This window comes from Panthera onca, chromosome D4 (genome assembly GCF_046562875.1).
Source record: "Panthera onca isolate mPanOnc1 chromosome D4, mPanOnc1 haplotype 2, whole genome shotgun sequence".
NCBI lineage: Eukaryota > Metazoa > Chordata > Mammalia > Carnivora > Felidae > Panthera > Panthera onca.
The window spans coordinates 4,300,397-4,372,283 of NC_138351.1; positions in this window are offsets into that span (position 1 = coordinate 4,300,397).

Here is a 71,887-nt window from a genome sequence, read left to right on the forward strand (position 1 = left end):
TCGGTTCCAGATCGATCTGAAGGGCCTTTGCCCGTTTCCTGCGAGGTTCTGGGCCAAGTCTTCCAAGAGCTGCTGATTGCTGTCAGTCTCTCCCATGCTGAGCCATCCATCCCCTCTTTCTGAAGAGTTCGGCCCAGCCCTGTGCCCCCAGCCGGGCGTAGCTCAGTGCCTTGGACCTCAGGTGAGGGATCTATTAAAAGAAGGAAAAGAAGGAGAAAGAGTAAAGTCAAGTCAAGCCCATCTTCCAAGTAGTAGCCTTGTTGCTATTATTTCTTGGTCCTCAGTGAGGACTAGAGGGGCACTCGGCGCCCCCAAGGTAGGGGCGCCTCAGTGGCTCAGTCGGTTAGGCGTCCGACTTCGGCCCAGGTCATGATCTCACGGTTTGTGAGCTCCAGCTCCGCGTCGGGCTCTGTGCTGATGGCTCGGAGCCTGGAGCCCGCTTCGGATCCTCTGTCTCCCTCGCTCTCTGCCCCTCCCCCACTCATGCTCTCTGTCTCTCTCTGTCTCTCTCTCAAAATCAAACATTAAAAAAAGGTCAATTTTATGTCATGCATATTTTAGCACGATCAAAAAGAGAAAAAACAAGTGTCTGAAAATAATCTTTGGAGACCAGTCTGCACAGTGTCGGAGCGCTCTCTTGTCCTCGGCGACTGAGAGCGGAAACGCCATCAAAGTCTGTTAGGTGCGCGCTACCCGGTGACCGGAGACACATGGGGGCCCCTGGTGACTGGTGTGCTTTCGTTTGTGCTGTGACCACAGAGAGGAAGTGACAGAAGTGACAGCCAACAAGGGGGGAGAAAGTTCATGAGAAGGACGAACTGGAGTGCCGAGTCTGGGAAGACAATGCAGGAAGAGCCAGTGGCCAGGTCCTGGGTGCTCGGCTCCGGCCGCCGCCTCTTTGCCCGGATGAGTGAGGACACGTTCCATCATCAGCCTGCTGGCACAATCATCCCCCGAGGCTTCGGAGAAAGGCAGTGGGGTGATTCACCCAGAAACCCTACGGCGTCCTGTGGGCACGCGCACATCAACGCATCAGCACCGGGATGCTTTGACAGCTGGAGGTATTGTCAGAGGCACCCTCGTTTCTTTCTTTCAAAAGCCTAGCCCCGTTGAAAAAGAAAGAGAAGTAGAAAAGTAGATTAAGAAGCAGTGGGATGTCGCCTGGTGTGTGAAAGGGATCAGACGGTGACGGCGTGATGACGTGGGACCCGTGCGCTTAGGGGAGAGAATTTCATGTCCCACGCACTATTTATTTGCGCTCGTGAGAGGATTTCAGCGGGGGGAATAAAGACGAACTTCACAGGGTTTTCAGGACGGTTGACGACCCTACACGGTGGTCCTAGCCATGTAACAAATCACAGCGGCTTTGAACTGCAGACCTTTATTAGCTCGCAGTTTGCGTGGGTCCGGAGTCCTGGGGGCGCTGGCTCAGGACCGGGGTGCCCACGGTGTGCACTTCCTTCAAGGACCGAGGCAGAGGGCAGGCTCCTCCCCACACTCACTCCCGTGCCTGCGGCCAGGACTCCACCGCGAGGGGCTCAGGGACCCTGTCCTACACTGGGCACGTGCCAGCCTCCTGCAGAGCAGAGTGAGCAGGGAAAACCAAGACAGGGGCGCCTGGATGGCTCAGTCGGTTGAGCGTCCGACTTTGGCTCAGGTCATGATCTCACAGTTCCTGGGTTCCAGCCCCACCTCGGGCTCTGTGCTGACAGCTCGGAGCCCGGATCCTGCTTCGGATTCTGCGTCTCCCTCCCTCTCTGCCCCTCCCCTGCTTGTGCTCTTTCTCTCAAAAATAAATAAACCTGAAGAAAAAAAAAAGAGGGAGAAAAACCTTATCAGGAAGTGACCCCTCCTCTGGAAACAAGTCACTGGGTCCAGCTGTCACTCAGGGAGAGGGGACCACAGGGAACTGTGGATTACCTCAGGTCCTCGGGGCCCTTTTGGGAGCTGTCCGGCCACGATTAAGATAAGGACAGATGCTGGCATCACTGGGAACAGAGGCTCAAGGCGAGCTATGGCGGGTGGAACGCACGCGGACTTGGCTGCCCTCTTCTCTGACAAGGCATGGGAATGCAGGGGTCGCTTCTAGCAGGTGGAGGGGAGGTGGCCGGCAGGGGTGCAGGGGCAGATCTGGGTCCTCCTGAGGGAGCCCTGAGCTGAGCGGCCGGAGCCCCCTCTGCTGCGAGCGGGGTCAAAGGCGGGTCTTCGCCTCCATCAGGAGTCATATCTGTGCTTTGCAAGGGTGGCCCCGGGAGCGCTTTGGAGGAAAAGGTGTGAGGGCTGGGGAGGAACCGAGGTGAGCAGAGAAGACACGTCCGGAGCTCCCTGTCCCTGGGTGGGTTCCATAGGCACGTGGCTCAGCCAGGGAGCCTCGCTTGCAGGCGCCTTCACCTCTACCTGCACTGGCCTCCCGGGCAGTGCGCTCAGGCTGCTGGAGAAGGAACCAAGGGGTTGCTTCTCCCGTCTCACTATTTTCTCTTTTCCCCTTCTTCCCACTTTGGAGTTTCGGGGCCCGCAGGTTGAGCCGAGGGGAGCGGGGGGAAGGAGGAAGCCTCCGTCTGGTGTGCTGGTGTGGGCACCTTCTGGGTCTGCTCATGGGCCCTCCGGGGCAGGTACAGGTGGAGAGCGCGGCCAGGGCGCCCTCTGTGGCTCTCCCGGGGACGTCCCGGGCTGGGTTCCATAGCTGGCGGCCGCCAGGCCGGCACAGCGCCTCGCCTCAGGCCCCCGTGTGCCAGGTGGGGCTGCCCTCGCTGGGCCTTAGCTTCGCCCCTGCACCGCCGGCCTGCCCCCTGCTCACACCACGTCCGCCGTCTCCAGCCCACCCTGTCCCCCCGCGTGTCCCCAGCTCCACCAGAAGCCCCTGGAAACTTTGACCCGCCCGGGCAGGGGAGGGTTGTTCTGTGACCCTCACGGAGAGGGACGGTTCCCTGCAGTGACAACGCCCCGAGGGTGGCCTGAAGGATCCCGCTACATGGATCTCTCACCCCCGTGAAGTGCCCTTCCGCTGAGTGGGGACGGGACCCGGCCACTCACTCCTGACAAACAGATACGGTTGAAGTGATAGGATGCCACCTCCTAGTTCACGTCACAGAAAGACCGGGCGGAGGGGCGCCCCGGGGGCTCAGTCAGCTGAGCGTCCGACTCTTGGTTTCAGAGCAGGTCGTGATCTCACAGTTCATGAGTTCGAGCCCCACTATGGGCTCTGCAGAGCCTGCTTGGGATTCTCTCTCTCTCTCTCTCTCTGTCTCTCTGCTTTCTCTGCCCCTCCTCCACTCTCTCTCAAAATAAATAAATAAACATAAAAAAAAAAAAAGAAAGAAAGGCTATGAGTTCAGTCTTTTTCACTCTGATCTCTTTGGGGACTGATCCAGCTTGTTGGTGTATCCTCAGGCCTGGCCCCTTACGGATGCACAGTACTCCCCAGTGTGATGGACCTTGCTTTATTTAATCATCCACCCACTGAAGGGTATCAGAGCCACGCCCAACGGTTGGCGACTAGAAGTAAAACTGCACGAACATTCATGCACAAGTTTTTAGGTGAACTTAGTCTCCATTTCTCCAGGGTCAACGCCTGGAGGTGTAATTTCTGAGTCGAACGCTATTTATTGCGCGATTGGTTTTTTTCAGAAACTGCGAGAAAAGCAAGATGCTTGTATCATTTTCCGTTCCCGCCCACAAGGCGTGACAATCCAGGCCACCACGTCCTCACCTACAGTTGCCCTGACACCATTTTATCCTATTTTTTTTTTTTTTTATTTAGCCATCTGACAGCTGTGTGATAACGTCTCCCTGGGTTTTTAGCGTGCATTTATTTCCCTAAATGCAAATGACGTTGCACACCTCTTCATGTGCTTGTCCGTCATCTGTGTGTCCCCTTCACGTCTTTTGCCCGTTTTCTTTTTTTAAATTGTTTATTTTTGAGAGAGAGACAGACAGAGTGTGAGCAGGGGAGAGGCAGAGAGAGAGGGAGACACAGAATCCGAAGCAGGCTCCAGGCTCTGAGCCATCAGCACAGAGCCCGAGGCAGGACTCGAACTCATGAGCTGTGAGATCCTGACCTGAGCCCAAGTCGGACGCCCAACTGACTGAGCCCCCCAGGCACTCCTCTTTTGCCCATTTTCTAATTGGATCATTTTACTCTTCAGTTCTGAGAGTTCTTCCTGTCCTCCCAACAGTAGCCCTTTGTCAGATGTGTGACTCGTGAATATTTTCTTTCAGCGTGTGGCTTGTCTTTTCATTGTCCTGGAGGGTCGTTTGCAGGGCAAATGTGTTTAAATTTTGATGAGATCCAATTGAACAGTCTGTCCTCCTGTGCACCAACGGTCTAAGACACCGTTGCCTGGCCTTGGATCCTGAGGTTCCCCCTGCAACCTTTTCCCCTAAAAGTTGTTCAGGGGGCTTCCTGTTCAGGCACACAATGGAAGGGAGAGGGAGACGGGCGTCCGCTTCAGCTTCCCAGCAGCAGGATTTAAATAAGCCTGTTCGCCACCACCCAAGACCGTGTCCTTCTGGCACTGCACTTTCTCAATAAAGGGGGTTCAAAAGATGGCCCTCAGCAGAAGGACCGGGTGGCGGAGGGCGGCAGAATTATCCCAGCTCCCAAAACCCAACACGCCAACACGTTTCCAGGAGGGTGCGTGTCTCCAGCTAGAAATCACGACTGGAGCCATGAAGCTGTATGAGCAAATCTGGGGACGGGGCAGGGGGGCAATCTATTTGCAAGACTAAGTATTGTTAATGGAGCCAACATGGGCCAAAATGAAATTGTGTTGGGGAGAGATTATCATCATAAAGAGAGCTTGATCTGTTCAAGGTCACGTCCTCAAGTGGCTGTGAATTGTTTCCAGCTTCTGTTTCTCCCCCCACTCCTTAAGGGGAGTTTTATTATTTACTTTATTTGGAAAGTATGTTCTGGGAGTTTATCTATTTTTTGTACCTTTATTTAATCAGTAATGAATTGGTTATATAAAGGAAAATAAATCAAGTGTTTTATTTTTTAGTTTTTTTAAGTTTATTTATTTTTAGAGAGAGAGAATCCCAAGCAGGCTCCACACTGTCAGTTCAGAGCCTGACGTGGGGCTTGAACTCATGAACCGTGAGACCATGACCTGAGCCAAAATCAAAAGTCAGAGACTTAACTGACTGGGCCACCCAGGTGCCCCTAGATCGAGTGTTTCATTAATCAATTTTTAAAAATGGGTATTCTGAGCACAACTCAAATCTTAAAAAATGTGCTTTTATTAACCCAAAGTGATGTCCTGCCGGTCCCTGGCGTGAACAGGCAGGAAACTATACGAGGGTGTGAGGGCCAACAAAGTTCAGCAGGCTGGACGGCTTCAATAACAGAAACATATTTTCTCCCAGTTCCAGAGGCCAGGAGTCATAGGTCAAGGTTTCAGCTAGGTTGCTTCCTTCTGAGGTGTGTAGATGGCCGCCGTCTCCTCGGTGTGTAGATGGCCGCCGTCTCCCTGGGTCCTCACGTGGTTGACTTGTGTGTGCCCGTGTCCTGATCCCCTCTTCTAATAAGGACCCCAGTCACGCTGGGGTGTGGCTCACCCCCGATGAGCTCATTTAACCTTAATTACCCCTGTGAAGAACTCACTCCCGGTACAGTCACATTCTGAGGCACTGGGCTTAGAACTTCAACACATGAATTTCGGGGAAACACATCTATCCCATAAGAGAGAGTGAACCCAACTGAGGCCACGGCCCACATCGTGTGCCGCCATCTTGCTCACGTGGCCTTCTGCATGGCTTTCCCACCATCTCGTAGTCCTTCTTGAAGGCACCTGGCCCCTTCACCCTGCCCAAGTCTGGACATTTGCCTGATGAGAACTGTCTTCTATCACGTTTTCGGTGTGTTTGTCCATTGTGTAAAGATTCACACATCATGAATACCACGGACGGGATCTCTCTAAAAATGCTACTGTGACCTTTGATCTTTCCCCAGCTCCCCTTGCAGGGCCCACCTGCCGGCCCTCTGACCCTTTCCTCGTCCTCAGAGCCAGATCTTGCTCTGCACAGTGTGCTGCAAACCTAAGGGAGAAGCGCGTGTTGCTGTCTACACTGCGTCTACCCCCCCGGCTTCAGTGGTATCGCGGGGGATGAAAATGTGTTAAAGGAGCCTAACTCAAGGCTGGGCTGTCGTGCACACACTACTCTCCAGAGTCTGCCCAGCCCAGCAGGAAGGAGAAAGATTTCCTCCTGGCCGACAACAGCAAGCTGCTTTGTCCGTCGCCAGCGCGAGGCGGCCATCATCCCGGTGACCCTCAGCCAAGGAAGAACGACCACCGCTTCAAACGCACACTGTCCTCTAATCAACTTATTCAGAAAGACACCTCCCAGCTTCTTCCTTTCCGTTATGAAAGGACTCTCCTTTGTTCTCCAGTCTCGTCTGTGTTTTGTCCACCCACGCTTGTCCGGAGTTCCCACACTTCCGCTGTTCCAAATAAACTAGATTTTGCTGGCTGAATAGCCTACCTTTCCCTTTTAAATTAAAAAAAATATATAATAATGTTTATTTATTTTTGACAGAGAGAGAGAGGGACAGAGTGTGAGTGGAGGAGGGGCAGAGAGAGGGGGAGACACAGAATCCAAAGCAGGCTCCGGGCTTCGAGCTGTCATCACAGAACCCAACACGAGGCTGGAACCCACCAAACGCGAGCTCCTGACCTGAGCCGAAGTCAGACGCTCAACCGACTGAGCCACCCAGGCACCCTGGGTCTGTAGCTTTTATCCCGAGGTGCTTTAGAGGGAAATGCTGGCCCAGAACACAATTCCGTCAACATTTGCGTCGTCAGTGCAGCCTGGACGTCCGCCTCCAGGAAAACACAGCTGGAGGATGAAGCCGTGGTAACTCCGGTCTTCTTTTCTTCCGCACCAAGGTGCTGGATACACAGTGCTCCCTAAGGACGAAAGCCCACTTTGGAGGGAGCACCAGACACACGAGGGCACCTTGGGTCTGAGCGTGTTTGAGTAGGAGCCTGAGTGTCTGGGGCCACACACGCCCGGGAGGTGGTGGTTCATGGGGAAGGCGCCCGGAGCTGGGGTCTCACCTCCTCCGGCCAGCATGTGCACCAGGTAACTCTGAGCAGGACCCAGCCTCTTTGCCAAGTGTCTTCACACTTTTGTGATTCTTGTGGTTTCCTGATTAAAAGGTTAATTTGTCCACCTCCAACCTCTCTTTTTACCAACCGCCCTGCTTTCGTGGACTCCAAAGACTGCTCTCTTCCCCCTTCCTCCGCACAAGACCCAACCTCCATCCATCTTGTCCCATCCTGGAGACAACTGTGGACGATGCAGATCCCTCTGTGACGAGCAGAGCAGGTTAGAAGTGTCGGGGCCCCAAGGCTAACTCGCCTGCCCTCACTCGCGGCTTGGGGGCTCCATCGAGCCCCCTGTGTGGGTGCCTCGGCTGAGGGTGCAGACCCCAGCCCGGGCCAGATCACCACACCTTGTCCTCAAATAGCCCTGTGTGCTGGGCGCTGCGGTGGACCTCATTCCACAGGTGGGGAAACTGAGCCACCGAGAAGGCAAGTAACTGAGGGACGTCACCCAAGCCGTGAGTGGGATTTGAGCCCTTCCTGGTGCCAAAGTCACCCTGGCTCTTTCTTTCCAGAAGCCTCTGTGTGGGAGACTTTGGAAAGACCGCTTTGGTGGGAAATGCATGGAGTAGATCAGAGGGTTCTCTCTATCTTTCCCTCCTTTGTCTTCAAAAATACAAAATCATCTGGTTTTCTGTGGGGCAGGGATGTGCCTTCCAGGGGTGGAGGGGGAGTCACACGTAGGCATGAGTCTTGAGGCAGCGAAGGCACGGGATCCGTGGAGGCAGTGAGCCAGTGTGGACGAAAGCCTGCTCGCTGGAGCGAGACAGACCCTCAGGGTCAAACAAGGGCGGCGGGGTGGGGAAGTCGCTTCACGAGGCCGGCCCAGAGTTGCCACCAGGAGCCCCACGGCACTTGGGAGCATCGGGCCCCGCCCCACAGAGGCCACCACAAGGAGACCCTGATAGATGGCCCCGGAGGAAGATACTGGCCAGCCGGGGGCCACAGCTCCAGAGGGGCAACCAGAAGACCTTCTAGAATATATTCCACGTGGAAAACCTGGTGTCAGGTTTCCCTGTGGCTCAGGCTCATGCCGACACCCTGCCTTCCCTCCTCTTGGCCACGGTGGTCTTCTCCCCCTTGGAATTCTCATGGCCTCCCCACCTCCAGCCTGGGCACCTACTTCTTCTCCTTAGACCTGGGATCCCTCCCCCAGCCCTTCCTCCCCCAGACCTTCTCCTGAGTAACTCCTCTTCCCTCGTGACACTCGGCTTAAATATGGGGTCCTCAGGAAACCCTTCCGTCCCGCCCTCCCAGCCCGCCGTGGCTGACCCATCGAGGATCTCTGCGTGTTTCCCCCCGAGCCCCTCCTCCTGGCCTGCACTCCTCCAGAAAGGTGGAGGCTCCGTGCTGCTTGTGGCTGTGACATTGGTCAGGCAATGAATGACGCGCAGGAGCCAGGCAGGGGCCGGGAACCCACCCAGCCTTCACTCCCAGACGCTGCGGACTCTCACAAAGTACCTAAATCCACCTCGCCAAGGAGACGCGGATACCCTCACTTGCACCCGGGACGCCCCTGCTCCAGGGCTTACAGGGGCCCCACACCTCCCTTCGTGCGGTGCCTGGGCGGGCCTCTGTCCCCCTCACTCCCCTCCTTGCCCCGTTAGCGCTCCAGATGTCCCCACGGGCCAGCGGGATTGGTTCCCACCCCATCCTGGTGGTCTCCATGGAGGCGGGGGCGGGGGAGGAGGCTGGGACCTGCCCCCCCGTCCCTGGCAGCCTCCTTGGGCCCTGGGGGGGCCTCTCCGGTACGGTGGCCAGTGTAGCAAAGAAAAGTGCAGGACACCTCATGAAATATGAATTTCAGAGACATTGAACGTCTCAGTACGGGGATGTCTCATGTAGGGTTTGGAACATACTTAATAGCCATAAATTAACCATTGACCTAAAACTTAAATGTTAGCGGGCCGGCAGCCTGCACTTTATCAGGGGACCCTGCCCAGAGGCCGGCGACATGACTGTTCCACCGATCCTGCCGCTAAGCCACCTCCACTTAAGGCGGAGACTCCTGGGGCTCTGTTCTCAAAGTCTCCGGGCGGGGCCGCTCCCAGGGGGTTCCTCAATCCCCCGGGCACAGAACGTGAACGCTGCGTCTCACAATCCTCCTTCCAGACCGGGACTCGGGGCCTCCAAGTCCCCCCAAAGCGACTGGTCCCACTGGTTCGATTTAAGCAGCCCAGTGATGTGGAGACAAGCCTCACGGGGAGCCATCCCAGGACCGGCCTGTGGCTCACGTGGCCTAGTCCTGGTCGTCACCTCGCCCCACCCCCAGACTTAGTTACTTAGTTATAACTAGACACACACACACACACACACACACACCCGTGCACAGGCTCGCACAGACACACATGTACACGCAAACACACACGCGTGCACCCTCATACAGGTGCCCCCCGCCATGTGCACACGTATGCACCTGATTCAAAGACACAGACACAAAGGAAGGTGATGGCCATAGGAAGACAGGCAGAGACTGGGGGGGGAGGGGGCAGAGTCACAAGCCACGGAAGAACACAAGCTCGAAGAGGCAAGGAAAACCCTCCCCTGGAGGCTTCGGAGGAGGTAGGGCCATGAGGACAGCTTTATTTCACACTTGGGGCCTCCAGAACTCAGAGAGAATAAGTCTCTGTTGTGTAAGCCACCCGATTTGTGGTGCTTTGTTATGACAGCCCTGGGACACTAATAATAGCCCCTCCAAAACAAAGTGGTAATGATCAACCCGTACACGAGGTCCATAACCCGGCTGACCCAGAAAACACGGCTAAAATTGGCAAGTCTGATAACAAGCACCTGGGGACTAAGCTCTCACTTAGACACATGAAACCAGGCGGGATCTGACCCCCAGGCTGGGCAGGAGCCGGGGAACCGTCCGAGCCGCACGAGAGAAAACCGCCCTGGCTCCTGGCGCCCGGAGTGGTTCCAGAGAACAAGGCTCAGGAAGCGTGGGGCGGTGCGCGTGGGCCGGGCCGCCGGGGGGATCACAGGGGCCCCGGGAAGGCCTCCTGCGGGGAGCAAGGGGACCCCGCCAGGGACGGGCAGGGAGTGGGGCGGGCTGGGGGCAGATTCGGGAGGGAGGGTGTCGCAGGGTCCGGAAGGGTCCCGCGGGGGAAGCACCATGAGCAGAGAGAGCCTTCTGCCAGCCCCTCCCGCCCCGGGCGAGCGGTCCCTTGCACCACAGAGAGGAACGACACGGAATCACCTGGACTTGTCCAGACAGGTGGGAGGCTTACCCAGGACAGGCTTCCCTGTGACACTCGCCTCGACGAAGCGGACGCCAGCTCCCGTGTCCTGCCCGGCACAGGTCTACGCGGGTAAAACGCGGTGCCGTCTGCCTGGTGTTGGCGCCCCTCGGCCCAGACAGACAGCTGCCTGTCTTACCAGCATGCCCCAGCTGGCCCTGTGGGGGCAGGGGCCTGAAGGTGCAGGAGATAGGTCGATGCACGCCGTGTCCCTGCCCACGGAGTCCTCCATGGCTCCCACTGCCTCGCCCAAAGTCCCACCGGCTCTCCCCTCTGCCCTTCCCCAGCTTTTATCTGAAACGCAGGACCCTAAGTTCATGAAAACTTTTGATACAGATCCTGCTGTGACGATTAAAAAAAAAAAAGTTAATCCCTATGTTTATAGAGATTATCTGTTCCCTTCTGTTTTCTATCCTGGTAAAAATGGTCAGCGCTATTTATAAATTCTGGAGTAAAATGAGTCATGGGCTAATTCAGGAGGCATTATTAAGACCATTTAAGCAGCAGGTAAAGATTTTGAGGCCAGATTAAAGGAGATGTTCCTTCTGATCCCCTTAAAATATCCTGCCTGGGGCGCCCAGGTGGCTCTGTCCGTTAAGCATCCGACTTGGGCTCAGGTCATGATCTCACGGTTTGTGAGTTCGAGCCCCACGTCGGGCTCTGTGCCGACCGCTCAGAGCCTGGAGCCTGCTTCGGATTCTGTGTGTGTGTGTGTGTGTGTGTGTGTGTGTGTCCCTCCCCTGCTTATGCTTTGTCTCTCTCTGTCTCTCAAAAAAGAAATAAACATTAAAAATTTTTTTTCAATATCCTGCCTGCTTGTCATCACAGTAAACACGCGTGTGGCTCCCGAGTTTCTTTGCCACCAGCTCTGTCCCCTGCAGCTGTGTGGACACGAGGAGATTTCATTGCACTGTTTGAGCCTCGGTTTGTTCACAGGGGACCGTGAGGCAAAACAGCACCAAGCAGCGAATGTGGCTGTGGTAAGGAGGGATGAGATGGCCAATCGCCGCTCTGGGGACCGCGAGCCTCCCCGCCCCACCTGCAACTTTCCTTAACCAAGAACGTGTTTGTTCTCCAATGTCAAAACCACCCCCTTCCTTTTTATCAGGAGTAAAAGGCTCACACCGACTTCCGTGGCGTGCGGGATGGGAGCGTTGACTTGCCCACCCGAGCGAGTGACGCCTGAGCGCGTTTGTCTGCTCGAGGCCGGGCTCGTGCACCTATCCCGCTGAACCTCTCATGGGGCACCGTCCCCGTCACAGGGCCCATGCAGTGTCCCCAACATCAGTGGCCATCCTATAAAACATTCCCAGACTTCCCTGTTGTGTTTCATGCTCACTGCCTGGATCTTCATTCACTCGTGTTATTTTCTTTTTAACATCCTGTCTTCCTTCTGTTCCCTGTCTAGGCCATCTTACGTGCTCTTGCCAGGATAATCTCTTTAAATACTGTGATGGTGGCCCGTCCCATAATCCTCCAGCTCAGTATTCTGGTCAGATTTTCCCAGTCCGAGGCGGTTTCCTGTTGTCCCCCAGCGCTCTGCTCTCTGCCCAGCCACCTCATGTCTACAGGCAGGTGTCTGAAAACCAAGCTCCATAAGTGTGCCTGAGGCAAGAAGACATTTTGAGATGTCCTGGACCCGAGTCTGCGGCTAGACTGTTCCAAGTTTATTTCTGCAGCTCCGCGACAGCATGATGGTGTCGGGCTTCAAGTTCCAGCGGCGCTCTCCTGCCCGGGTCACCATGTGCAGAGCATGCAAAGGTCCTGTTGCGGCTCCTGCCCTGACCTCCTTCCCCTCCTTGGCCGTCATCCTTCCCAAGGTGGCCCCCGACCTCCTTCCCCTCCTTGACTGTCATCCTTCCCAAGGTGGCCCCCGACCTCCTTCCCCTCCTTGACCGTCATCCTTCCCAAGGTGGTCCTCTGGTGCTCTTACTGACATAGAGTATTCCTTGACCTCTAAACCTCTCCTTTCAGGACACATCATGTCTCCTCTAAGTCTTCCTGGATCTACTATATTCTCTTACTGTCTGTATCGATGATGCTGTGGCATCTGGAGTCTGGCTCACCAGGGAGGGACTGTTTTTTCTAGGGCCACTTCATTCCTGGACATTGCAAAGGAGTCAGTGCCAGGAAGAGTACCTTTCGTATGCAAACCAGCCAGAAGGAGCCCATACCTCCTGTTTGAGGCTCTTACCCTCCAGGCCTATTTCTCTGTCCTAGTCACCCCCACCCCCACCGCCACCGCCCGTCGGGGCCAGGTGCCAGACAGTTTGCGACAGTCCCACCACCCCAGAGCCCACAGAAATGATTCACACCAGCCAATCCTACCCCTTGGGAACTGTAGCAAATAACCTTTTCAATGGCCTCACCATCCCTAAATACTAATAATGTCTACGTTTTAAAGCATTTAACTTTAAATGCATTTTAAAGCAAGCTAACTTTGGCAATAATGGGAGGAAGGGGATTTCCCTTTCCTGGGCATTTATGGCCTGGCTTCAAAAGAGTAAAGAGAGGGGCACCTGGGTGACTCAGTCGGTTGAGCATCTGACTTTTGCTTTCAGCTCAGGTCATGATCTCAGGGTCGTGGGATCGAGCCCCGTGTCGGGCTCTGCTCTGACAGCACGGAGCCTGCTTGGGATTCTCGCTCTCTCCCTCTTGCCCCTCCCCTGCTTGTTCTCTCCCTCTCTCTCTCTCTAAAAATAAAGTGAAGGAGCTGACACGCACGGGGGCTGGAGGAGACGGAGCGCCGTGTGAAGGATGGTGGAGAGGGTCACCGTGTGTTACCAGGCAGAAACAAAAAATAAGAAGGCGAGAATCGCTACTTAAGTTAAACTGAAGGCAGAACGTGGGAGACTCCCTAGAAAGGCCGATTAACAGACTTGAGAGAGGAGAGAAAACGCACAAGGGTGCACTCTGATCACAGCCCCCAAATGTGGTCCCAGAAGCAGTAGTTCAACACCTGGAATCAGCTTTCTGACCCAGGCTCCTCCTGGAGGAGAGGCTTGCTGAGCCCGAGGGGGCTGGACGTTAAATCCATTACTCAGATGCCGCCTGGGCCACGCTGTTGGGCGAGACTGACACATCCCTCCGTTTCAAGGTCTGTGCAAGAGCCAGTGAACCCCACCCCCACCCGCCTTCCCCAACATGAGCGTTACATCTGCTGGGGGCACAGGATCCACGTTCCCGCCTCTGATCCATTTTCTTGACCGGGACACATCTCGTGGTTCCCTTTCCTCCCGAGAGCCCGAGCGTGCCCACCGCCCCTTCCACTGGTCGCCTTACACAGGTGTGGCTCCACAAGGGACAAAAACGGTGAGGGTGGGCCCAGCGGACCGAAAGAGGGGCCGAAATAATAGTAGCTCAACCCAGCGTATCTCAAACTTCAATGTGCAAGGAATCACCCAACGATATTAATACACAGATCCGCAGACTCAGGGAGAACGAGAATCCGAATTTCTGGCCAGGCCTGCCGGTCCAAGGGACGTGCTCTGAGGAGGAAGGGTGCCAACGACCCAGACACTTAGTTCTCTTTCCCAGGAAGGGCTGGTGCAAAGACTCTGCTCCACGGAGTGAGGGGACCCAGGCCACCTCCGTGGTGACGCTCCATCACGGGGCCTGCGTTCCCAAAGCCACCCGACGGTCGGAATGGCCGCCTGGGATCCTGCCGTTGTGTCCACTTCCAGTCAGGAGCAAGGAGGGAGGGGGGTGAAGAGGCAGAGGCCGGGCTGCCGCTCCGGGGTCCCCTTAAGGAAGGCTGTAAGCTACTCCAGACGTAGGCTCTCAACACATTGCTCAGAACAGCCAAGGAAGCCGAAGAACGTCACCTTTGCCACAGGGGTTCCGGGCCCCGCCAACAGCTGTTTGTTTTGTCCCTGTTTGTTTGTTTCGGGTGAAAGGATCCTGGGGGAAAGACGGGATTTTGTGTGTGCTTCTGAGGCTTGAGGAAGACGTCAGGCGTTCGTACAGGAGATGTGTATTGTTGGGTGAGTAAAAGTAACAGCCGTGGAACCGCCGATGATGGAAAGTGACTGCGTGGCAGGAACCGCGGGTCAGACAATGTTCTAAGTGCTTCATGTGTTTTGATTTTAATTCCCCAAATAACCTCATGAGAAAAAGGCAGAAGGAGACGAAGTGACTCTCAGGTCACGCAGCTGGTTAATGACCGAGCGCGGACTCTGAGCCGCTGCTTCCCGGCAGTGTGTCCCCCCCCCGATCTGCCCAAGGGCTGGTAAACGTTTAACAGCCTGCTCTCTCGAAAGAAAAAAAAGAACCCGCCCGGTGGGACGCGCTCGCCAAATCCTGCGGTGTACATACGTCGTGTGACCGACACGACGACCGAGCTCAGCCGGGAAGAGATCCTGTGCCCCACGTCACCGCGTGGTCCCTTCCTTCGGCGCTGTGTGGCGTTTCCACACGCATGTCATACGTCACCTGTGCACTCTTGGGCTCACCCACACCTGTGCACAGCAAAACAATTCGGAAGCGCTAGGTTCTGGGGAGTCGCTCCCTTGGTTTTCAATGTTTTATTTAATCATGAGTTTCTATCTTTGGATCTTGAATAATGTTAACGGCCAGCTTGTAAAACCCTCAAGAATTTAACAACAGGCCTCTTGTGACCCAGCGCGAGCGGACTCTGGCCGCCACTGCCCACGACGGGATGCTTTACAAACAAACGAAAAGACGATGCATCTGTGCTCCTTAAAAACATATGAGCTTCGTCATTTCAGCCGAGGGACGCCACGGCAACAGCTTATCGTGCTTTCTCATTGCTGACTTCTCGGTCCCCACGTCTTAGGAGCAACCATTCAAGATATATTTTAAGAATCTCATGTTCCAAAGGAGGAGTCAGCAATCTCTGCTTCTCTATTTCTGGCCACCTCGTTCTCGCTGCAACTCGTTAGGTATGTGTGTGACTTCACCGGCAAATACAACCCCACCTCCGAGGGCCATCTTGGCACCAGCTGGTAGGGTTCCTTCCACAGTATTCTAGAATGGTCCTTCTCGCAGGAGTTGGCAGTGGGAACGATCTCCTTTCAGTTACGGAGCTGTATCTGTGTCAGAGGAGCTGATGGGGGGAGAGGCCCCCCTCGGCACGTCACTGTTCGGTGGGTCATCCTTACGCGGGGTTCTGCCGGGGTCAGGGGAGGAGACGGTGCTGTCGGGGTTGACAAGAGACTTGAACTCAGAGACCTCAGATTCCCAGAGCATCTTGGTTGTAGCTACTGCTCATTCCAAGAAGATTCTCTTTTAAGCAACTGTTCTGCCTCCTTCAGAAAAGCTCATTGAAAACTGGATCTAGTAGCTGCAACGAAATATTCCGCAAATGTCGCTCCTTCTGCTTGAAAGACCTGGTTCCTTGGGCCACAAAGCCCTATTCTCCACTCTGAAATTCGGCGCTCAACCAGCTAGGCATCCGACTCTTGATTTCAGCTCAGGTCACGATCTCACAGTGTGTGGGTTCGAGCCCCTCATTGGGCTCCAAGCTGACGGTGCAGACCCTGCTTGGGATTCTGTCTCCTTCTCTCTCTCTGCTCCTCCCCGCTCACTCTCTATCACTCTCTCTAAATAAATAAAGATTAAAAAAAAAAGAAAAGATTTAGTGCAGGGATCACTTCTTTCAGGGGTCCTCCCAGTGGCTGTCGACGGGGCTGGGTGGCACTCTGTGTTCTAGGACCAGCCTATATCTCCTGCTTCATAGCTACCATTTTTCTTTTCTCACTAGCCCATGAACTTTGTGACGACATGACTCTGACTATGGGTTTTGTTTATCTCCTGAACAGCCTGGCACCAAATAGATGTTCACTCACTCATTATTTAATTAATTTGATGGCTGGATAGAAAGCTGGGCACCATTTCACTAGCTGGTTATCGGGGTTTAGAGGGCAAATCTTCCATAAAAACCAGAGTTGTCTAGAAGTCAAAGGCAGCCCGGTGCTATTAGATGATGGAATTATTTCTTCTGAATCTGCTGGTTCTAATTCTGAATCAGGTATAGAATTAGCACATGCAAGATTCAAGAGGGAAGATTATAGTTCAAGCTAGGTGAAGGTTTTCCACATGTAAGCATGTCACAAAATAGACAGAAGTGCTTCTGGCCATATTGGAGTCCACACATTTTACTTCCCTATAAAAATACAAAGTTCTGCTCAAAACATTGACAAGCACAAGGTTGATGAGCCAAAGAAAGGAAATCTACAGGTTCTGTGATCAAGTGTTGAATTCAGGAGGTTAACTTAGTTTGGGTTCCCCAAAAAGCAGACTCAAGGACAGATTTTACTGCCTGGAGCTTCGATGGGTCACGATCCTGGGACTGACACACGTAAGGTAGATTAAATAGGGTTCATAGCAACACTGAAAATAGAGTAGGGGATCATGGTAGGCGTTCCCCAGTCTTCTTCCTCAGAACCTAGATTTGCTCCCAGACTGAAGCCAGATATACCTGCATAGGAGGGCCTAGGGCTCCTAAAATAGCAGGTGTCTAAGATAAGGTCCTTTTCTGGCACCTGAAGGGTGGGGGTGTCTGTCACTTTGCGCTCATCTGGCAAATTCGCCAGGTGACATAACTCACTTGGACTCATTAGTCCTGTAATTTGCCTGCAAATACACACTCCCCCCACCAAAAAGGAAAAGACATCAAGAGAAGAAAAAAAAAGTGGGAGTGGTCGTGAGGGGAAGCAGGGCAGGGTGAGCAAACAGAACTGATCCCAGAGGAAACAAAGTCAATCCGGAGGGGGGGAAGAAAAAGATATTTCTAAACCTCTAGACAGAGATTTAACCCATAAGTTAATAGATTAATGTTCAGAAGATAGAATCAATAGATTCTATCAGAAAATACAATCAGTAAAAAAAAAATCAGAAAAATAGAATCGGTTCGTGGAATTCAAAACGTAGCACCTCAATAAAACAATCTAACAGAACTATCTAAAGGAAAGATTTGATGAAATTTCCCAGAACAAAAGATATGAGGAACAAGAGGGAGAAAGCAAGAGCCGTTTCATTGCACAAAGAGGAAAACGAACATACTCAGAGCCTCCCCAAGCAGCAGGCACGTGAGACGCAGGGGAAGAAGACCAGTGGTGATTGACAGAACGGTCACCGTCAGCAACACCCGCTTTTGGAAGATGATGGCGGGACGCTTGAATGTTCCTGAGAAAATCATTTCAAACTTAACATTCTATGCCCGTCCCAGCTATTAGCAAATGTGACTACACAATAAAAAAGGACACTTTCCGACGTGCAAGAAAGGATTGGCAAGTTCACTTCCCATCCGTGTTCCTTTGTGAAAATAATATTTCTTGAGAATACACACTAGCGAAACACACAAACAAGGAATCTGGCAAAGGGGGAAAAGGAGGAGGCGTGATGGTATTCCAGAAACAATGACCATAATCCAAGGGTGCATGGAAAGCAATCCAAGGATAGCAGCTTGTACACAGAGGCTAGAAAGTAGGTGGAAAAGGAGAAATGGATCTTTTTCTTTTTCAGTGATTGCAAATTAGGCATTTTTCCCGATATGATAATAGTCATGCAAATATTCTGGACTCACGAAAGAAAATAGATGAATTGAATGGCTGCCCCCCCCCACCCCCAAACACAGGAAATGGGTGAAATCTGCCATGCAAAGTGCACTGGCATCTTGACAGAGCTTGCCTTGGGGCAGTGACATGGGCAAGGGATTGAGGGACAGGGGGTTGAGGGGAGGGATGTTTCCGCAACATTTTTAGTTCTTTTAAAAGAAGAGACATAGAAAATTCCAAGATATGATCTTGGCAACGATGGAGACTTAAAACAGCCTTATGGAAATCTAATCGGCATACAATAAACTCCGTATACTTCAAGTATTTAAGGCACACATCTGGAGAGGTTTTGGCGTATGCGTACGTCTGGGAAACCACACGGCAGTCAAGACAATGAACACACCCGTCACCCCCAAAAGTTTCTTCGTGCTCCTTATTTTGCACGTCCTAGGGTTTTACATAGATGCAGTCAAACAGGGTACGTGTCTGTTGTTCCAGCGTGGTTAAGAATGGCGTCTCCTTTCCAGTCCGGACTGCTACCTGTACTACAATCAACCTATTCACAGGCAAGGGACTAGCGTTTCTGAGCCTTGGCTACCTTTTGCTAACGGGGGAAGCAATGGACTTCTGCTTTACCCGTCACTCCGCTTGATGTGCTCACTCCCCAGCGGGCACCCTGGTTTCTGTGCGGTGGCAATGATTCCTGAAGCCGCTCTGACTTGAACTGAAGGACCAACGTGGACCACCCCGGCCATTTTGAGTTTCCACTTTCAATATGGCTACCGTGATTGGCTGAGTCTTGAACATCAATGACTGCTGTTGGAAGCTCGGGGACACTTGGGGTTAAAGTCAGCCATCCGGAGTGTGTCATCATGGGGCACAAAATTGGGCAAAGGAACGAAAGTAAGAATGATTCCAGACTCCCTGTTTCAAAGGCTGTCTTGGCTCCCCCACGGGAAGAGTTCTTCTCCCCGTGTTCACCTTGGCTGTGCCCCCATCTCCTAAGTCACAGTAGGATCCCCAGGGCCAGCCAATCAACCACCGTGAAGACATTTTACAGCAGGAAACCTCATGTTCCACTTACCCCTGCTGCACGCAAAAACCACCCCAAAGCTGATGGCCTCAACCAACCATTTTGTGATGCTCCCAGATTCCGTGGCTGGGAATTTAGACACAAAAAGGAACTCCTTTTCTCCCTTTTCCAGCCACACTCCAATGTCATACTCTCAGAGAAAATGCCGCTTGTTGGTTTAATAACATTTACACTTTGTGTCTAAACATGCAGCATCCTTTATTTCGGATAGCTGCTACCACCTTTTGCTCAGTTCCTCTTGATGGAATTTGATTTGCAGGGAAGAGCATGCTTTTTTTTTTTTTTTTTTTTTTTTTGTTAAAGGTAAAACAAACAAATAACACTGCCACCCCCCCATCTCCTTTACTTCAAATAGTTTCCCAGCAGTAAATTGAAAGCTACAGTTTTAATTTTCTTATCAATGATGCCCATGGCTTCTCTCCTACCTCCCTTCCCCCTGCCAAGAGTCAAGAGAAGACTCCACAGCCAGAGAATGATCTCTTAACTGTGGGGGCCTCTGGACACCCCCAGGGCTCTGCCGTGGTAGAGCTGTTGGGTCTGGTCCCTGGGTGTCCACGCACCAGCCCGCTGAGGTTCCTGCCATCTGTCCTTGTGGATGCTGGTGCCCGAACTCTGATCACGTGTGATCCTTAGGAAGCACTCCCCTCTCTGCATCATGAGCCCTGAGCCTCTCCTGACTCTCAGGTTTTCTCAGCAACTCCTGGAGCCCTACCCAAGGCAACCAAGAGGAGAAATTCCCTGCAGGCAATCCATTTATTGAATGAACAGGACTTGGTCTGGGCAATCTCAGAGACACATGATCCTTTCTTAGCCCTCCCTGCAAAGTTCACTCTGTGAACCTGTTCATTCTCTGCTTACCTCTCCGTTAACACTTTGGATAGGTGCCATGACTTTCTGGTGTGTTTTATGCAGAAAGACCGTCTCATCTCAGTAATTGTAGCCCCGTGTGATAATCGACAGGGCTTTCAAGTTCCAGGAGGGGCAGGTCAGTCTCTCCTGATGGTGTTTGGAGGCCCCCTCCCACCTTCTTTGAGGGCAAGAGTGGAGGTGGAAAGCCCTCCCACCTCATGGGAGGGCTCAGAAGCAAAGAGAGAGCTACACGAGGAGCTCCTCTCGCTGCCAACCTTTTAATTCGAGGAGACCCTAAAGGTGGATGCTGGGCTCGTGATGGCCACATCGGTTTCATGTACTCACACGGGAACTGCATCTGGTTTTCGTACTTGACATCTGGTGAAGGTTCCAGACCCTGGTGACTGACGCGTACCTCCAGCTGCATGTGGCTAGTTAACACTTGAGATGCGGCAGGCCGGAACGGAGATGTGCTATGATTTTAAAGTACTTATTGATTTCGAAGATTCAGCAAGAAAAAAATGTGAAAAAATTATCGGTAAGTTTTACACTGATTATGTGTTGAAATGCTAATATTTTGGATATATTTGACCAAATGCAATATATTGTTGAAATTAATTTCACCTCCTTTTCTTGATATTTTTAGTTTCTTCCTAATGTTTATCCATTTATTTATTTTTTTTTTTTTGAGGGTGGGGGAGAGGATGAGCGGAGGAGGGGCAGAGACAGAGGGAGGGAGAGAATCCCAAGTGGGCTCTGTGCTGTTTGTGTAGAGCCCATGAACCGTGAGATCATGACGGTTGAATCATGACTCTTGATCATGAAATCAAGAGTCAGATGCTCAACCAGGAGAGCCTCCCCAGCGCCCCAGGGTAAGAACATTTAAGATTGGCCATCCTAGCAGCTCGGAAGCATATACTACAGTGTGATGAACAATAGTCACCATGCTGCATGTTAGGTCTCCAGAACTTACTCGTCTTATAACTGGAAGTCTGTACCCTTTAGCCAACTTCTCCCTATTTCCCCAGCCCCAGCCCCTGGTAACCAACATTCTACTCTGTTTTCTGTGAGTCTGGCTTTTTTAGATGCCACACACAAGCCGTATCATGCAGCGTTTGTTTTCGTCTGTCCGACCTGTATCACTTGGCCTAATCCCCAAACTTCATCCACGTTGCTGTCAAATGACAGGGTTTCCTTCTTTCATGCCTGGATGATATTCCATTGTGTGTGCAGGCGTGCACGCACCACATTTTATTTATTTATTAATTATTTGTTTGCTTATTTTTCCTGCGGTATAGTTGACGCACAATGTCACATTCATTTTAGGTGTCCAACATAGTGATTGGACAACTTTATACGTCACGCTGTGCTCACCCCAAGGGCACAATATTTCTATTTTTAATTTCTTTTTTTTAATGTTTATTTAGTTTTGAGAGAGAGACAGACAGAGACAGAGCATGAGCGGGGGAGGGGCAGAGACAGAGAGGGAGACAGAGCATCCGAAGCAGGCTCCAGGCTCTGAGCTGTCAGCACAGAGCCCGATGCGGGGTTCGAACCCACGAACGCGAGATCATGACCTGAGCCGAGGTCGGACGCTCAACCGACTGAGCCCCCCAGGCTCTCCCTCCTCTGCCCATTTTTAAACTGGATTAGGTGATTTTTGGATATTGAGTTGTATGACTTCTTTTTATTTTTTGAATATCAACCCCTCAACAGATATGTGATACGTAAATATACTTTCCCACTCCCTAGATTGGCCCCTCATGCTGTTGATTATTTCTTCTGTTGTGCAAAAGCTTTTTGGTTTGCTGGAGTCCAGTTTATTAACCTTTCCTCTGTTGCTTGCTCTTCTGGTGTCACATTCAAAAAGTCTGGCCAAGGCTGATGGCAAAGGGCTTTTTCCTTGTGCTTTCTTGTAGGAGCTTTACAGTTTCAGGTCTCATGTTTAAGTCTTTACCCCATTTCAAGTTAGTTTTTGTGAGTGATGTAGGTTAGGGGTCCAGTTTCATCGTTCTGCTTGTGACCGTTCAGTATCCCAGCACCACTCATCGAAGGGACAGTCCTCCCGCTGAGGATTCTGGGCTCCCTTCTCAAATATCAGCTTATCACATACACAGCGGTTTATTTCTGAGCTCCGGATTCTGTGCCATTGGTCCATGGGTCTATTTTTCTGCCACCACCATACTGCTTGATTACTATAGCTTCGTAATATGTTATGAATTCAGTGCATGTGATGTCCTCAGCCTGTCCTTTCTCAGGATTGTTCTGGCCATTCGGAGTCCTTCATGGTTCCACATAAATGCTAGGGTTTTATTTCCCTGTGAAAAATGTCAACGGGACACTGCAGAGATTGCATCAAATCTATAGGTTGCTTTGTGTAGTGTGGACGTGATGCAATATTAATTCTTCTGAGGCTATCTTCCCCTTGTTTGCATCTTCCATTTCTTTCCCCAAAGCCCTGTATTTATTCAGTGTACAGATCTGTCACATCCTTAAATTTATTCCCAAGAAGTGTGTTGCTTTCGATGCAATGTTAATGGGAGACTGTTTTCTTTCTTTCTTTTCCAGACGTTTAGCAAACTCTCCTGCAACTTGACCGCGTTTGTTGACTCCTTCTCACAGCCCCGTGGTGGAGTCTCCGGGAATTTCTGTATAAAGAGCCATATCATTTGCAAACAAAGACAATTTTCTTCTTTACTCTCTGATTTGGATGCCGTTTATTTCTCTTTACTGCCTACTGCGCTGGCTCAGACTTCCAGAAATTCACTGAAAAGGAGAAGTGAGAGCAGGCACTCCTATCTGGTTGGTGACCTGAGAGGAAAACCTTTCAACCTGTCACCACTGAATACGGTGCTGGCCGTGGGCTTGGTGTATATGGCCCCAGCTATGCTGAGATGCACTTGCCCTTTACCCGAACACTTGAGCATGTTTATCATAAAAGCATATGCTGCATTTTGTCAAACCCTTTGCCCACATCCATTGAGGTAATTCTGACTTTTATCTTTCCATTCTATTAATGCCGCGTAGCACGTTTATTGATTTGCGTATGTTGATTCATTCTTGCCTTTAGGGATAAATCCCACTTGATTATTGTGCATGATCTTTATAATGTACTGTTGAATTCAGTTGGCTAGTATTTACTGCGAGCTTTTGCATCTATGATCTATGTTCATCAGAGAATTTAGACTGCAGTTTTCTTTCTTTCTTTCTTTCTTTCTTTCTTTCTTTCTTTGCCTTCCTTCCTTATTTTTCTTTCTTTCTTTCTCTTCCTTATTTTTCTCTTTCTTTCTTTCTTTCTTTCTTTCTTTCTTTCTCTTCCTTCTTTCTTTCTTTCTCTTCTTTCTTTCTTTCTTTCTTTCTTTCTCTTCTTTCTTTCTTTCTCTTCTTTCTTTCTTTCTTTCTTCCTTTCTTTTCCTTCCTTCCTTATTTTTCTTTCTTTCTTTCTCTTCCTTATTTTTCTCTTTCTTTCTTTCTTTCTTTCTCTTTTTCTTTCTCTTCTTTCTTTCTTTCTCTTCTTTCTTTCTTTCTTTCTCTTCTTTCTTTCTTTCTTTCTCTTCTTTCTTTCTTTCTTTCTTTCTTCCTTCCTTTCTTTTCCTTCCTTCCTTATTTTTCTTTCTTTCTTTCTCTTCTTTATTTTTCTCTTTCTTTCTTTCTTTCTCTTTTTCTTTCTCTTCTTTCTTTCTTTCTCTTCTTTCTTTCTTTCTTTCTTTCTTTTCCTTCCTTCCTTATCTTTCTTTCTTTCTTCCTTTCTTTTCCTTCCTTATTTTTCTTTCTTTCTTTCTCTTCCTTATTTTTCTCTTTATTTCTTTCTTTCTTTCTCTCTCTCTTTCTTTCTTTCTCTTCTTTCTTTCTTTCTTTCTTTCTTTCTTTCTTTCTTTCTCTTCCTTCCTTCTTTATCTTTCTTTTTTCTTTCTTTCTTCCTCTTCCTTCCTTCTTTATTTCCCTTTCTTTCTTTCTTGTAATGTCCCCATTTGGCTCAGTATCAGACAATGCTGGCCTTACAAAATGAGACTAGGAGTATTCCCCCACCTTCAAAGTCTTCCCCTTGGAACAGTTGGAGAAGGACTGGTGTTCATTCTTTTTCAAATGTTTGGCAGAATTTATATGCTGGATTTCTCTGATAATTGGAGTATACAAGAACAATAGATGTTAGATTGTATCCACTGTTTCTTTGATTTGGTACTTATCAGGATCTTTCTCTCTCTCAGTGGATTTTATGAGTAAAATTCCTAATGATGAGACACTTTCAATGCCTAGGATAAGATCTTTGGGTCGTGAAGTATGATTGTTTCACTATATCGTTATTTGTTGTTATTTTTACATTCAGCTTGTAATTCTTGCATATGTTTTAAGATGCAGAGTTTGCCTATAGATTTTGTTTTTGTGTGCTATCTTCATGTACTTTTGACATTCACATTATGATTCCTCTTTATCTCTATCTGTGCATGCATGTGTGTATTTATATAATTTAGTATATATACACACAGATGAATGTATACAGTATAATAGGTATAAGAAGTACCTGTTCCTTGAAAATTTACAAGAATCAGAAGCCAACATTAAAATAATCTGGTCTGGGTTCCATTTTTATTTTTATTTTTTATTTATTTTTATTTTTTAATGTTTATTTATTAAAATATTTTTAATGTGTATTTATTATTTTGAGAGAGAGAGTGTGTGAGCACGAGCAGGGGAGGGGCAGAGAGAGGGAAGGAGACACAGAATCTGAAGCAGGACTCTGCGTCTCCCTCCCTCTCTCTGCCCCTCCCCTGCTCATGCTCTGTCTCTCTCTCTCTCTCTCTCTCTCAAAAATAAACATTAAAAACAAGTTAAAAAAATTAAAAAGTGGAGGGAGGCACATGGTGGGAGGTGACATGAGTAAAGGGACATAAACAAAACGGTCAATGTCCTAAACCTGAACACTGGGTGTTAGCATCCTTTTTCTTGGGCTGTTCTTTAAGAGCAAATGCAATTTCAGCCGCAACCCCGATCTCTTGTTAGGTTTCTTTTGGGAGGAGATGGGCAGTCCTGAATTACAAACAATTGTAATTTAACCCACACACTAGGATAAGTATCTGAGATTTGCGAGGGAGAAAACATAATAAAATATGTCTGGGGGATATTTTGATGACCTCAAACACCGTCTTGCCCTCCTGGTGGTTTACAGGCTCACCAAGCTACCTCCTGCGCACGGATGCTAACAGAGGGCAGTGTAGATTACCCCGCAGGTGAGGGGGAGGGCATTGTTGACCGCACCTGCCGTCGTGATTGCGTTTAACTCACTTTTAGAATGGCTTTCGGGCTACTATATTGAATATCTTTGTTTTTGTTTCATATCTATGTTTGTTCTTGTTGAAGGAAAACATTGGTACAATAATCAAATCGTTGGCAAGCTTAGGCCGCCATAGAGTTTTAGTTAGCCGGGGATGTCAAAAGGGTTCGGGGATTTTCGGAGGGTAAATGTTAGCATCTCTAATAACAACGTGTTTCAGCTTTTCCATTATGCGGTTTGAGGCTTCATCCAGAGTGAATCTGTGTGTTAGCCATTAAGCAGGGTTAAACCCAAGAAGAGTGACGATTTCCTGGTGTAATTTCTCTGAGTAAAAAATTGATAAAATAGCCTGTCTTGAAGGATTTGGGGGGGGGGGGAATGCCCTCCAATTCCATTTTCAGAATGGCTGAAATACGGATGAAGGCTTGCAAGCCCCAATATGTGAGGCTTAAATTAGAAAATCAAATGTGAGACACATTGGACAATGCCTAAGAAGGCTACCAATATTTCAGAAGAGGCACATTGGAAGGGTGAGCTCCAGATCCGGAAATTCTCCCAACTTTTTGACCTAATTCCTGTTTCAGGCTAACGTTGTTTCAGGTTAAAATTTCTCCTCTGGCTGGAAAGGCCATAAGCTGACAGGAATGTGACCCACACAAATGGCTGTAGGTAGGGGTGGGGCGCTGTACAAAGTCGTCCTTGGCACATTTGGAAGTCCTCTGGTGGGCGATGAGTGGCGTTTCTGGAGGGCCTTCCTGCCCCACGGGACGCAGGCTGTCCTGTGTCAGACGGGCAGAGTGCACGGTGCCCTGCATGGAACATGCACTGCCCTTGGCTCCCTGGGGCTGAGATAAGAGACCTCACAGCAGGGCTGGGTGATCTGACCCTGGGTGATGTGACCATGGTTTCCGATGTTTCAAACCGCTTTCGCATGAGCTGCGTTTACTAACGCCCAGTTTATTTTGCTCGGACATTTTTCCCTTTGAATCATTTCCACCCCTCTGTGTTTTATGAGCAATTAAATCCAAGAATGGTTTTCTTTCTTTCTCTTACATTTGGCAAAACGTGGTTTTGCCCTCCGCGCAGCGTTTGATGTCGAAGAGCGGCCTTGAGCCCCGCGGGAGGGGCTGGAACGCACACTGGGATGAAGGCCGACCAGGACATGGGAGAGAAGTTTGGCTGCTGCTCCTTATCCAGCACTTCTCAGCCCAACAGCCAGGCTGGCCCCACCAGGTGCCTGTGCCTCGCATCTGTTCGCCCACGTGGGTCGTCCCAGCCGTGTGGTGTTGGGCAGCACGTGACCCAGCAGGACGTGGCTATGGGGCTCAGCCCCCCCGGAGCCCTGGTCATCAGGATGGCGTTGGGATGGTTACCAGAGAGCAAAGCCTTTCACTGTGTGTCCTGGGAAGAGAGATGTAGTTAGTTTTCAAGTGGATTAATCACACAGGTTTTCCTTTGTGATCTGCTATAATTAGAGAATTGTCTCTCGCCTTGGAAAAGAAAGGAGGCTAGAGGGGATCGTTCAGATTTGGACCTACATTCTTTGACCCCAGAGGACCCGGTCTCGCCCAGGTGGTATGGTCGGCCAGCAGTCAACCGGTTCATGGGTATGATGCACACACACATTCCCATGAAAGAGATGGCTGTTGACCTCATCTGGAAACGTTTTATAAACGTCCAGTCAGTATTGATCCTGGGCTCACAGAGACTGTACATGGAAAGTCCCCTGCCGTACCCCACCTCCATCTGGTGTTTGTGTCGAGCAAGCCCGAGTAGCACGTGTGCATAGACCACGTTTACTTGGGGGTCCTCCGCTTCTCGCTTTGCTGGATCCTTTCGCTGGGGCAACAGGATGAAAGTTCTAGAAGTTGGGATTTTTAACACCCGTGGTAAATAGGTGAGGAGATGGGACCTAGACAGGGCCAGGTGTTTATCCAGAGACACAGCTTGTAGTGACACTGGGGCAAGAATCAGTTCTCCTGGTTACTGTCCTGGGTCCATTCCACCACAGGAGCTGATGTTAGGGTCTAGGACTGCAGTCTACACACACACACACGCACACACACACACTCACATATACATTAAAAAATCTCTTTAGAATGAGGAAAGAGAAATCTTGCTGAATCCTAGAATCACCAGTGGGTCTCTTTGAAAACACAAAAGCCTCTTCTCCAAACTAACTGCTGCCCAATCCCCCCACAGTCTTCTATAGAGTCATGTCTATGTGAGGTTTTTATAGATAAAACTGATAAACTGATGGTCAACCATTTTAATGCTTATTTTATTTATTTTGAGAGAGAGACATAAAGCATGAGCAGGGGAGGGGCAGAGAGAGGGAGAGAGAGAATCCCAAGCAGGCTCTGGGCTGCCAGCACAGAGCTCAACTCGGGGCTCAAACTCACAAACCATGAGATCACAACTTGAGTCGAAACCAAGAGTCAGGCACTCAACCGACTGAACCCCCCAGGTGCCCCAACTGATGGTCAACCTTAGAAGTGACATTGCCAGCCACATAGGAGTAAGGTAGCAGGTGTCCTCTGCCCTCCATCTTGATGGGAGAGAGCATCTCTACCCGCAGAAAATGTGCACCTGGGCACGTCCTTCCCGCTGTGAAAGATCACTCCAGCTGATGTGTGGACAGTGTGTCAGAAGGAGATGGAAACAAAGACACGAAGCTCAAATGGTGATCAGGTTGATCCATAGTGGCGGTTTTGAGAGTCCACAACCAACTGGTTATGAACCGAGATCAGCCTGAGCTCGCAGGTGTCTGAGATGATTCTTCTCCAGGCAGAGGGATAATCTAGGTGTTGTGGTCAGTCTGTTGGGATTTGTGAGTGGAAGAAGCCACGATTCACCTTTGAGGTGTGACCCCTGCTTCTCAACCTCCGTTTCTGTCACCAACCCCCCAGAGGGATGGTAGTCGGCCTATGTCGCTCTGAGCCACCAACAGTAGTCAGTCTGGCAGCCTTTTTGCTTTCCTACATGGAAAGTCTGGGCCTCATTGAGACAACTGCTTACTCTTGTTAAACTTGAGGACTGAGAGTCTAGAAGGCCAATGGTTCCTTTGAAAAAAAATTTAATTTAAATACAAGTTGGCTAACATACACTGTAGTCTTGGTTTTAGGAGTAGAACCCAGTGATTCATCTTTTTTTTTAATGTTTTTAATGTTTATTTCTTTTTGAGACAGAGAGAGACAGAGCATGAGCGGAGGAGGGGTAGAGAAAGAGAGGGAGACACAGAATCGGAAACAGGCTCCAGGCTCTGAGCTGTCAGCACAGAGCCCAACTCAGGGCTCGAACTCAGGAGCTGTGAGATCATGACCTGAGCCGAAGTCAGACACCCAACCGACTGAGCCACACAGATGCCCACCCAGGTGCCCCCCAGTACATGTGGTACTCAGTACTCATCCCAACAGGTGCCCTCCTTTATGGCCATCACCCATTTAGCCCATCCCTCGCCTACCTCCCCTCTAGTAATCCTCAGTTTGTTCTCTGTATTTAAGGATCTGTTATGGTTTGCCTCCCTCTCTGTTTTTATCTTATTTTTCCTTCTCTTCCTCTACGTTCATCTGTTGTGTTTCTCAAATTCCACATATGAGTGAAGTCATATGATATTTGTCTTTCTCTGACTTACTTATTTCACTTTGTATAATACACTCCAGTTCCATCCATGTTGTTGCAGATGGCAAGATTTTATTCTTTTTCATTGCCAAGTAGTATTCCATTGTGTACATCTTCTTTATCCATTCATCGATCAATGGATATCTTGGCAGTTTCCATAGTTTCCATTGTTGATAGTGCTGCTATAAACATCAGGGTACATGTGCCCCTTCTAATCAACATGTTTGTATCCTTTGGATAAATACCTAATAGTGCAATTGCTGGGTCGTAGGGGAGTTCTATTTTTAATTTCTTGAAGAACCTCCATACTGTTTTCCAGAGCGGCTGCACCAGTTTGCATTCCCAGCAACGGTGCAAGAGGGTTCCCCTTTCTCCACAGCCTCACCGACATCTGTTGTTTCCTGAGTTGTTAACGTTAGCCATTCTGGCAGGTGTGAGGTGACATCTCAAAGAAGATGTCCAGACGGCTAGCAGACACATGAAAACATGCTCAGCATCACTCATCATCAGGGAAATACCAATGCTTTTGAAAATTTTAATTCAACTTTTTATTTTGAAATCATTTTAAATTTACAGAACAGTTGCAGATCCCAAGAGTTCCTGATCCTTCACCCAGCTTCCCCTAAAGTCAAGATTTCACAAAAGAATCGTGGATCTATCCTGGTGACATGCCAGGACACAAAACGACGCCATAACTAAAGCTCGGGATCTTCAGACTTTCCCAAGTTCCCACCAGACACCATGTTGTATTAGGTGTCATGTCCCTTTACATTGCTTCCACTCTGTGACAGCTCCTCAGGGTTTCTCATGACCTTGACACTTTTGAATAACACTGGCCAAGTATTTTGTAGGATTTCCCTCAAGTTGGGCGTGCCAACTACTTTCTCATGATTACACGGGAGTTCTGAATTTGGGGACAATAGCGTGGAAACGATGTGCTGTCATCATATCCAGCGGTATATGACGCCATCACCACCTGTCATCTGTGATGTCCCCCTTGACCCCCTGGCTGAGGTGGTCTGCCGGGCCTCTCCACTGTAAAGTCACTACCTTTCCATTCGTTTAGAGAAGCACTGCTCAGCCTAGAGGGAGGCACACAGAAGGGCTTGCGGATGTATGTTCAAACTCACACAGTAATTAGGAGCTTTTGGGGGCGGAGATGCTTTGAGGTTTCATCAATATCCTGCTTCTGCTCCAAGTTTTGACCTTGCCTTCAGCTTTTAGCACTGCCGTGTTGCCGTGGTGATTTCTGTTCCCTCGGTCCTGCATCTACTGAATGACTCTACTAAGGGACATGTGCTCCTCGCATCCCATTTATTTGCGTCCAATCATTTCTGTGGATCTGTGTGGACTCGTGGCTACTCACGTTGTCCTTTCGGGCATCATCAAATACTAGCATTATTTATCTTTGTTGCCGAAATTGTTCCTGCTTCAACGGTTCAACGTCCTTGCGGGTTGGTTCCTGCTGACACGCTTCCAGTCCTGCCCCACCCCAGCGTCAACTTTTAAAACAATCATTTCCTGACTTCCCAGCTGCAAGATGCTCCCAGCTTATCGTTCACTTCCTCTTTCTGGTCCTGGAATCAACCACTTTGCTCAAGGAGCCCTGGTTCCTCTTACTGGAAAAGGAGTTAGGGACCACGTTCTAGGCGCTGGGTGTTCTGGCTCCCCGAAGGTGGAAATAGAAAGAATGTATATGCGTCTTAACCCGTAGATGGACACACCCATTTATTTCTGTATCTACTCATTCGTGCACATATTAAAACAAACAGGAGTTCATGTTGACATCTCTAACTCGAATCCCGGAGGACAGTGTTCCTTCTAGCATCCACCCCCTTGCTTCTCAGTAACTTCTCTCTCTGTGTGAGGAACCTGGGACTCATGACCTGCGATGTACTTGTGGATGTTTTTTAACCCTGGTACACAGCAAAGTGGTTCCAGAGTTGCCAGCCACTTCTCCAAGTTACCACTGACAAATTACCTCCAGAGCGCAGTCCTCACGTAGGTTCTTTTAGTGTCTGGTCTTACGGCATCCAGTGACATAGACCCTTTTAAAAATGGTAACCCCGACCCTTAAACCATCTCACTCCCAGCCTCTTACTGCCTCATGACTTTGCTCAGCGTCTTCCATAGCGCTTCCCACACCCAGATACGTGGTACACATCCTGTGTGCCTCTTAAATTGTGTGTGTGTCTCTGACGAGAACGGAAGGTCCCTGACGGGTAAGGATTTGGTTGGTGTTAGTCACCGCGGTGGCCCAGCACCTTGCAGAGTGCCTGGCCCACGACGGTATCGACACATACGCACTGGTGAACCCCGGTAACTGAGCTTATGCGTCTGTTTGCTGTAAGTGGACCCCAGAGGGAACCTCAATACTTCTGCAAGTAATCCAGAGAAGTGTTGGAATTCCTCTACCTCCCATATTTCCAGGACCCCTGCTTCTTTAAGTTGAGCGTTGGCCACTCCGTTGAAGCCTCAAGGAAATCCGGAACGTTCGTAGACCCGTGCAGGAATCGCCCAGCGTACCCGCTCGCCCAGTGCAGCACATCCAGGCTGTGGGTGGAACCCAGCGCCTGGGATGTGTTTCCAGGAATACTGATCAAATGGGGCTGAGGTGGGGCCTAAAGGGATTTTTTTTTAAATGTGGTATAATACGTATAACATAAAATGCACCGTTTCGGTCGTGTTTCAGTGTATAGTCCAAAGGCAGTAAATACGTTTCCCCTGTTATGGCACCAGCCACACCATCCATCACCAGAACTTTTTCATCTACATCCCCATTAAGGCCCTCCCCACCCCCTCGCCCAGCCCCTGGCACCCACCATCTTTTTCCTCTATGACTTGGACCCCTCTGGGGGCCCCATGTAAGTGGAATCCTACAGTATTTGTTTATGTGTGTGTGTGTGTGTGTGTGTGTGACCAGCTTGTTTCACCCAGCACAATGGCTTCGAGGTCTATCCATGTTGTAGCAGGTGTCAGAATTTCTTGCCTGTTTTTTGTAAAAAAAATAAAAAGTGTTTATTCATTTTTGACAGAAAGAGCATGAGCAGAGGAGGGGCAGAGAGGGGGGACAGAGGATCTGTCTGATGAGGGGCTTGAACCCAAGAACCCCAAGATCATGACCTGAGCTGAAGTCTGACCCTCCACCGACTGAATCACTCAGGCACCCCACAGAGTTTCTTGCCTTTTTAAGAAATGTTTATTTAACTTTGAGAGATGGAGAGACAGAGTGTGAGCAGGGGAGGGGCAGAGAGAGAGGGAGACACAGAATCCGAAGCGGGCTCCAGGCTCTGAGCTGTCAGCACAGAGCCCGACACGGGGCTTGAACTAATGAGCCATGAGATCATGTCCTGAGCTGAAGTCGGATGTTTAACGGACTGAGCCACCCAGGCGCCCTCAATTTTTTGCCTTTTTAAGGCCGAGTAATATCCCATTGTGCGTACATGTCCTATTTGGTTTTTCCACTTATTTGTCAATGGACGTTTGGGTTGTGTCTACCTTCTGGTTGCTGTGAATAATTCTGCTACAAGCATGGGCATACAAATAGCTCGTAGAGTCCCTGCTTTCGATGATTTGGGGGTAAATGCCCCGAAGCGGGATTGCCTAACTACTGACACTGTTGTGTGACTTTTCCATTCTGGATGTTCCGCCAGAATCGTAAAACCACGAAACCACAGGCTTCGTCCTCGCACACCACGCTCTGAGCAGGGGCTGCCTGGAATGACAGCTGTCAGAGGCACTCCGTTCGTATTTGTTGAGTGGATGAATTCATCATAAGGTGTACTTGGATACCACACACACATGTACGTTTCTGGAAAGATGGCGTTGGGACCAAGGCTGAAGGCATTTCGACGATGCGTTTCCTCCTTGCAGGCCCGGCAGCGAAGCTTGCTCCCAGTGTTAGCGGCCACCCCAACGCCTCAATCAGCTTGCTGCCGATTTCGCCAACAGGCCCTCTGCCGGAGATGAGGAAAGGGGAAAATGCAGCTTGAGAACTGGGAATGTAACTCATTCAGGTCATTTCTTTTTTCAGCTGCTTCGTGTAAATCTATCCCAGTTTAAAGGGGGTTTCCCACCCCCCCAAAATTTCTCAGAATGCTCTTGCAAAAAAAAAACACCAATGTATTGAGTAAGAGCTTTGTCTTCAGATGAACAGCAATGTGTATCTGTCGAACCCCCACTGGCCAAAAACAACAGATAGAGAGAGAGAGAGAGAGAGAGAGAGAGGAAGGAAATAGTGGTTTCCCCAGCTGCGGAGACACCCTGTCTCTCCTAGGTGTGGGTGGCAACCATAAGGGGGTGACAGAAAGCCCCTGCAGAGCTCCCGACCTCAGAGGGATGGGGGGGGACTTCTTAGCAGGAAGTGACTTATCAGGAAGCGACTCCCCTCGCTTTCAGGAAAGTGCTTGGCCGCAGTCCTAAAGCATGGCTTGACCTCAGAGGGCATGCTCTTAACCCCAGAGGCTCGCTCCCGCCACTGCCCTGTCCCTTAGCAGGAGCTGGCCACCTGCAGGAGGCGGGACCCCCGCCCAGCATCTCAGGCTGGAACCTTCCAGTTTTCAGGAAGGAGGCCTGGGGAACCGGGCCATCAGAGCGTGAGCTGGGACGTGTGTCCTGTCCTGTTGCACTGAGCTCTGCTCAAGACCTCAGGTTCCAAGGGGGGTGGGGGAGTGTGAATTGTGCCGAGACAGTGGGGTCATGAGGCTCCGGGCAGCGGGTCATGCTGGATGCCTGCCTTCCCTACGCGGCCTTACCCGGGTGCACCGTGTGGTAATCTATGCGGCGCCTGCCCCGGGGGAGTCAAGGTCATTGTTCAGTAGAATGACGGCCATTGTGTTGCAGCAGCTGGACTTCTGTCCACACATGTGCATTTCCCCACAGTGGCCCAGGTGCACGGGGTGGTCGGCTCGGCCTGGGCAGGGGAGGTCACTCATGTGCCTTCTCTTCAAACCCCGGGGTAGGTGCGTGCGGCTCTGGCTGGGACTGCCCCCTGTCCCATTCACATGCCCATGCCGCTGTCTCTGCGTCTCTCTCTCACACACACACTCTTACCTCCTGATGCTTACCAACTACCTGCCTGCTAGAAAACCATGCCCCAAGGGCAAGCGAGGAGGGCATTCTGTTCTCTCTCCTTTGTCCACAAGCTGCCCGCCACACCCCATCCGTTCCTCCAGAGCCCCCTGTGGTCCCACCCGCTCTTGTGGGGCAGCTGGGTGCGTGTGGAGCCCTGCCCCCCGTGGAACCTGCTGGCTGTGACTTCCCGGAAAGAGCGGAGCGGCCGCACCGTGTGCAGAAGCAGCGGTCCCCACCTCGTTCTCCTGTTTCGGCCGTGGCAGCCGTTGATGTCGATACTGTGATGTTTGTGATGGACCGTGAGAAAGGGGCATTCGGTCCTTGTCCCCGCCTCTAGCACAGTCCTCCTGAAACGGCCGAGTGTTCCTGCGTGATGAGAGCGACGACGTTGATGAGGTGATTCTGGCCGCACTTAAGGTAGGCACAGCCACGTGACTGATCCGGGGGCTGGAACTCTCAGTCCCACCCTGACCTCCAGGAGGGGAGAGGGGCGAGGGGCTGGAGGTGGGATCAGTCACCAAAGGCCGGTGGTTTAATCAATCACACCTATGCGCTGAAGCCTCCATAACCTGCCCCCCAAAAAGGGTGTGGGGTGGTGAACATTCAGAGGATTTGAGACAGTGGTGTGCCCAGAGAGGGAGGGGAAGCCCCGTGCCCCTTCCCATCGCCGGCCCTGCGCGTCTCTTCATCTGGCTGTTCCCGACTTGTGTCCTTTTATCACAAACCAGCGGTCTGGCACGTACAATGTTTCCCTGACTTCTGTGAGCCCCACGAGAAAATTAATCTAACCCAAGGCAGAGGGTCATCGTAACCTGCGATCTGGAGCCCAAGAGCTCAGGTGTCGGAAGCGGGTGGAGACGGTCCTGTGGGACTGGGCCCCGAACCTGGGGAACCTGACGCTATGCCCGGGGTGACAAAGGTCAGAACTGAGCTTCTGGGGGTGCGGGAAAGCCCTCTCCATCCTCTCTCCTCCAGGAATCAGAACTGGGTGCAGAACCCTTTTAGATACCCGGATGGACACAAGTGGCCGCCCTGTTTTCCCCAGGGACAGATGAGCAGAGAAATGAGCAAAGTGGCTAGTGTCTATTGATCCCCTAATGCAATGTTTTCCTTTCCTTTCTTTTCTTTTTTGTCTATAACTCTGAGTAAGAAATAGATCACACATTGCAAACCACTTCATGTGTATGATAAATACAACTGAAACGAAGGTTGCATGAAAACGCTTACTCATGCTACGTATGATTTAAAAAAAAAAAATGGAGCAGAGATACCCTCGAGAAGATTGAAGCTGAACTCCCCAGTCAGGCATTTAGAATCAACAGCCACCCGAATCATTTAGAATCATGGCTTACGGAATTGATTTTCTTTCCTTCTAGTGGGTGGCAACCCACATTTCCAAACCACTGGCATAATCACGTACCAGATGCTAGATGCTGGGCACGGCTCATTTAACACCCACAAAACGTATTGGAGGAAGGTATTAATAGCTCCATTTTGCCGATAGACGAACGGAAGCCCGGCGGGCATAAGCGACTTGGGGAAATCCTTTCTTGTCCCCCTCCTTCAGCTTCAATGGCAGGAGTGGGCACCTGTCCCCCTGGGGTGGTGGGGGCTTTCTAAAGGAGCTGGGTCTGTGCGGGATCTCAGGGGGCTGTAGCCGCTCCTTCTAAGTTCTGGACCCGGGAATGCCACCTGGCCTCTGGGTCGCAGCCCCCTCCACATCACCGCCGGGCGCGGGGCCCGCGTTGCTTCTTCACCGGCAAGGTGCACAGCACGGCGGGGTTCATCCCGGTGTTTCCAGTGGAGTGAGTACGCCCAAACTCAAGGTGGGGCTGATAACAGCCCTTCGTTTCTCTCTGAAATTTGCTTTTCTGGGAGTCTGGCCGGAGCAGGCACTGGTCCCGTGCAGCCCAGAAGCGTGTGAAATAAACCCGTACACGGGCTGTCTCATCCTCGGGCCTCGGCTTTTCCATCTGAAACCAAGTTTAAGGGGAGAGGCCGAAATTGTATCAGGGTCCCGTGTTCGCTGCTCTGATCCCTCTCAAACTATCTGTTTGGATCCCACTTGGGTCCGACAGTGTGCTGGGGAGGGAAGGAGGGAGTAACACAATCCTCGTCCTTAAGTAGATGACGGGCTAGTTCAGTGGTTTGCACGCTTTAGCTTGCCGGGACCCCACCTGGAGAACGACAGAACCGTCGGTAGCTTTCCCCGCAGGAAACATCTCGGGACCCACCTGGAGCCTCGCTGGGGCCCTCTGGCCTCCGGGGGGTGGAAAGGTCCTTCTGGTTCAGCTGCCCTGAAATGGGTTTGAAGCTGCTGTCCAATATCTCTGTCCTTTTCCAAAGGCTTGCTGCCTCCCAGAAGCTAGATGCCGGTGATTGGCATGTCCCTGGAGTGAGCCCCAAACCTGCCGATGCGATCCCATCTGTTAGAGCATATGCTCTGACAACCAGAGGCCTCCCTCCAGGACCTCATTATTTGCCAATCCCTAAGCCAGCAGCCGAGAGCATCTTCTCTCGGCTGCCGCCGTGTCTCTGTGGACGACGTGAGTCTGACGGGTGCCCCCGAGCCCCCCGCTGGCGTCCTTCTCCTCCCGGCTCCACCCCAGTACCTGTGGACCCTCACAGAGATGGCTGTGCAGAAAGGCTCTCCCGGGCTTAATAAACGCTTGGCAACATTTGCACTGCCCCCTCCGATGTCTTTGTGGGAACGGTCGGTTACAGAGAGGGCTGCAGCCCACGCACAGTCAGGGTTCTCTTTCAGCATTGAACATGGAGCAGACACACCTTCGAATCCGGTCAAACCTGCAGGTGTCTCTGGAGCACACTTGGATGCCTGCGGATCCCCGTGGGGTCCGGCGCAAGAACCCCCGGGGCTCCGCGTCTCCCGACTCAGAGAGCACCGGGCGCATCCGCGCACAGAGCCGCGTGGGCTTGGAGACTGCCCTGTCCGGGGCGCCCCCCGGCTGCCTTGTTTCACCTTCGCTTTGATTGGTTGGCTGGGGTTAGGTCACACGATGGCTGTGATGGTTAACACATTATTATCTGAACAGGCAGAAAAAAAATACTAAACAGCGGGAAAGGACACGGTGTCTTCTTCTGTTCAGCGTCCTGACGAGATTGTAGTGACCTGTCTGCGAGAGAGACATTTGTAAGCTGGCCTCTGTGCTTCAGGCCCCCCCCCTCCCCACACACACACACACGACATCTCAGAGCGATTGAAAACCCCAATCCATATACAGGCTATTACTCTGAAATCTCACACATCCGATGCCCGACCGTTACTTTCCTCTGACTGAGTGGAGACCGCAGATCAGGCTTTGCTAAGTCTTGTGGCTGAAGATGTCAGGCAACCCCGGGGGGGGAATCCCGGAAGCAGTGCATGGCCAGGGGGCTTCTCCCGCTGGTGCTGGTCCCCGAGCACGGACCTGTTCAGACCCGCCTCTCTGCTCACGCACAGGGTGGGGACGTTGCCGCAGACGGGTGTCTGTGTTTAAGAGAACCGCGGGCTGAGCTGGACACGTCGGGCCGCACTTGGCGGTCTCCCGTGGGCCGTGAGGAGTCAGGAGCTGCCTTTTGGAGAGAACACACTTCTTTTACAATGAGACCAGTGTCTGGCGTCTCCAAGAATTCTCCAGTGGCTGTACAGGTGTCCAAAATGGAGGCTTCGGCCTGCTGCATAGTACGGACTGTGACACAAATAATTAATGACCCAGGTCACGTCCAGTAGGGCGTTTCAGAGCCACCGTGACTCCCCTTTCGAGCTCTGGGTCTGGGTCGGGTGGGGAGTGGGGCCAGCCACCTCCCTGGGGGCCGAGGAGCTGGCATCCTTCGCCAGGAAGGCGCACTGGCTCCAAGGGAAAAGGGCCACCGGTGGGTGCGGTGGCCTCGGCCCAGAATGTGGGTGAGCGGGCACAGCTCTCACCTCCCGGGCTCTGGGACAAAAAAGGGTGCCGGACGGCTGTGGAGGCCAGCCCGGGGCAGGGTCTCCCGTGTCCCCATGGGAGCGCGGTGCCCACACCCAGCCCTGCCAGCTGCTGGGCTTACTCTGTCCACCTCCACCGAGCGCAGGCCCAGCGGCGGGAACCGGCAGGGCGTCTACACTGGCTGCCTGCAGAGCGGGAAGAAGGGGAGCGGAAATCAGACAGGACGGGGGCCTGGAGGGGGGCTGCTGAGACATGTTGACACCATCCACGGGGACACCCCGTCCCTGTCGTCATCACATCCCGGAACCGTGTGTGCCACGGTTTACACAGCCTGGCTCGTTCGGGTCCCGGCGCCGTGGGGTCGGTGAGGTGACGTGGCCCCATTTCACAGATGAGGAGAGTGGGGCTCAGAGCAGACCCAAGCAGTGGCGAGGCCGTCTCGGAGAACCGCGCCCTGTCTCTCCACACGGGGCTAGAATGTCTGCAGTCTCCTTTTCTTTGGTCTGCAAACCAACGAATACTTGAACGTGAAAGAATTTAATTTTAAAAGTCCCCAACCCCTAACTTTCTTATAACGCGTCCCAGGCAAAGGGGCTGGGGCTGAAGCTTTGCCCCGTGAATTCAAGCACAGGGCTGACCCCGGGCTGCTAGCACAGGGAGCTGGGGAGCACGGAAGCTTCTGGACATTCACAGCCGGCCCGGGGAGGTGTGCAGCTCCCCTCGGCCCCAGGCAGTGCGAACCCACACAAAGTGCCCTAAAGGCAGGGCGGATGGAGAAGCAGAAGGCACGCACATCATATATCCACACACACACACACACACACACACACACACACACACACACGGGGACAGAGAACACAGTCACACCAAACGAGACGCATTTCATCTGTGACTTTCTGCTGCCACCTAGAGGTTCAGCCATGCCAAAACTAGGTCAAGAATGAAGTCACCTTGAGATCTTGTACATGGTCCCTGTCTCCAAGGGCAACTGTTTACTTTTCAAAATAAAGGGCCAGAGAGGTTTCAACTAGGACAAGGAGGTACATGTTATTTAGATAAGTCACCTACACCCTTGATCTAGTAGAACGTGTTTTCTACTCTGTTGAGCTTTGAAAATCACCGGGCACATATGTGTGTGCACACGTGCACGTGACAGCCCTGTGTGTGGTGTGTGTGTCCGTGTGTACAGACGCGCGTGTGGGTGGTTCCTGGGAAGGCGTTCTTGGGGCGAGGAGCCCAGCCAGCGGAGAGCTCTGGAGTCAGTCAGGGGGTCTGGGAGCACGGCGGCAACCTGAGTTGTGGATTGAGAAGGATGTGGCGCCCGCTCATTGCCCGTGGCATCACCTGGCTCAGGCTTCCAGACGAATCAGTTTGGAGACCCTCACCGATTAGCTTAAGTAAAGCTCTGTCCGAAAGCCTGAACATGGTTCTTTCCGCGCTGTCCGTGTGACCCATTGTCCACCCGGGTGGAGGACCATGGCCTGCATCGGGGTCAGCACAACCCGATAGCACCTATTTTTGGCTTTGCAGGCCGTACAGTCTCTGCCATGACTCAGCTCTGTCCACGTGGCCTGGGAGAAGCCACGAATGATCCACGATGAAGGAACATACATGCACACCGCATCCCGACGAAATTTTATTTAAGGGCCCTGTATTTTTCGTTAGTCATGAAATAGTCTTTTTCTTCTAATATTTTGCATTCATTTAAAAGTCCCAAAATCCTTGGGGTCCCTGGGTGGCTCAGTCGGTGAAGCGTCCGACTTCGGCTCAGGTCATGATCTCGTGGTTCGTGGGTTCGGGCCCCGCGTCGGGCTCTGCGCTGACAGCTCGGAGCCTGGAGCCTGCTTCGGATTCTGGGTCTCACTCTTTCTCTGCCCCTCCCCTCCTCATGCTCTGTCTCTGTCTCTCTCTGTCTGTCTCGGAAATAAACGTTTAAAAAAATCCAAAAATCCTTCTTCGTTCACAGGTCGTGCACTAACGGGTTATGGTGGATTTCGCCGGGGGTGGGGGTGGGGGCTGCAGTCTGCAGACCCTGGTTTCTGTCCTGACTCTGGCATGAAGCTCTGTATCTACTACAGAGTTACACTGGGCTTTTAACCCCTACGGGACATCCACGCCCTGTAATATCACCAACAAGGTTGTTGGCATTTTATCTTGTTGCCGATTGCAGATCTGTCAGGCAGCGATTTCTTTCTCCAGTACGGGGAATGGTGGAACAGAGCTCCAGCCGAAGCCTCGGTGACAGCTTCATCTGTAGCCTGAAGCCGTAGGCGGTCTGGATGGCGGCATCGTAATCTCAGGCTCAGAGAAGGGATCCGAGCGATGATCTGGGATGGTGATTTGTGGTCATCTCTTTCGTCGGATTGCGGCCTGAAGCCTCGCAGAACAAGAGCGTTGTAGAGGTAAATCTGTGCTGTTACACGTGTCCTGAGTGAAACCTGCAGGGGTTGTGGGGCGACACCGACAGGCGTGTTCACGGGTGGGGGCGGGAGGCGGCAAGGGGTGGAGGGCCATGCTCTTTGACACTTTGTCTGAGCGCCATTAGACCTTTCTGTTTTGGAGATTCCGGTCAGCTTTTCATGATGATAGTTAATTGCACCTTTCATACAACCATCTCAAGAATGTGTGGAAAAGCGGATAGTGTCAAAAACACCATTTTCTTTATTTTTGATCAGTTCTTTTGTTTGTCCATCAGTTTGTTTCATCGAAGACACACGTGTTGTCTTTTTGCTCGTAACACTTCGCTCGGTCGATTCGTGTGTCCCCATCAGTCTTCGCTGCGCCTCAGTACGAGCGCGTGGGATAAGGGATAATGATTCCATTTCCAGAGGCACCAAGAGAACTTTGGGGACCCACCAAGTAGCGGGTGAGTTTGGGAATGCTCTTATACCAGAAGACCTCTGTGTGCCTAATTTTCTGACTGTGAGCCTGAATGCTTTCAAAAAGAAGATGAATTGAAACTTGGCCCCTTAGATTACCTCATTGTGATGGTGAGATATAGTTGCCTTCGTGTAACTTTGCCTTTACTAGGGCTAATTATGGGCAAGCGGGCTGTTAGCATTTCTCTCCAGATTGGAGGGAACCTTAGTGATTCTTCAGCAATCCAGCCCTGAAGACATATCGCCATTTAAAGACTCCATATCTGTTCCCAAGGGTCAAATCTTTGCTGCCCTCCTGTTTATAGACTGACTGTACCCCCCATTTGTACATTGAAGTCCTAAGCCCCCAGCGTGACTGAATTGGACACAAGACTTTAATGACGTCATAAGAGCGGGTCCTAATCTGATAAGACTGGTCACCTTATAAGAAGACACACCGGAGACCTCTCTCTCCAAAGACACGTGAGGCCACGCGAGGACACAGTGGGAAGGTGGTCATCTGAAACCCAAGGAGAGGGGCTTCCCCGGAAGCCAGCCCTGCCCACACTTTGATCTCAGACTTTCGAGCCCCCAGAACTCAGAGAAAATAACTTTCTGCTGTTTGAACTCCTCTCCCTCTCCACCCGGTCAGTGGTATTGTATCATGACTGCACAAGTGCACCCTCAGACCGTTGTCTCCTAGGTATCTGAGTCTGGCTCTAAAAAAAAAAAATCACTTCCTTCAAGAGCTCAATCCTGATCAAAGCCCTTACACACATCTTCTGCCTCCTTGGGGACATTTGTCAGCTCTCCCCAGAATTGGCTGCTCTGTCCCTCTCTGGGCCCCGTGCTGCCCTCCATAGAGCAGTGGGATCATGCTACCCTGCACATCAGAATTACTTGTGAAGTTCTGTCAAAGAGACAAACGTCTAGGGGAGTCCGTGTATAGTTCTGGCTGGGACCCTAGCCTCTGAATGCTACCAAGTGTCCCAGGGATTCTAGAGGACTTTCAGGGGATGCACTGTGCAGTGCGTGGGGCTGTCGGAGGATCATGGAGAGACTTGGAAAAAAGGCCAGGCTCAGACCCCACCTGCAGAAATCCTGATTCTGGAAATCCGTTGCTGAGAATCTCTAGGGACTTGTCACTTCCGCATTGTACTTTTCAGCTCCACAATTGCCATGTGGCTCTTTTTACATGATTTCTCTTTATTCATGCTCTCTGATAGAGGAGACAACACTCTCATACCTTGCCTTAGGTTCTTGAAGCACAGTTTAGTGTTTCAACACACTTAAAATGGATGGTGGGAAGTTTCTGGCTAGTAGGTTCTGTGTTGGGGCTTCCTCGTGGACCATTTCTATCAACAACTTTGTTTCCTCCATATGGGAGCCATATCTCCTTGTTTCCTTTTCTGTCTTATGGTTTTGTTATTGTGGTTGAAAAAGGAACATTCTAGAAAATAATAAGTGGCATCTCTGAAAGAAGATTCTTCCCTTTCCACAGGTTTTGCTTTGTTCTTGTTTGGCTACTTTTCTGAATGAATTATGTCTACTCTCTGGTCACTGATGTCTCTGCTCGATTAATTTAGTGATGACAAATTAATCAAACAAATTAGTTTGAAGAGAGAATTCCCTTACTGGAAGCAATCTTTGCCAAGGGGCTCTGTGTGCAAGTTGGGGAATGCTTTTCACACTCAGCCAGGCAGTTAGCAACTCTGCCTCAACCTTTGCTTCCTACTGGCTTAGAGCCCCAAGGTCATCCAGAGGTAATAGCTTCCAGATTTTGAAGGACTTTCCTGAGCCTGCGCACCACCATGCATGACCTTCTAGATTCTCAGACACACCTTAGAGCTTTTTAAAGCCTCCTGTGGATGTCTCGTTCTCCGGTTTTTATTTTATTTTATTCTATTGATTGTCCAACTTTTCCCCACTGCCTCAGGAAGCCGCAATGCTCAGCAATCGCCTCTGACTGTTTTGGACAAACTCCTCCGAAGAAAAGGCTACATGTACGGAACGGGCTTCAAGTCAGGTAAAAACAAGGCTAGGCTTGTGAGTGGCATCTCCCAGGGAGCCTGGGACAGACCTCCATTCTGCCTTTTTGGGGCTGCTAATTTCCACCACAGTCACCTGCTGGTGGTGTTCAAGGGCACTGAGGCGCAGGGGAGGGAAAATATGGGGTAAAGAAGTTAAAACGTTACAAAGTTTGTTGTTCTTCCCAGAATTTGGCCATTTTTCTGGAAATGGCTCCCGAGGTTGTTGTAAACCTTTCATTAATTTCCAGGGTTCTGAAAAAGTTAATTCTGACCATTTTTTGCTAGCGGTCTTATTGCTTTGATCAAAGAGGGGGGTTTCAGAGGTCCTCACTGGTTCCTTGACATCACTGGGTAGAGTTAATATTAAAAAACATCATTTTATTTCACCCGATATATCCAAAATATTTTATTTGGACATACAATCAAGACAAAAATTGCTAATGGTATATTTTACATTTTTATATGATGTCTTCAAAATCCAGCGTATATATTTTTTACTAATAGAGGGTCTCAAGTTGGACTAGCTACGTTTCAAATGCTCCTTAGCTACATGTGGCATATGGCACCATATTGAACAAAATAGACTTATATCATAGTCCTAAGGGTGTTGTTCAGTATGTTCCATTAGGCTTGATCAATACATATTTTTTTAATTTGTTTAAGTTTACATTCAAGTTAGTTAGCATATAGTGCAAGAATGATTTCAGGAGTAGATTCCTTAGTGCCCCTTACCCGTTTAGCCCATCCCCCCTCCCACAACCCCTTCAGTAACCCTCAGTTTGTTCTTTATATTTAAGAGTCTCTTATATTTTGTCCCCCTTTCCTGTTTTTATATTATTTTTTATGTTTGAAATATTAAAGGGACAATGTAGAGAATGATCAGTTAATTAGCTTGTAGGTGGTCATGTTATATAAATGTTCAATGGAAGAACTTCTTTGGGGGCAGCCTGTATGTGGGTTGTGAAGCATGTGTATTTTTAGTTTTTCAACCTGGAAATGGAGAGAGAAAGCAGAACACAAACAAACAGACACAAACAACAACAACAACAGGGAAGTCACTCACAGTAAAATATTAGGATGAGTTAGTGCAGTAAATTGGATTATTTTTAGAAATACTCAGTCCTTCCCCTTCCCCTACAAGAAGGGGTTTATGCTGGCTTAGTCACGTGAGTGGAGATGTTAGCCTTCGTGACACAGAAGAAACCTGAAGACTGTTTGCACAGTTGGGCTCCAATGCCTCGGACAACGTGCTGGAGCAGGAGTTGGATGTCAGACACGTGGCGCAGAGCCGCCCCCGCCAACTCATCCCAGTGGAAGCCCGACCGATGTTAGTTCACTCCTCTGAGTGCACAGATGCAGGAGATATCAACACCCGTTATATCGGATGCTGAAATATGGTGGGTGGTTGTTACGCAGCATTACTGTGGCAATAGCTAGCTGATACAACTGCCCACTGAAGATCAGCAGAATAAAAGGCATGCTCTGAAATGATACCGTAAGTCAGTGAGCAAACAGGCAAGTCAGCTTTTGTTGTGGCAACAAACAATTCCCTTAAACAGTCAGCATTTCTTTACTTCCCCCAGGGTCTGCAGGTAGGATATTGGTTTTCTACTGCAGCCGCGGGTCAGCGGAGACCCGATTCTCAAGCCCTTCCAGGCTGAAAGAAGAACCATCCAGCTGGGATACACAGTTCCCACGCAGACAGGAGGCACATGTAGAGTGAGCCGACACAAGCAAGCGTGTTCAGGTGTTCACTCGGGCAAATCTGCATCCATTCGCCCTGTGGAAAGCTAACGCCAGGCCCTCAGCCCGTCGCTTGTGAGACCAGGATGTACGTCTTCCTGGGCAAGGGGAGTACACGTTTCCTGAGCAACAGCACAATAGTCTCCCACCTAAAGTTGTGCAGCCGTTGGGGCGCCTGGGTGACTCAGTCAATTGAGCGTCCGACTTCGGCTCAGGTCATGATCTCACGGTTCGGGCCCCGCATCGGGCTCTGTGCCGACAGCTCAGAGCCTGGAGCCTGCTTCCGATTCTGTGTCTCCCTCTCTCTCTGCCCCCCCACCCCCCACACGTGCTCTGTCTCTCTCTGCCTCTCAAAAATAAAGAAAACTAATAAAAGAAAATTTTAAATTCGTGCTGCTGTTAATCTGAGAACATTTCATGAACAGTGTGATTCCTGTAAACAATACATGGTCAGAAACATGACATGAGAATGGCAACGGGTCTCCGTATCAAACCAACACTGTTTTCTAGAAGCTTCACTAAGGCCCGTTTATTCCCAGAAATTCTCTGTCGGGGGATGAGCAAAGAGCAGAGCTGGGGACAAACAGGATGAGTCACCAAGCTGTCCCATATCCTAGTGCATCTGGAGGAAGACGTGTGCTTTCTGATTTATAACAGGAACACGTGGTCAGGGCCAACCGCCTGTCTTCTCAGCCCCCAAGAGCCACTGTCAGCTCACTGTGCGTCTGGTGGCTCCTTCTGCAGGGTTCCTGGAAGGATGATATCAGCTGGGTGCGGGCGCTTCCCGCCAGAGCAGGTGCTGGCCTGCGTGTGGGTGGGGGGACGTCGGCCCCGCAGCCTGCCTGCCATTCGTCTGTGCCGGGGACCCAGCACAGCGTGTGGGAAGGGAGTTGCACAGGGTGGGCTAGGAGAGCGCACAGACACCCCACGGATATGATTCGGGAGTCATCCCGCCCTCCTCCTGCCTGTGCGGCCACCTCAAGCTTGGGTTTACCCTTTTTCCAGCAGCGATTTCCCCTGTTCTTATTTTGCATTTTACATTGTACTTGGGGTGTGGTGATACAGAAAGCCCATGTGAATACAGGACACAACCCGAACACGGTGTCCCGAATCAGAACGTGCAGACTGCCTTCCGGTCACAGGAGAGTGTTCTCAGTAACAAAAAGAAATAAGTAATTTGAAAAAGGACTCCAGCTTCCTCCTTCCATTTCCAGGCCGGCCAGGGTAGCACCTCTGTTTTAATTATCCAAAGGCTGCACCCCAACATCCCTCTATGATTCACGAGACGGCTGAACGTGTGCACCTTGGTCCAGAAGCTCCTGTCGTGCGCGGCAGTGACTCGACTGCCTCCCGTCACCATTTTAAGACACAGACCTTTGAATACGATGTCTGAAATGATACATGTTTGCACTGTCTTAATAACGAATTTATTTATTTATTTAAAAAAATTTAACGTTTATTTATTTTTGAGAGACAGAGGCAGAGCGTGAGTGTGGTAAGGCAGAGAGAGAGAGGGGAAACAGAGAATCCGAAGCAGGCTCCAGGCTCCGAGCTGTCGGCACAGAGCCCGATGTGGGGCTCGAACTCACAACCGCTGAGATCATGACCTGAGGTCGTGAGTCAGACACGTAACGACCGAGCTGCCCAGGCGCCCCACTAACGAATTGAGCTGTGGGTGCGTTTATTTAGAATGAAGTGAAGTGTCCCTCATAGAGTGACATTTCTGTGTTGCTTCTTTATGACACAGCTTTTCCTCGGAGGCACATTCCGCGAAATGGGTTGCGATGTGGAAAGCGGGTGTGAGCCTTGTCTCAGGGCGCGTGTCCTAACGCCTTGTGAATGAAACAGGAAACGGAGAGAACTTGGGTTCGACGTTCACCTGTGGTTTTCACGTTATTATGGTCAAAGCACTTCGCAGGAGGTCCACTCTCTTAACAGACTTTTAAGCACAGCCTTGTTGGCCACAGGCAACTCCCCAGAGTCGTTCATTCTGCACAACTCAAACTTTATCCCTTGAACGGCAACCCACCCCCTCCCCTGGCGCGAACCCCCCCACCCCCACTCTGTGTCCCTGCACTGGACGACTCTGGGGCCCTCATGTCAGTGGAACCACGGCATGTTTGTCCTTCTGTGTCTCCTTGTTTTGCTTAGCACGGTGTCCTCTGGGCTCACCCCTGCCGTTCCATGTGGTAAGGTTTCGTTCCTTAAGGCCAAATAATATTCCACCGCAAGTATCTCAATCTCTCTCTCTCTCTCTCTCTCTCTCTCTTTTAATCCGAAGCCAAAATGTAGAAATGACCTAAACATGTACCCACAGATGAATGGATTACAGATTATATTCACTAATGCAGGAATTTTCCTTGGAACCCCGGATGGGGTATTGCTTTCAGTAGGAATGAAACACAAGAATCCCAGGGGTGCCCGGGGGGCTCAGTCAGTTGGGCATCCGACTTCGGCTCAGGTCATGATCTTGCAGTTGATGAGTTTGAGCCCCACATGGAGCTCTGTGCTGACAGCTCGGAACCTGGAGCCTGCTTCGGGTTCTGTGTCTCCCTCTCTCTCTGCCCTTCCCCCGCTCACGCTCTCTCTCTCTCTCAAAAATAAATAAACATTAAAAGCAAAAACAAAAACAAGAATCCCAAATTCCAAGGAACCGGGTTCCTGAAAGCCGGGGCCCCCTCCTCAGCTCGCTCCTGCTCCGTGAGGGCCTCTGAAGCCCTGACCCAGTCTGGGCTACTCAAGACATGAGTCAGTCACCCATGAGCACACCTGCTCCTTCTGGACTCAAGTCAGGAAACATTGGACACCCCCGTGGGGATCTGTATTTATAGGAAACGAAAGCCATCAGAACAGAACAGTTGTTTAGCAACATAACACGGGTCTCCTAGAAAACAAATTTAGAAGCAGCATTCGCCAGCCCTCTCTCCCTCCTGCAGTCAGAAGAGCCTTGTTCCCAGTCAACACAACAAACATTTCCGAGGGCATGATACTCAGGGCGTTATTTTTCTCTAGTTGGCATGCGAGCAGGCGCGTGTCCCCACGGGGCCGTCGCGGGGAATGGCATCTGACCGTGGCCGTGTCGGTCAGGGATGCCCCTGGCTTTCTTCTCTTCCTAATTCAGCTTCCGTGACTTTGTACGTACCCAAGACCCTGCTGCCCTGGGACGTTTCCAGACGTGATCCCCAGCCCCAACCTGTGTATTTGGGAGTATTTTATAATCCTAGTGACGGGGTTCTTGAGCAAACGGCTGAGAAAGGATTCTTGAGATGTCCTTGGTGCAAAAAGGTGGTTTTATTAAAGCACAGGGACGGGACCTGTGGGCAGGAAGGGCTGCACTGGGGTTGTGGTCTCGCTCTGTGGGTTTCAGGTGTGCGTCAGCGGGCTGCGGGCTGGAAGGAGATTTCATTTCTGTTATATTTCTCTTGCCTTTGCTTCGCTCATCACCAGTAGCTGACTAGCCGTAGCCATTAAGTGTGGGCACAGACACCCGAGTCCAAACCCAACTCGTCTTCCAGTTCCTTGAACCGGCTCCTTGCTCTGCGGCTCGGCGAACCTCACCCCTGTCCGCGTCAGCTGGAGTCTCCTCATTGCCCCCTCTCTCTCCTCCCGCACGCACACCCTCGCACTCTCTTGGAAACTGCCGCCCACCCCTGCTTTGGGGAAGAAGCCTCTGGGCCCCACCCGAATCTTCGAATCTTCGAGATGCTGGGCTTTTTGGCCTGCAGGGGTTCCCCAGAGCCCAGCCAGAGGTGCCTCTGCCCTCCCGAGGGGAGCCCGGGGCTCTGCCAACACCAGGCTCCGTCCGTCCCCCTCCGAGGGTGAGTGTGTGCTCTTCCTCCTACCCCACCTCCCTGCAGGATTCGCTCCCGTTGCCCCCGTGGCCAGGGGCGCCCCGATTTACCTTCCCTCCTCTTCAACATATCCAGCCCCTGACCTCTGTTCTCCGCACCACCTTCCCTTCCCTCGGCCTCACAAAATGCAAAGGGTTCCACACGCTGCCTCTAAACCCTCCCATTTTTAGGACTCAACCCTGAGTGTCTCACTCGTTCAGCTCTGCCCTCCTGGCATCGTTCATTCACCTCCACTCAATGCCTTCTGACTTCAGATCAACACTCCCCTCCCTTCCTAGACTGGAGGCTCCCTGAAGGCCAGCCCCTCGAATCTTGTGTTTCGCGCCCAGCAGGACGTGGCACATGATAAGTGACACAGAGCTCTTGGATAAATGACCAAATCCCTAACACCAAACACCCACCGAAGCAGGGATTCACATCTCTCTCAGGATCTGCAAATATTCGTCCTAGCCGCTCTCTTTACCTTACCCTGGTCATTTTCACTGGAATCAGATAGAAATCTGGACCTCGAGAGGCAGCAACCACCAAACTCATATGTATTTTTAACATCGTCCCTTTATTTCCTACAGGTGCATCGCTAAGTGATCCGTACGTGTCACGGCCCTCGGCGGAGCTGAGGGTCTTGCGTTGTCCCGCGGCGTTGGCCCCAGCCGGCCCGCTTCACCACTGTAGCGGCGAACGGACCTCTGTGAACACCCTCAGACTCCAGCTGTGCTCAGGACTCAGAGGCATCATGACGGAAACCCAGAAAGCAAGCGTCATTTCAAGTGAAATCAGGGTTTCCGGCAAAGGATTTCAAAACATTCCGTGGCCTTAGCACCTGCTGCCCGTGCGGGACCCAGACGTTTGAGGTCCCCCATCCATTACCAGCTGCTCAGTCCCCAGGTGCTGCAGAGATGGACAGACAGTCTTCCGTTTCTATAAAGGAAACGTCCATGAGAACCTTCCACGAACGAAGGGCTCTGGGGTTTAGGGAAGAGTATTCTGAAGATACGCTCATCACGTTCTTTTACTACCAAGTCCCACATCTTGTAAACAATGAAGACGAAAGCTCTCTGTAAATTTCCCGCTCTTCGAAAATTGAGAATACAACTCAGCGGGGCGCCTGGGTGGCTCAGTCGGTGAAGCGTCCGACTTCGGCCCAGGTCATGATCTCATGGCTCATGGGTTCGAGCCCCGCGTCAGGCTCTGTGCTGACCGCTCAGAGCCTGGAGCCTGCTTCGGATTCTGTGTCTCCCCCTCTTTCTCTGTCCCTCCCCCACTCAGGCTCTCTCTCTCTCTCTCTCAAAATAAATAAATATTAAAAAAATAAAAAAGAATACAACTCAGTGTCCTTGCTCCTTGTGTCTGGATGGACCACGGATTTAGGACGGAACCCCGGAGGCATGTGATACGGTGTCTGTGCTCACGAAGTCTGTGCTGGGGGCCACCTGGGCTGGCGTGTGGGCACAGGCCTCCGAGGGAGTGCGGGCTGCCAGCTGCTGAAGCCATTTCACTCTTCTGCCAACAAATACATTTGTTTTTAATGTTTATTTAGTTTTGAGAGAGAAACAGAGCACGAGCAGGGGAGGGGCAGAGGGAGAGGGAGACACAGAATCGGAAGCAGGCTCCAGGCTCCGAGCCGTCGGCACAGAGCCCGACGTGGGGCCAGAACCCACGAATCACAAGATGGGAATGTCTGGCCAAAGTCTGGTCTGAGGATCCTTCCTTTGGGGGTAGGTGTGGGGGTCCCTGCGATGTCTGGAAAGAACTCGGTGGGAACGGAGAATTGCCCTCCCAGAGCCACGCAGGGCTGCCCGTGCGCACAAAGACGCTTCCTGACAACTCAGGCTGATGCGCGTTTGTTCTAGAACGGAGCTGTTTAGTTGCCAATATTTCAATCCATTCGTTTATGAAGCCGACACACATTCCCCGTATTTTTGGCCTTGTTTTGTGAGTAACATCTTTCGAGACGCCTGTGCCCTGGATATTCTGAGAAGCCGATTCTGGTAAAATTATCTTTAGCTCCACAAACAGTGCCGGTTTCGTTATCTTCTGTGTCTCTGCAGGGCAGGCTCTTGGCACACTTATCTGGGATCTGTAAAAAAAATTCAGATTGTGGGTTTTCAAAAGAAGTGGCGGGCAATATCACTCCCTTCTAGATGCTTTATTAAACAACGGAAGGAAAGGGCTCCGTCGTTCAACGGATGCCGCGTTACTCTTTTGGAAACTCACAACGTTCCTGATAAAGTCACCTATTTTAACTCCATGGAAGCTGGTGTTTCTCAAACCTGCCTGGCCACGGCTCCCTTTTCTTATGTACCATCTGTGGGCATCACTGATAACAGGGGAAGGTACTTTGAGAAACTGCTCATCCAGACCCACTCACCAGAAGGACCCTCTTGGATTTCTATCTCCTCCCTGTCCTCTGGCAGAGGCCACAGCAAAACCGTCTCGGGTGGGCGTGAAGATCCCCCATTGTCTCATTGTGCCCCCGAGACTGGGTGCAGCCATGACCCCCCCGGCTTTGGCTAATTTGATCCAGAGTGAGACATGGCATGTCTTAAAAATGAATACATTTAGGGGCGCCTGGGTGCCTCGGTTGGTTAAGCATCTGACTTCAGCACAGGTCATGATCTCGCGATTCGTGGGTCCGGTCCCCGCGTCGGGCTCTGTGCTGACAGCTCGGAGCCTGGAGCCTGCTTCCTATTCTCTGTCTCCCTCTCCCTCTGCGCCTCCCCTGCTCGTGCTCTTTTTCTCTCTCAAAACTAAATAAATATTAAAAACAAATGTATTTATTGGCAGAAGAGTGAAATGACAGACAGGTAAGTCTGCCTTGCATCTGTCCCCTTAACACATCGCCAATTGAATGCAAAATCTCTTGCTAGGGAATGCACGCTTAATCACGACCACAGAAATCACTTTCAGGGTCTTCTCGGGATTTGGACTAATTTCCAAAGGCAAGGGAGGGTTACTTTCAGGAATTTCCATTCTTTATAAAGGTGAGACAGATTTTCAATATGCATTCAGTATTTTCCTAGCCATTGTATTCAGTGCCCTGGGTCTTAGAACCCGCATAAATAACATAAGTGACAAACCTTTGAGGGTGTGCATGAGTGGCCAGGTGGAAGGCCTTCGTGCTAAGTCATGCAGCTGGAAACAAGAGAACTCGATGATGGGAATGTCTGTTTCCACCCCAAGTTTGGACGTGCCACATGGGAGACCGCAAGACAAATGCTCTCTGCTTGGCTGTAAGGGGTTTCGTGCTATTGAAATACCTTGCACTAACGGGTCCGGCATCCTGAGTACGGCCGAGAGACGCAGGAGTTCTCTTCTCTAAACTTGCTTCTGCAGATGACCGTAACCTTGAGTGTTACTTCATCTGAACGCACCAGGACGGTGTAATACTCTTAGAGGCAGATCAGAGGACATGGTATGTGACTAACCAGTAAGAGAGAACTCACAGGAGATGTGCTGGACTTCACCTGCCGCCCTGGACCCTTTTCTCTCTGGGTGTTAGGAGGCTCCCGCGCCGTCTGGTGCCCTGTCAGGTGTGGCCGAGGGGAGGGACTGGGAGGAGCTCTGACGGCTGGAGCCAAGTTCCAGCGGCTTGGTCGCTGTGGGCTGGCCGTGTCCCACTCTTGAAGGCCACCGGCAGGTCAGGCGGGCTGCTTCTACCAACCACCCTCGCTGGGGTCCCGGGTGATGTTAATTATTCCTCGCTGCTGCCTCGTCAGGCTGGAGCTGTGAGCCCCGGCACCCACCCTGCTGCACTGTTGAAAGTGTCTTTAATTACTGTTTGAGGATGGCATCCTTTCCCGCCTGGACTCTACTAGGCACAAGTAGTAAACCCCCTTTTCTCTGACACTCCACCCATTGTTTCCTTTGTCACCTGACGCAGAGACTTGAATGGTTTCCGGCATTGACCATCCATCATCTCGAGTCTACGCCATGCTTCTGTGAGTTCGGATGTGCGTGTGCATCATGCGTACATGTGAGAGCGAGAAAGAGGGAGGGGGCAAGGAGAGACAGAGACAGAGAGAAATTTCTGCATACATATTCACGTATACCGCCCACGGCAGCTGATAAAAAAGTGGGTAGAGAGACGTTGACGGATCAAAGAGGAAATGTAACACGTCACTAAATCTGCCTCATCCCAGGTAATTATTACCTGTTAGTTGCGTTTCAACCAAGCAAGTGACGCCTCCCTCAGTCCAGTGAGAACGCTGGACGAGCAAACGTAAGATAGTGATGGGAGCGCTCACAGTAAGAGAGTGACGCGCGTCTCGTTGAATAAAGATGTCACTGTAAGAAGAACACACCCAGTCAATCTTAAGCATCTTCCTTGATTTGACAAACGTTTACAGTTCCTCTAGGGAATGAACAAAGTGAAGAGCTGGAAATCACTGAGCGTGACTTTTGCTTCTTGTCATACAGTCTAGAGAATCACGAGCTCGGCGGTGAGGCCGGCGGGCACACCCTCAGCGTTCTGGACGTCTGTCTGTGTGTGCAGTGTGCAGCGATGCAGGGTGCAGGGAACACGGGTTCTAAATCATCTGTCGTATCACTTAATGAGTGCAGAGAAAATAAGAAAACACTTGAGATGGTCTCAACTGGAAATGGGGAAAGAGGCCTTTACGATGAACAGTTTCCATTGCTTGACTGTCTCCAGCCAGCCAGTCTTGGATGTTTGCCCCTGTTTCCATACGTCACGGCAAAGCCTCCAGCCTGCCTTCTTTGCCACGTTGCAAAGGAGATTGGACAACTGGTCCCCCTACTTGACTACGGAAACGCCTTGAAGTCACAACCCACGTTTGTCGCGTTTTTCCACTGACCGGTTTCCTGGAGCAGAATGTGCACCCGTGGTTTCTTGTGCAAGGGTAGCTCAAGTCAGTGGCTCAAGATGTGGTCTGAACTGTGAGAGTGGCCCAGAGTATTCTAGAAACGAGTTTCTCATAGCTTGGGTGTTTGAAGCCTGGTGAAATGTATCCCCTATTCATTCCATGAGTTGGCCATTTGTTGGCCCTAGGATACTACCTGCCTGTTCGCTCAGCCAGGGCTGTCCCGGGGCTCCCATTCATTCTGTCCATCCATCATATCCCAGCGGAGACTAAGAGGTGGTGACGGGCCATAGCTTCAGTGACAGGGTGAAGGTGACTTTGCCGCTAGCCATGACTCAGACCCTGGTGACGTGCTGTAAGGAGGAAGCGAGGACAGAAGACCAGGGCTGGCCACGCCTCCTGGTGGAAAGAAAGATTGGCACATCATAAACGCCAGACATTTGGCCTACCGCTTACCACTGCCCTGGATTCTGGGGAATACACATCACAGAGAACACAGCAGGAAAGGCACGCGTTGAAGCATGAGCAGATCATGTCTGCTCACCCAGTCCGCTGGGCTGGCATTCCCGGGGACGTCATGGCCTCCAATGGAAGAGCGGAGGACTCAGTCTGGAAGCATTACCACACACCCCACCTTTGCCTCCCACACGGGCTCTGCCCGAGACCCCACCTACTCACTCTAAACCAACACAGCCTGGTGTTTAAAAAGAAGCCATCATCCGAATGCTGACCCACATGGTCCTAACGTGCTAGTGCTATGCATTCCAGATGCTCTGCAGCGTGGTGACCTCAGGCATCAGCTGGGTCCGGCCTTCTGGTAGTGGGCGGCCTCCCCAACTCCGTAAACTCTCAACTATGATCCAGAGACACCAGGGTCAGGATCACATCCTCGGCCTCTCCTCTCAGTGGGTCCCGTACTTCTACTCCCAACTGCGAGCAGCTCCTTCCTTAAGGACACTGCTTTCCCTTTGGACAACTTAAATGGTAGCTTTGCCTTATCATCCTTTACCTCGGGCTTGGATGTGGACAGGGTGTCCACTTGTTCTTCATCGTGACTTCATGACCACCATCCCTCCTTCCTCGCTAACCCCCCAACTTTGAAGCCCATGTCCAAGACCATGGCCCCTTCTGCTCTTCAGGGAATTATTCGAGTGTTCCCCGTTATTCCTTTGGGGGGTGCAGCTGGCTTTCCGTCTTCTAGCCCTCCCTCCGTCACCACAGTTGATGACCTCAGGATTCACGCAAACCATAGCGTTGTGTGCCGGGGCCCTTCCTTTCCTCCTCAACCTGGCAATACTCTTTCCTACCATATCACCTCGGAAACGCCTGACCACCATTATATTCTAGATACAGAATCTAGATCTATATCAACGGCAACATTACCTTCAGAATCTCAGCTGCGAACATCTTACTCTCTGACCAGAACCTACTGGTGTTCCAGGCCACTTCCTCTAGTTGGGCCACTGCAAAATGTCTTCCTCCACGGAGCCCTCTGAGCCATGCACCAACACACCCCCATTGTCCTGATCATATACCCACTTGCCTCCTTTCTGACTTAGATATCTTGTCCCCACACGATAATCACTCCCTTGTAGACAATCTCAACATTCTTGCCCCTTTCTGCCTGTGGTATACTTGCCCTTGAAATCTCCAGCTTTGGCCAAACACTCTGCTCATTCTGTGACAGGACCCACCCATGCACGCAAAACACACAGCCATGAAGTTCAGCCATGCTTTACCTGCAGCTTATCCAGCATAAGGTGGACACAGCCTGCCTGGCCAGGCTGCCAGCAACCCTTCATCAATCTTTACTCTCTCTGTGAGACAACTGATCATCTTGCTCCCCAAATCCCCAAAGCTGTGCCCCCTGCTCTCTCGAAGCTCATTTCTTTTCCCTCTAAAAAAATTAAGTGCAATCATGTCTCCCTTTGGGCACAAGAAAATGCTGTGCTATATCCCATCCAATCAATTAATATAGACCCTGGAGCCCCTGGGGCTCTTTCCACTCTTCCAACTATTCTCCCATTTATCAACATAAGATTATGGAAAAATAAAGTTGAAAAAGCTGTCTTTTCTTGCATTCTCTACAATACCTTTTCTTTTTTAAAAAAATTATCATCGCATTACAATTGTTAAGTTCACAAACAAAGCAATCCCCACACCGTGAACCCCTGAGCAACACAAAGAACGTTAAGTGTTTTTGCTACTCTCTCAATCTCCTATTCCTTATTATTAGATGGTATTTTTACTTTACCTTTTCATTAAAACAAACAAAATGTTAGTTTTTTAACTGTAATGAGCTAAAGAGATTTTATAAGAGATTTTATATAGGTTTACTAGTATTTCTAGTATTTCTCACGTTCTGCCCATCATATTTTTAAGGAAAGGCTTTTCAATGGTAAATCCTTTGTTTTTGTATTTTGGGAAATATCTGTGCTTCACCCGCATCGTTGAGTGATATTTTAGCTGGGTATAGGGTCGACACTCTGTGCTACATTTCTGGGTGACCTCTGACCCTGGGAGAGAAATTCTGCACAGAGAGGCAGGAGGATTTTCTGAGATTTGAGCCCAGAGAGTTCCTTCCAGTCATGGAGCAGGTAAGCAGCTCTGCCTTTTGAGAGTACTGGAAATCAAATTGACCCTTTTGCAACATGAATTATATCATTTCTTTATTATTCCATTCTGTGTCTATGATATAAAATCTTCCCAATTTTCATTCTAGACCTTTCTCCAGAGTGGATCTTATTCCCAGTTATCACTGGCTCATCTGCATGTTGATTTGCTTATTCTAGTGCCTTCATAGGTGGGGGTTCCAATTACCAGGTCAATGTCAATGAAGAGTGTGTATGTAAGGAAACTGTGTCAGCAGAGGGGCATCACAATTGTCCTTAAAAGAATCCAAACCACTCTCCAATTCTTCCTGGATTTCTCCTTATCAAGATAAGTTTCTTCCTCTAGTGTGTGTACAGAAGCCACTGATTTCTCTTGTCTTTTCTTGATGCATTTTCTTTCCTCCTACCCAATGCTTCCCTTCTGGTTATGCTCCTACCCAAAGTCCAGAATCCTAGATTAGAAGTTGTGATTTTAAGACTGACATTATTTCACTGTCTTCTGGCATCTATTGTTTCTAATGAGAAATATGGCACCAAATTATCAGCCTTTTGTGAGTCTGTCTTCTCCAGTAACTTTACAATTGTATTTTCATCTTTGAAGATCTTTGGTTTCCATCCAATGTGAATAGGTTAATTTTTACTCAACTCTTTAGTGGAGACCTTATTCAGTTCTTCCTACAATCTGAAAACTGCACAGTGGATTTTTTAACTGGAAGTGATATCTTCATTTGTTTTCTCTCTCCGTAGTCTGTCCTAGGCAGGGATCTCCCAGTTCTCTCTTCAGATTTACCCCATTTTCATTCTCTCAAAGACAGAAAGGGTAGGGTAATGTTTACCTTATCTATAGAGAGCTTTTAAAAATTCCAATGGCTGTATTTGCTATTTCTAGTATTTCAAAGTGGTTATTTTTTATGTCCATGTGTACCTAGTGCTTTCCTTCATAATTACTTATTTTTTTTAGTGCAGACCCAACGTTACTTTCTCTCTCCAGAGATACTAATGTATTTATGTTATAGCCATCCCAGTACTGCAAAGTCAGGAGGGAACTCTTAATTGCTGGGTACTCTTGGGCAGTCTTCAATGCTGCTGGGGGCTCAGAATTTTAGTTTGCAAATTCATATTGAATAGGAAGCCTTAATTCGTTCTCTGTTGTGGTTGTTTTACTGATTTTGCGGTCGATCTCACTGCCCCTTACCATGGCCTAACAGAGGCGAAGATCGGCAGGCAGATCGAAACAGCTCCACACAAACACCTGTCCTGCCACACAGGTGAAGATGAAAATGGAACATGAGGGTCTTTGCTGCCGGTGACAGGGTGCTTTGTCCCTGGTGCGGGTCACTGTTGTCATTGTCCATGTAACTAGTAAGCTGAGAGCTACAAAAAACAATTTGTGTAAAAAGAGGTTGCCTTGCTTGCTATGGAAGGGCTCCTGCTGGTCAACGTGGAAGCTTTTTTCCTGTTGCAGAGAGATATAGGGATTCAAAAATAGAACGCATTCAGTTTCAAATTGTCCTGAATGCTCTAAAAACATCCCCTTTAAAATGTCGTCAGGTATGCATTTGGGAGCAAACAATAAACAACACCTAGAAAGGCGGACGTTTCCCAGGAAATTAAAGTTGACATCACTTGTCTGTTATCAGTTGCTATTTATGTCAGATTACAAGTCTGTTCTTGTTTATCTGTGATTGAATAACCACCCCCAATCCAGCTGTTCTGTCGCCCCGGCCCAATGCCAGAAGGCTGCCTCGCAGATGCCTTTCCATGCCACCACCGGGTAGCCTCCCCCGGTGTGGCCCTTCTCTTGCATCCCGGGCCCCGCCAGGCCACGGGGTGCCTGCATTTGCTCGTTCCTCGGGATTGATCGTCTGGAAATATCGATCACCTTTCAAACCTGCACCTGTGAGCTGGGTAGGACCCGGGCTGAGTTCTTTCTGCACTTACAAGAGTCTATGGTGGACAAGGGTAGTGTATGCATCTTGACACAATCTTTGCTCACACAGGTGCTAATGCCAGTGCCTTGCAAACTCCGGGCAAAGAGCACAGAAGCCACTCCTCTCCAGGTTGGGTATTTCATTGAAGCGCTGAAGACACTGTCTTTAAATCCCTCCCCCAAATCACCTTGAAGCCCTCTCTCCACTCTGGTCCTAGACATTGCTCAGTCCAATGGTTCCAAATATGCATTCAATTAGCCGGGCACGGGAGGGAAACCAAGTCACCTCTACCTTCTTGACTGCCTGTCCTGTGCGTTTTCAGGTAGCTGGGCCATTCTTCCACAAGCTAGTGCCCTTGCCCTGTGCGGTCCAGCAGGATGGTGCACACCTGTCCTTCCCACCCTCTGTCACCCCCCTCCTTCTCCCAGGCTCTCAGCCTTCTCACCCGTGTGCCTTCTGGCCTTCTTGCCGGAGGCGGAACCCCACCAGCTAGCGCCGTGGAGCCCCTCTCCCTGCTCCTCACCTACTGGCTGTGGTGGCAGATGAGCCGCTGTCCCCTCCCAGGGCTAAGGCGCATCCCGCGCACCTCTGTTCTGCTTGCTCTCTGCACCTGTGCATTTGGTGGGTCTAAATCCTCAGCTTCCCATGAGGGACTTGGCTCCAGCAATGGCCTCCTCTTTCCCCACATCATTGAGCCTCTGTCCTCTGCTGTTTAAATATCACTCATCTCGAGGACAAGCTCTCTCGGGCTTCCTTCTCTGCAGTCACTGCCAACCGCCTGTCCGGTGTCTCTACCTGCGCGCCTCGGGTGTCTGCAAAGAGCAGAGCTCTGATCTCCGCCCGTCCCCACCATTTTCTTCCCAGTCTTGCCGTCTGCACCACCGGACAGCTCCTCGGCCCTGCCAGAAGCTCGACGCTGTCCTTGGTTCCTACGTTCGCCTCACCCCCCACCTCCCTGTTCAACTCATCAGCAGGTATTTTCTGCTCCAACTCCAAAGGGTGTCCCTGCTCTCCCCCCGTCTCCACTCCCGCGTTCACATCCAGCCACATGCCTCCTGCCGGGACTTCCTCAGTTCCTGTCCCCTGTCATCTCCTTGTTGTCTCTGTTGCTTTTTACCGTTTTGTTCAGAACACTACAAGGGCCGGGATGCCCAGGGTCACGGACTGGTGTAGACCACGTGTACACAGGCCGGGGGGATGCAAACAGGCAAAAAAGCGAACACGTAGCTTACGGGCCTCTGGCTTGTCTGAGCTGCCTTGCACGCCCTTGCTTGAAAAAGCTAGGGAAGGAGGGATACCCGGGGTCACTGGAGCTCTTGGGTGTTCTCCCTGGCTGCAACATCCTGGCTCGGTGTCTGTCCCACCTCTGCTCAGTCAAGGTAGCTAAAAGGTAACTATAGTGACCTTTCTTTCCCCCTGTTTACACTGATGGTTGGCTTTCTGGAAGTGAATCCTAGAAAGCATGTGAGCTTTTGACACTGCAAAGAATAGGCTCAAATCTCAGCTCCCCCATTATCCCCTGAGTTTCTTGGGAATTCAATTCTTTATACCCTGGAGGTTATGAGTTTTCTAGAGGAATACTAGGGGGGTGACTGCCCAGCACACAGAACCCCAAGCTCCTACCTGCCTTTCCAAGGAGAATCTCTATTTTTGTCTAGACTAAATATGGGGGTTCTGCCTAATTAAAAAAATAAATTTGTCGGTGAGCCTGGGTGGCTCAGTCGGTTGAACATCCGACTTCGGCTCAGGTCACGATCTCGTGGTTCGTGGGTTCGAGCCCCGCGTCGGGTTCTGTGCTGACAGCTCAGAGCCTGGAGCCTGGTTCTGATTCTGTGTCTCTGTCTCTCTCTGCCCCTCCCCCATTCACGGTCTGTCTTACTCTCTCAAATTAAATAAATGTAAAAAAAAAATAAGGAAGAAATAAACTTGTGTTGCTTTAAAACTACTCCATGTTACTTCAAAAACTACTTCTTTAAAGCCCAAATAATAAATATTAATAGTAGAAATTGTAGGCATGTTGGCAAACTTCTAGAGGAAGCATTTTAAGAAGGAAGGGATATAAGTTCAGAGATGACTCTTATTTCTTCGATGCATAATGAATAATGTGGTCCTGATATCACTAATATGAAATAACGCCCAGTGATTGAAGATCGTGCACGTGGCCATCTAAGGAGCTGGCTGCTCTCTTGTTATAAGGGTGCTTTTTGGGTTGGGCTCTACACAGACTTGGAGAGGACATCTCCAGTGTAAGTGGTTTATTTGGAAGGTGACCCCAGGTAGACACACTGGGGGGAGTGGAAAGTGAGGCAGGATGGGAGGGAAGAAGGAAGCCAGGGTTCCGTTCCTTTGGGGACCTCAGGGTGCTCAAAGTGATCCACCTCCGACAGAGAAGAGAGAGCACTCTCCCTCTTGCCCTCCGTCGTCCCTGACCGAGAGCTGCTCACAAGGCATCGGCTCCTTAGCTCAGCTGCTCGGCTCCACCTGAAGGTCAAGAGACCGCCTTCACGTGTGCAGCGGCAGGAGCTGGCGGGACAGATGGCATGGGTCACGGACCATAGCCCCGTTACGTGCAGTATGTTAGGACGGGGACTGTCTCATGTACGTGCACGCGGAGTGAATGCAGGGTACGACCGTGCTGGGGCTTTGACGTTGGGTGGATTTAGGTTGGAATCTCCCCCATATTGCTACTAACAGAGCTAATTTAAGTTGGCTACTTAATTGCTCCTTAATGGCAAAAATAATACCCACATGGTACTTAGGCAGTTTTAAGGAGTTAAGATTTAGAAGATTTGGAAAACCCCCGGCAGGTTCCTGACATGTGGTAGGACATCAGTCCGCATCAGGGCGTATTACAAGGAGTGAAATCGTTGTGTCTTATGGTGCATCGCTCTTTGGAGGGGGTTGATGGTTCAGATGGTTTTCCAGAGGAGTGGAACCGGTTCCCGTAACCACCAGGGGGCGATGGGAGTTCAGCCACTCCTTCTGGTCAATTTTGACTCTTTATGTATATTTCAATCTTTCTGGTAGGTATATAGCAGTATATCGCACTGTGGTTTTACTTTTCATTTCCGGGCAGATAAATAAGCTTTATGGACCAGTTGAACATTCGCTTTTGTGACGTGCAATGCTTGTGACCTGCCTTTTCATTCACTCTGTTAATTGACAAAAGGAATGGCCTAATTCGTAAATATCATCCATCAAGCCTTTCCTTTATGCTTATTGCTTTTCCCGGGGTTCAAAAAAAATGTCTTTTCACGACAATACTGTGAACATAGTCCCCTAAATTATGTTATGTCACATTTCAGATTTAGATTTATAATCCAATGGACTTGATTGGTTGCTGTTTTGGTATGAGGGAGGGGTCAAGGGTCTTGTCTTTGCTTGTTTGTTTGCTTTCTATTCTGACTGTCATCCGATGCATCACGATTTCCTGAAAATAGCCCTTTGCTGAACTGGAGTCCCACGTTTACAGTAAATCAAGCTTCTCTATGTACACGGATGTTTTGTACCACCTGCTCTATTCCACTCATGTGCTTGGTTGCCTAATGCCAGCTTCTGTACCGACTTGATGTAGATGTTTCCATACATCTTAATATTTGAAGCTTTCCCACTTCGTTGTATTTTAGTATTTCCTTGGCTATTCCTGGCAATACTTACATAAGAATTTGAAATCAGCTTGATGGTTTCTACTCAAATTACTCAATGCTATTTTCATGTGGATAGTGTTGAAGTTATGAATAGTTTTGCTCCCCTTATACTATTGAACCTACAAATCCATAAGCATGATATAGCACTCCATTTGTTCGAGTGCATTCTATTTTCCATCATTAAAGCCTGACCTGGTAGATTGTGGTGACACAGTCATGCTTCATTTTATCTATTTGCTAGTTTATGATGGTTTATAATGCTACTTTACATTCTAATTTCTTGTTAACTTAGAGTAATGCAATTAATTTTTTATTGACCTTATATTCAGCATTCTTGCTAAGTACACTTACAAATTCTAACAATTTATTTGCATACTCACCTCTAATTTCTACACACCCAAGCATGTTGTCTGCAAATAAAATATTTCTTCTTTTGGGGGCGCCTGGGTGAGTCAATTAGTTGAGTGTCTGACTCTTGGCCTTGGCTCAGATCATGATCCCAGGGTGGTGGGATCGAGCCCTGTGTTGTGCTCTGCACAGAGCATGGAGCCTGCTTAAGATTCTCTCTCTCTCTCTCTCTCTCTCTCTCTCTCTCTCTCTCTCCCTCCACCTAGGCTCCTTTCCTGCTCATACTCTTTTTCTCTCTAAGGAAAAAAAAACAAAGAACAAACAAAAAATGTCTTCTTTTTGAATTATTTTATTTTATAAGATATATTTTATTCATAAATATATTTTTATTTGTAAAAGCATTTTACCTCTTTTTCTTGTCATATTGCAGTGGTAAGATCTACAGGGATAATGCCAAATTGAAGTGAACTTTGTTTCTTTTGGAGCTGAAAGGAGTAAGATTTCCACTCTTTATAATTAAGCTTGATATTTCTTATAGGTATATAGAGATGCCGTCTACCAGGTTAGGGACATTCCCTTCTATCACTAGCCTGCCAGGAAGTTTTGTTTTGTTTTGTTAATGATATATGGATGTTGAATTCGTCACATGCATTTTCTGCATCTCAGATGATGGCGACGGTGATTTATCTCCGTCACCCCAGTAATGTGATGCTTCTACAGACCGAATAGCAGTGCTGAATCATTGTTACGATCCTAACATGACTCATCTCCTTATGGTTTCTTTTTTTAAAAATTATTTATTTATTTATTTTGAGAGAGAGAGAAAGAAAGCAGGGGAAAGGCAAAGAGACAGAGAGAAAGAGAAAGAGAGAGAGAAAGAGAGAGAGAATCCCAAGCAGGGTTCCTACTGTCAGCACAAAGCCTGACACAGGGCTCAATCTCACGACAGTGAGATCACGATCTGAGCTGAAATCAAGAGTTGGACGCTCAACCAGCTGAGCCCCCCGGGTGCCCCAGGTTTCTATTATTTTTATACGTAAGTATATTTGGCTTACCATTTTTTTAATTTAAGGTTTTTGCCTTTATTTTATGAAGGGGATTGTTCTGTGATTTTCCTTTGTTATCATGTCTTTGTCAGACTTGGTATGTTATGTTGTCTTCATAAAAGAAAAACAGATGTAGTCTGTTGCTTTCTATCCTCTAGAAGAGGTTGAATACATTTGGCATCATTTATTCCTTTAATTTTTAGTACAATTCACAAGTAAGACTATCTAGGCCTGAAGTTTTATTTTTCTTGGGTAAAGGTTTTCAATTATTGATTCCATTTATTTCATAAATATAGGACGAGTCAGAGTTCTTATGTGTCTTGTGTTAATTTGGGCAGCTTAGATTTTCTAGGTAGTAGTCTATTTTTATCTACCTTTTCAAGTTCATTGGTATAGAGTTTGCATAAGACCCTCTTATTCTCTCTGACATGTAGGCAGGGTCTATAGCCGTATCCAAGTTTTTATTCCTGTTATTGGTGACTTGTGCATTTCTTTTCTTTCTTTCCAGAAATCAGTCTTGCCCCCTTTTGACTTTTGACTTTATTGATTCCAGTGTGTGTGTGTGTGTGTGTGTGTGGTTATTTCTCTTTCCTCCCTTCTATTACCCGCTGGTCTAATCTGATTTTCTCCTTATAACTTTTTGAGATAAATATCAAGTTCCTCGATTTTCAAGTTTTCTTCTTTTTCAACATACACATCTGTACAGCGTTGGCTGCAGATCACAAGATTTATGATGCCGTATCCTTATCATGACGTCTTTCTGTTCGCTGCACCTGCGGCTTCTGGAGCACACGTCTCTCCCGGTGTGCTGATTCCAGCCCCGGCTAGCTTGATTTTACTGTGGTCAGAGAGAATTCCTTCTAAGATTGCTAACTGAAGTCATATTTAGGACTTCCCTATTCAACAATACATAGAATTAATATTTTTAAAAACACGCAATGGAGCTGATGTGGTGTGTGGTGGTATTTTTTTTAAGTTTATTTATTTATTTTGAGGGAGAGAGAGAGAGAGTGAGCAGGGGAGGAGCAGAGAGAGGGAGAGGGAGAGAGAATCTCAAGTAGGTTCTGTGCTGTCAGCATAGAGCTAGACGTGGGGCTCAAACTCAGCAACTGTGAGATCACAACCTGAGCTGAAACCAAGAGCTGGACGCTTAACTGACTGAGCCCCCCAGATGCCCCAGTGGTGGCATTTTTAGTGGATGGAGGAAAGGGATTATGGGTGAAAATAGTCAGGGGCAGCTTCTCTCTTGGACACTTTGTCATTTTGGTCCTCAAATGGGTCCCGCCACCTTTGCAGGCTCCGAGGTGCCTCTCACCCCCAAGAGGCCCTCACCTTTCGAAGGCTACATAAAGTGGGGACAGAGAAGGCTGCGTACAAGGATGTTTTCATGCAAGCCTTCATCTGGAGGGTTCTGGAACCCAGCCACGGTTCAGCCACATTCACTGTCAAATTTACTGTCAACAACGCCAGCGGGCATCAGTCTGGGATGTCCTATGTCCACGTCCCTAAAAGAGCCTAGTGTGGCTCCTGGTGGCTTCACTAGGCAGCTGGAGGCAGGGAGGACCGGATACCTCACTTTCTCAGAGCAGAATGAAAATGCGGGAATAAAAGTACTAACACATCGTGTGTTTCCATTTCTTCCACGGTGTCTCTCTTGACTTACCACTGCAGTTTTCAATTTTGGATTTAACGTCACGCTAAGTAAAGAAAAGTTACAATTTAAAAAAAATTTTTTTTATGTTTATTTACTTTTGACAGAGAGAGAGACAGAGAGAGAGACAGAGAGAGACAGAGAGACAGAGCATGAGCAGGGGAGGGGCAGAGAGCGGGAGACACAGAATCCGCAACAGGCTCCAGGCTCTGAACTGTCAGCACAGAGCCCGACTTGGGTCTCGAACTCACCAATCGTGAGATCATGACCTGAGCTGAAGTCGGACGCTCAACCGACTAAGCCACCCAGGCGCCCCCAAGTTACAATTTTAAGTTATTTGCACAGATTCTGCCATTCCTACCGCTCTGCATTAGATAAGACGTGCCTGCGTCCCCTGGAAACACAGAGCCTTCTGCTTCTGTCCAGAACGGCCAGAATCGCGCTTGCACGCTGAGCTTGCACACGTGCACCTGACTCTGACCCGGGCGGCGGGCCTGGCGTGCCCACGGTCAGCCCACCCGTGGCTTCCGAAGCCGCTGTTCTGGGTCATTCTGTCCTTCCTTCTCCTTCTGTGTGTCCTTCGCAGAGTAAAGGGTTGGCTAAGAGGGAGGAGGTAACAGATAAGAAATTGCAGAACGGGACGCCTGGCTGACCGCGATCCCTGGAAAGCCACCGCCGCCTTCCTGCACTCGAGGCAAGTTCTGGTTGGACCAGAGCATGTGTCGGCTTTCCCCCTTTACTCCGTGTAGACTGAGCACGCTTAGCTTTATTCACTTTGCGTGTCTCTGAACTCTACCCATGCTGGGTCCACGGGAGCTCTGCCCCCACGGGACCTTGCAGGCTCTGAAAACGGGGTGGCAGGAAGGCAGACATTCACTGGTGGGAATCTCCTCTGTTCACGAGCAGCTCCAGCGTCCCACGGACTTTGCTTACAAAACCCAAGTTCAAAGATGAGTTACCGGGCGTGTCGAGATGCTATGGCAGAGCATCAAGCCAAGGCCGGGGCTCTTCTGGGTGCGGGGCCCTCTGTGGACGTGCAGGTCTCCTCCCTGACTGTGGATGAAAGAATCCGCATGGGGCGGCTTCAACAGGGTAACACGGAGTCATGATCCGGGTCCACGTTTGCCTGGGCCCCGCTGCACTCCCCCCACAAGGCAGGGGCCCCTTCCTTGTTTCTGTGGACAGGAGACTGGGCTTCACGGAGCAAGGACAAGGAGATTGGGTGGAGAGGGGTGAGCTTTAATTTAATTTGTTTTACTTTTTTCCTCTGCGGTGGCTGTAAGACATCCTTGACAATGACCTCACTGCTCAGGCCGAAAAGGACTTTGATTTCTTTGCAAGCCTCAAGGAGGTTGTGGGCCGGGCCCGGCTAGGCTGGGACGGTCCAGCTGCCTCCCGCTCACTCTGCCCTGGGCCTGGACGCAGCCTCTCTCCTGCCAGTGAGGGGGAGGGCCGGAGCTCCCACCAGGGAGCGAGACATCAGACACCCCCGGCGGTCACCTGCTCCTTCAGATGCGGTCAGGCTGGCAGGCAACTAAGTGTTCTTCCGCCACGCTTCGTGCACGGGGCCCACGTCAGTGGCTGGCCCCTCGCTTCCTCGCCCCACCCCATCCGCCAGGTGCCCTCTCTCTGTTGCCGCGCCCTTCTCGGCCCTTCCCTCCCGGCCCCTGGTTTTGGCATGGATCACCCCCGCCCCCTCCCCGAGATTCACCCTCCCGATTCTCCTTCTCCAAACGCTTCCTGACAGGTGCACACTCTTCAAACTTCCGTCCTTGGCTCTCACGTCTTAACCACCTGCATAAACTGCAGGTATAAATACAAACCACTTCTTGGCTAGAGATCTGAGATCACGTGCAGCACTAATTGGAAAAGAGCCTTCCAAAAATACCTACTGGCGTAGACACTCAGTGGTAAGGCTTCCAACCCTGAACTCCCTCAAGTCACTTAATTTCTCTGGGCTCTCATTGTCTTACCGCCAGGCTGAGATGTGTGCTTATAGCTAGAGATCTTCATCTAGATGAGGATATGCATATCAATTTGCCCACGTACTAGCAGTTGGAAGGATTGTTTCTGAGGGTTCCATCATGATAAAAGCCTACACTCCTCTAGACGCCTGGTTTTCGCAGAGGAGAAGGCAGCTGTGCCTAGGATTTCTGTAGGTGGATAACGTGGAAAGGTATTCCTGTTAAAGGAATGGCCCGTGGCAAGCCCCAGAAACCTGAGAGGGGGCTGTGAGGTGGGCTGTAGGGATGAAGGAGGACCATTCTGCAACAGGAGATAGAGACTCCGTCCTGCCAGGGACCACCCCCTCCTCAGCACCCCCCGTGGTGAGGAATCTGTTATTTGAATAGAGAAGCCAACAAGATCCAACGATATTCAGCCTATTAGAGACTCACTTTAGCTCTGAAGATGCATCGGGAAGGAAGGGCGTGGAAAAAGAGACTAAAAGCAAATGGTAACCAACCAACCAACCAACCAACCAACGGACCAAACAAATAAACAAAACAAGCCAACAGGGTAGCGATACTTACGGCAGACAAAACAGACTTTAGGCGAAAAACGCTAAAAAGAGACAAAGAAGGTCCTCTTCTAAAGATAAAGGGGCCAGTCCACCAGACCTAACAAGTAGGAACAGCCAGGGACTTCACACACGAGCACATCACACATAAAGCAAGTACGGACAGAACCAAAGGAAGCTCGGGCTTTATGTCCAGTGTCACAAAGCACTTGAGGATTCGCCAGCGGTGGACGGGTTTGGAAAGACTGGTGTTGGAACGCAGACTTGGTCTCGGGAAGGGACTCAGAGAACTCAGAAGAAAACCCTGCAGGCGTCGGGGAGATCAGAGATGGTCAGGTGCCTCCGCGGAAAGATCGCCGCGATCCTCCAGAACCAGCTAATACTTGCTGAGGTCGGGGCAGACTTGCGGCGGCCAGTGGGGAGCACGGGGTGCTGATGCTGGGGTGCGGGGAGCCCGTGGTCCTGGAAGAAAACGTGGAGGGAATCCAGTGTCAAATTTAGGAAGCCGTATCGATGTTAGTTATTTGAACAGATTGTGTAATCTGCATAAATACGACCATAGAATTCTGCTTAAAATAACAATCGGAAATTTAATGTCTTTGAACGTGGTATTATCTTTTCTTCCCCTCTGCTCTGCCTCCCCCTTCTGGGTTTTGTTTTGAACGGTTTTATTTTTCATGAAAAAGTTATTAGAATCTAAGTGCAATTTCTCCCATATCCACTAGGGGGAAGCAAAGTACGCAATTCTATTTTTTCCCCCTGCAACTGCGGGTTTTCAATAAAAATCGGGTGCTTCCATTAAATACCTACGTTATCCAATGACAAAAGTGAAAGATATGTATTTTGGGAAACATAAAAAAATTATAACAAGAAACTGTAATCAAATTTCAATCCTTATGCTACATCTGTGGCTTTTAAGTTGTTTAAGTTGATGTGTATATCTGTTTTGCTCTTAATTGGGATTACGCTGCAAATTCTGTTTAGTTTCGGGATTTATTTCACTTACCACTGTATCATAAACATCTTCCCACATCATTCTTCAATTTTTTAGTTTTAACTGACAAACTGTAACAGTTGCATATTGTCTGTATGTTTATATCTTTCTATAATGTAGCAAAATGCATTACAAGAAAGCCAGTGTAAGCAGCCATAGCCATGCATATTGGCCCCCATCTCTGATCCTTCCACGGTGTATTTGCAGAGTTTAAATTCTGTGGTTTAAAGGAACGGACATTTTTAAGGCCCTTGATTTACACAGTTACCTGCGTCTGGCTTACCTAGTGCTACTCACACCTGTATCTGCACAGGCTACCACAGTGTCCCCTTGGCCAATTTGACATGGGTGTTCTTTTTCATGTTAAAAAAGTATTATTCTTGGGGCGCCTGGGTGGCGAGGTCAGTTAAACCTCTGACCCACGGGGTGCCTGGGTGGCTCAGTTGGTTAAGCGTCCGACTTCAGCTCAGGTCAAGACCTCACGGTTTGTGGGTTCGAGCCCCGCGTCGGGCTCTGTGCTGACAGCCCGGAGCCTGGAGCCTGCTTCGGATTCTGTGTCTCCCTCTCTCTCTGGCCTCCCAACCACTTGCACACTCTGTCTCTCCCTCTGTCTCAAAAATAAATAAACATTAAAAAAAAAAAAAAAAAAAAAAACCTCTCTGACTCTTTGTCTCAGGTCATGATCTCACAGTTTGTGAGTTCAAGCCCCACATCAGGCTCAGGGCTGATGGTACAGCGTCTGCTTGGGATTCTCTCCTTCTCTCGGTGCCTCCCCTGCTTGTGCACGCTCTCTCTCTCTCTCTCAAAATAAATAAATAAGCCTAAAATTTTTTTTTAGAAGTGTTATTCTCATGATTTCACTTCCAAACGTGTAATGCTAAATTGGGTTGGTCAAATCCCCAGAGGGGGGCTGATGTGTATAATCAAAATTAATCTTTCTTGCTTATGATTCATTCAATATAATCAACTTGAATGCTAAAAAAAAAATAGTAAAAAATGTAATGGTCAGCAGATGGCACCCTAGAATGAAAATAAAGGCAAATGAAAAGAAATGGGACTATTTTTCTTGCCACAGTTTCTAAGAAAGGACTGGTTTTGAGGTAAATATTCTGTAAGGAAGGGTTGTTTAGCATGAACAAAACAAATACTCGAAGTTATGAAAATGCAGCATTCAGGGGCTTAGCAGGAATCTTTGTGAGTCTAGGAAGTTGATAATGTCCTTGGGGCACCTGGGCAGCTCCATCGGTGAAGCCACCGACTTCAGCTCGGGTCATGACCTCACGGTTCGTGGGTTCGAGCCCCACGTCGGGCTCTAGGCTGACCGCTGAGAGCCTGGAACCTGCTTCGGATTCTGTGTCTCCCTCTCTCTCTCTGTCTGTCCCCCACTCACGCTCTGTCTTCCTCTGTCTCAAAAATAAATAAACATTAAAAAAATTTTTTTAAGTGGTTATTGGAGCGCCTGGGGGCTCAGTGGGTTTAGCTTCTGACTCTTGATTTTGGCTTAGGTCATGTCCTCCCAGCCCATGCTGCGGCTTGGGTTCTCCTGTCAGCTGAGTTCTGAAAGACCGTATTGTTATTCGGACACGTCCTGGGCACGCACCGAGCGGGAGCCAGTCTAGGGCCAGTGTGGTGGTCAGTCCCGTCACTGAGTCTCAAAGTCTTTGTGTTACTATTGGATCTGAGCCACACGTGCAGCCTCTGGGTGTGAGGCTAATGAAAAGTCCACCAACAACTTTACAGGGTCTCTTTCTCACGCTACCTTCTTTCCTCAGTCCTTCTGGTACCTTCTAGTACTTTCTGGTACTTTCTGAATTTTTCTCTGTATTTTTATCCCTGGCCAGACAGCTGGGGCTGTAGTCACAGCACTCTGTCATGCATGGTCTACATCTGCTTCTGTGTCCGGGCGCCCATGTTCAGGCATCGGGATGCCCTGACTTCAAGCTGGGGACATTAGAGGAGAAATGGAAATTCTCCCATTTCTTTTCTCCCATCAGCTTGGTGGTACTCTAAATTTTGGTCTTCTTTTCCAGTCTGCCAACTACCATTATTTAGTTAGTTAGCTGTATGTTGTATTGTGGTTAAAAAATACATAACATTAAATTAACCACCTTAGCCATTACTACGTTCATAATGAAAGTCAGTAGTGTTCGGTATATTTCACATTTTGGGGCAACCGACTTCAGAACCGTTTTCATCTTGCAAAACGTAAACTCTTAGTCATTAACCATGAGCTCTCCCTTCCCCCAGCCCCAGCCCCCAGCAGCCATCATTTTGCCTCTATGAGTCTGACTGCTTTGGATACTTCCTATAAGAGGGATCGTACAGTATTTGTCTTTTTGTGACATGCATAGCATAATGTTCTCAAGGTTCATGTGTGTGTTGGGATTTCCTTCTTTCTGAAGGCTCTATAATATTCTATTTTATGTATATGCCATATTTAACTTATCTGCTAATCAATAAATCGACATCTAGATGGCGTCCACCTCTTGGTTATCGTGAATCATGCTGCAGTAAACAAACGTACAAATAATTCTTCGAGATCCTGCTTTGGCTTCTCTTGATATGTACCTAGAAGTGGCATCGCTGAAGGAAATGAAAGGGCTGTTACGCCCTTTGTTTATATGTCTCCCTGGAAATACATTCTTATGACAATAAAAATAACTAGCCCCGGGCTATTGTAGAATTTGTACATTGGGGATGTTATGCATTAAGTCTTCCAGCTTATGGTAGAAATATGTTTTTATGACTATACTAAGTGAATGGAGAAAGTTTCAATTTGACTAAGTTATTTATAAAGTGTAACTTATGATTGGTAATCTTCTGTAAGATACTACTTTTTATGAGGTAAATCGACCTAGAAAGAATTCGTTCTTCCCTCAGCGTGACACTTAATAACATTGTTAGCAATAAAACTCTCCCCAAGTCTTTTGGGTGTAATTCACAAAGCCAAGTACATGTTGTAAAATTCAAGTAGATCAGAGGCAACTTCTATTTTATCGAGTATACTATGTATTGGGAATTGATTTATGGCGTGCAACTGACCATGACAGTGGTTCATCCAGTGAAGTTTATGAAGAGTTGTCCTCTTTTCTTGGCAAAATGCACGCATCCACCATAACTGCCATTTTGAAGGAACAGTTTTACTTGGAATTTATGAACAAAAGAGTCTCATTTCACCCTGAAGGATTTGTCTTTTTTCTAAATACTGCCTAAAGCTCTTATGAATTGCTTATTGTGCTCACACGTTCACATCTGCCTATTTCTGTGCATCGTCATGCAGCTACAGAGACGCTTCCAGAAAGAAGGCGGTAGGTTCTTGGCTCTGCGGTAGGTTCTGCGGTAGGTTCTTGGAGTAACGGCCATGTGAGTAAACGTGTATCTTGGGAGAAAATGGAACCACATATTTGAAACTAGTCTTGTTCTAGAATATCCAGGACATTTGTTTTCCTTAGAGATAATGTTTGTAAACCAGGTTATTTCCTTTACCATTCAAAATGGCACAGGTTTTAACTTTTAGGGTCAATCTGTATTTTTATCAAATTACTATGTGAAAATGGCTTACAAAGTTAAAAAGTGCGGTAAGTTTTATAGTAGGAAACCATAATGTCCTGCCCCAGTCCTGACTGCCTCTCCCCAGAGAAAACTGCTTTCAACCATTTCACTGTTTACTTTTATTACTTTGAAATAACACAGATTAACTATTTCTTCCTGGATTTTCCCCCTTCATTATATTTTCATTTCTGTTGGCTGCTTTTAAAACCGTGCTTAAATATTATATATACGTGTGTGTAAAATATGCATAACAAAACTTACCATTTTAACCCTTGTTCAGTGGTTAAACATTTTGAGAACGGTAGCATTAAGTGTATTCATGGTGTTAGGTACATCACCACCATCCATCTCCAGAACATTTTTCTCCTTCTAAAATTTGTACCCAGAGTCCTTGATTTTTTTTTAAGTTTATTTATTTATTTTTGAGAGGGAGGGGAAAGAGTGGCAGAGACAGAGGGAGAGAGAGAATCCCAGGCAGGTTCCACACTGTCAGCACAGAGCCCAATGCGGGGTTCAAACTCACAGACCGTGAGATCGTGCCCTAAGCCGAAATCGAGAGACACTTAACTGACTGAGTCATCCAGGTGCCCCCA